Below are 71,712 nucleotides of genomic sequence, written 5' to 3'. Positions count from 1 at the left end.
TTATCTTGACGGTAATTGAAATAAACAATAATGAATAATTAAAGAACTCAAACACAAGTTGTTTTTAAACCTGTCAAGGGGTCGGACCTGGTCGTTCCAATATTAAAGAGAAGTTGTTCGATGCTAATGAAAAGTGTAGCTTGGTTGATAGATGTTTTCCAGGAATACACCGGATTAACTGTCAAGATATAATTGACTGTTTTATAAGGCAAGAATTGGTCATTGGATCAAGATGCAGTGAAGATTGTCATACTATATTTTATAAACACATTTTTATTTTCCTTATTTCCTGAAAAGAAAATCCCGACTGGTCTATTTGAGTTAGTTGACTCTGGAAAAACATGAAAATTTTCCTTGTGGAAAATTTTTATTTGAGGACACCTTAACTTGGTTGAGAAAAACCTTTCAAGGTAAGATTTCAAAGCAATATTCTAGGTTGGAAGGACTTCTACTCGCATTCCAAATATGATTTTACTTATGTTATCTTCGAGCCAGGAATAAGTTTGCTCTGTTGGTTGAGGATAGAGTCCCACAAATACTTAGTCGAAACGTCATAAGTAATCCTTCTACTATTGATGACACAACTATACTGTCAGATGTAAATGTAAGATTTAATTTAATTTATTAAATTTTTTAAAATATTTGCATATTTTCTGCTACGTTGATGCACATTATTTTTCTTAGTTGAAGGTGAAGACTATCCTACAACAGTTGAGAAAACTAGTTTGGATATCCTTGATCCATCGAGGATAATGCCAAGTAGGATGTACAAAAAAGTAGACTCTGACCCGTCAAAAAACAATATGGATTGGAGAAATGACATCAAACGCCTATCTAATGATCAGAAGTAGCTAAAGAAAGATTTTCAAAGGGTAGTGCACAACTGATTCTTTTTTCTTTTCTTTTTTTTTGGCATAGCAACCAGGAACATAGCATGGCAACTGCAAAATATCTCATTAGAAGTCATAACTAGAAACATAGTGTAGCAAACATCCAGCGGGAGAAAACACTCTCCGTACAAAAGACCGTTGACATCATAACGTACATTTTTGCATAGTTACTCCGGGAGATCGGAGCTCCGGCTCTCGCTGATGGGGACGCCGGCGGCTATACCTCCGGTGACTCACACAGAAAATAGCAATTCTCCTGGGAAAACTGATAATGGTGATAACATTCAACCGAATTTAACCTACTCTTTAGCGGTGAAATCCCCGACAAATCCAAATCCTACCCCCAACCCTAATCCTATAAGATATGGGAACCCGGAAGTCAAAGCCAGACGATCCAACCATAACGGAATTCCGGCGGTGATTTTCAAGAAAAAGGATTTTTATGGAGTGATGGCGGAAGATTACCGACTAACCCTAGTCGGAAAATTCCTAAAGACACGACCACAAATTGAGAGAATCAGATCCAAATTCGCAGAAAAAATCACAGTAAGAGGTACTTGTAAAATAGGAGTTTATGATTACAGAACTGTTATGCTTGATTTTAATAACGAAGATGATTTTAAAAACACTTGGTTCAGAAGGTCCATAGAAATTCATGGACAAGTGATGTGGCTCGAAAAGTGGTCTCCGGATTTTAGACCGGATGTGGATTCCCCCATTGTCCCGGTGTGGGTTTTACTACCAGCTCTACCTATACATTGTCATTCTTGGCACTATGTCAAGCAAATTGTAGGAGCTGTTGGTACCCCTCTTTCTATGGATATGGCCACTGAAAACAGGACTAGACCTAGTATGGCAAAGGTTAGAGTAGAAGTTGATCTGAATAAGCCAAAAATTGACTCTGTTTGGATTGGTATAGAAGATGAAGATAGTCCGTTGAAAGGTTTTACTCAAAAATTTGAGTATGAGAATGTACCAAAGTTCTGTAGACACTGCAAATTAATTGGTCATACTATTTTGCAATGTAGACATGCTGAGAGAAAGAAACCTGAGGCTAAAGATAATGAAAAAACTGAAGAGGTAAAAGAGGTAGGGGAAAAAGAGCATGATAGTCACAGCGAGATCCAACAGTCCAATGACAATAACAAGGACAAAGCACAGATGAAAAATGACGGAAGGAAAGAGGTGAAAAACAAAAATCAAAAGGAGGAAATCACTGAGAATGAACAACAGGCAAAGGAGAGGGAGGAAGCTCTTACCATTAATGAAAGGATCAAAACCAAGAAGAAGAAAAAGAAGTTTATAAAGAAGAAGAAAAATAAGGTGCATTTCAAAAACATTAGTGGGAGATCCCATAAAAAGGAGCAGGGGAATAGCAAAGAAGAGAATGGAAAAGAGGATATTACTACTGATAATGAGGAAGAGGACGCGGAAAAGGAAGAGCAACAAAAGGAAGAAGAAGATCAAGGCGAAGAGCAGGAGAAGGAAAATGAAAATAGCAACAACAATATGGTTGAAAATAACAAACCAAGTCAAAAAAAAAATTGATAAAGATAACACTGAGAACAACAGTGACCGAAGGCTGCATGAAGACACTCATGAAGGAAAGGGAAATGGAAAACAAATGTCTCAAGAAAGTAAGGTGAAGGATAATAAAGATAAGAATGACTGCAGTGATCAAACATCTCAAGAAATAAATGGGACTGATAACAAAGAAGAAGAGGAGGAAATCTCGACTAGCTTAAGTTCCAGATTCAAAGATTGTGAGGGCATAAACCTGGTGGTAGATCTAAACTGTGAAAATGATAAACAGGAAGATGATTTTGAAGGCAACTCTGATGACGAAGTGGCTGAAAGCCTAATGCAAGTTGTTGCACCAAATACTGCCCATAACAAGGAAGAAGGGGAAGTAGATGAAGACCAGGAAGGAACAGCTGAAAGTCACTTGAAAGAAGTGATTGAAAAGCAAGGATTATCTCCAGTAAAAAGGGGAAGAAGCAAACATAGAGGAAAAAACAAGAAACTTAAAGATGCTCGAGCAAAAACTGTTCCCCTTGAAAAGGGGAAAGAGTTCTAAATAATCTCACCCTTATAATTTCCATGATCAGTGCAATATTTTGGAATATAAGGGGTGTTAGATCCAAAAAATCTATTCATAGATTGAAAAATCTGATTACAATCAACAACAGCGACTTTGTTGCCATTATGGAGCCATTGGTCAACAAAAACAAAATTGAAGGTTATAAGAGATACTTGGGTTTCAATGATTGTATCACTACTGAGAATGGCAAGCTTTGGTGTTTTTGGAGCAAAAATCTAGAAGTGGTTGATAACACCCATGATGAACAACAGATTACCCTCAAATTTAATCATAATATTAGAGATCAGTTTGTGTATATTACTGCTGTCTATGCCAAGTGCACTTCTACTGAAAGGAAAGATTTATGGGATAGCCTGGCCACTGTTAGTGCTAATATTGATGCACCATGGTGCATTGGTGGTGATTTTAATGTTATAATGGACTCTGATGAAAAGATGGGTGGTTTACCTCATAGAGTCTATAAAAGTATTGACTTTATTAGCTGTATGGATCAATGTGGGGTAACTGATATTGGTTTTGTGGGTTCTAAATATACTTGGTGCAACAACCGGGAGCCTAGATACAAAATTCGAAAAAGATTAGATAGAATTTTAGTGAATGATCAATGGGAACAGAAATTCCATAAAAATGTGGTTAAACACTTGGCCAGAACTGGTTCTGACCATAGACCCTTGTTACTAAAGTGTCAGGATACCTCTAATAATTTTATTAGCTATTTTAGATTCCTAAATTTTTGGACAGAACAGGAAGATTTCTTGGAGGTTGTCCAGAATGTGTGGGATGAGAATATTCCTGGCAATGCTATGTGGAGGCTGCATCAAAAATTAAAGTTGCTCAGTAAGAGACTCAGAGACTGGTCTAGGACCACTATTGGCAATGTTCATGATCAGACTAAGGAATGGGAAGAAAAGGTACAAGCTTTAGAAGACCTAGAATTGATTGATAATAGTGACCAAGTAAGAGAAGACCTAAACAGGACTCATGCTGAATACATCAGATGGCAATCCATGCAAGATTCTTTACTGAAACAAAAGTCCCAAATGAAGTGGTTTGAAGAAGGTGATAGTAATACTAGGTACTTCCATAGTGTAGTCAGAGAGAAAAGAAGAAGACTGCATATCCATAGAATCAAGAACAGTAAAGGTAAATGGATGCACAGTGAAGGCAAGATTGGAAACTCTGCTGTGAGACATTTTGAGAGGTTGTTTTGCAATCAGAAGAGGAATGTGGATAATGATCTGCTTAATGTGATACCAAGAATCATCACTGAAAATGACAATGAGATGCTTAATACTTTACCAGAGGAAGAGGAAATTCAAAAAGCTATCTTTAGCATGAGCCCCACTAGTTCAGCAGGACCAGATGGATACACAGGAAGGTTTTACCAAAAATGCTGGCAAATCATCAAAAGGGAAGTTATTGAATTTGTCCAAGAATTTTTCAAAGGCAGTCCCATCTCAAGATATTTTACTCATACTTGTTTAGCTCTAATCCCTAAAGTGAATCCCCCTACTACTTTTTCAGAAGTAAGACCTATTAGTCTTAGTAATTTTTCCATTAAAATTATTACTAAGATTCTTTCACTACAAGAGAACAGCCATTTAGCTAGAGACACAAATCCTAGCTAAAGTGGGAAAATCCCTAGCTAACGCCAATTTAGCTAGGAAAATTACCCTAGCAAACTTCCGTAGCTAATAAGCTCTTAGCTAAATTTTAGCTAGAAGATTTTGTCATTCCTAGGTAATTTTAGCTAGGATATCTTTGCTAGGCACTTTCCATAGCAAACACTTTGCTAGGACTTAACCTAGCTAAGTTCCTAGCAAAGTTTGTCTGATTAATGTTGACTTTACAAAAACTTAGCTAGGAATGGCCCTAGCAAAACTTAAAAAATCTCTAGCCTTTTCCCTGTTTTTCCTGGAATGCTTTCCTATCTAAATGACTAGCTAAAAGTAGCTAGGAATATTTTACCAAGGTCATTCTAGCTAATTTGATAAATATCCTAGCCAATATTTGTGTATGGTTGGAGATGTTTTCCGGGCTAAATCTAGCTAGAAATTGCATATGACAAAATACAAATATAATTTTATATATAATGTGACATAAGATAAAATAAATAATTAAATCTATTCAAATTTCCAAATAAGCATAATCACAGTACCATCAATCCTTGAATGATGAAGAACAAGTCAGACAAGTCAGCTAGTAAAATAAAACACGTCTTAAATAAAATAAATCAATAACATTAATTATCTAAGATTTGTTTGGCGGAGAACCAGAGCCATTTGGTGGTGGTTGAGGAGTGAAACCAAGAATCCGAGCCACAGCAGCACGAACCACGACATGTACTTCGGCTTCCATATTTTCCCGAATATCTGCTTGCATACATTCCCACACATTCTCCATACGTTTCTCCAGTACACGATTAAGAAGCTGTTGAAACTCAGGTGTTTCAAAAATTTGTTCGGTAGGCACATTTGGAGGATTAGGAGCACTAGCGGACGCACAGTTAGCATTCGATGAATCTGCCAGCAAAGAATTTTTTAGGCCAAGACCATATATTCTTCCTTTTTTTGTTCGTCCAACTGTTTCTATCCAAGTTTTCAGTAGTTGCTCCTCCGGTATAGTTTTCAACAAATTCACATCATTGTCTTCGCTAGTTTCTTCTCCTTCCCCTTCTCCATCTGTTGTCGTGTTTCTCTCCAGGTCTCCATCATCTACTTCAAGACCATCTTCATTCCTTAGTGTTGAAGTTTCACCAACCTTCTCCTTAATATTCTTTGTAACTGAATTCTGAAAAAGAAGAAAGTAATTAGTTATCACCTAGAATAACAAAGCTGTCAAATAGCAAAAATCAGATTCATTCTGTAATGAAATTTTCCAGTCACAAATTGTACTTAGTATTATAAAAAGGGAACATGAGAAACACACCAAATAATGAATTATCAGTCTTACTACTACTAGATTTCAGTTTTCCCAAGGCATGTAGCTCTCCAGATATTTGACAGACAAGAAAATTAAGGTAAGTTTTTTCTTGGACATGATGGATAACCGAAACACAAGTCATGAGCATTTTGTTCTTTGTTGGAGTTTTATAACAGATATATAGTTTGCATACTTTCTCAGAAGCATTTTAGTTTCAAAATAAACAAGATAATATGCACACACACACACACACACTAAACTGGAATGATATTTCTCTCGGTTGAGCTGTTATCTTCAAGAATCTCATACATTACTTTGAAAATTTAGCTTTCTGGGAAGTGGGAACTAGTGTTGCTATTACATACAAATTAATACTCCATGACTGGAAAAGATAGACTACTATATGCAACAGAACATGTCGAACGGTTCACACAGATTCTTCAACAAAGCTTTAAATTTGAATACACAAGATAAAGCTCACTTGAAGAAGGCAACAACTAAAAATAAAATACAAAATTACACCAGCAACTTATCTTTTCAGAATTCAGTGAAAAAGTGCACCTAACACCTCAGCTTACAATAAAAACATACATGAATCTCTCAAATGTGAAATCACTTTACTGGTGTTACCTCCAAGAATTAAAGAAAAGGTAAAAAAAATTCCTGTAATAGAGCAATTTCTTTTCCTTCAATAAAAAAACAATTCACATGAATTTTAATTTAAACAAAAACTACTTCCAGAATAAATATCATTGAAGAAATAAGATAAAAAAAACGTACCCATATCCTTTCCGACTTCCCACAGATCCACTTCTTTTCATTTTTTGTTTTGTGAGTCTTCAGATACAATTCATCACTTCGAAGATCTTCCCCAGTTAGTTCCTTCTACAACCATTAAAGATATTGTTAATTTTCAAGATAAATCATAGAATATCATAAGACTAAATAATGATTAATACAAAAAAAAGACAAAAAAAAACTACATGTCGTCTTCTGTACTCAGCAAATGCAACTGATCCGCCAGTATGTAAGGAAGGACCTTCTTCATTATTAGATGACATTCTATTCTTCTTGTTGATTGTTGAAATTTTCTTAAAATCGTCAGAGTTCCAATATCGCATCAAACCGTCCCAATGAACTTCAGCAATCCACTTCGGTATTTTCTTTGTTCTTGAAAATTCTCTCTTTGCTTTTCCCAAACTGTCACTCAACCTTTCACTACCCACCCGATCAAAAGTTTTTCGAACGAAAACTTTATCCTCATCAGGAAAAGAATAACTTTTCTGCAGTTAGAAAGTAAACAATGAAATTATTATTGTTTTGTGAAGTTAAGATGTACATTTATAGTTAAAAAGAATAGTTGGTTAGATATATAATTAGACCTGTGACATTGATAACAAAAGCAAGGAGAGCATAGGCAAGAGTATAACTACCTCTAAAAATAAAAGAAGGGATCATAGATGAATCATGAGAGTGGTAGGGAGAATTTAAGAACTTTTATTGCGCATACAAAAAAAGACCACTCTTAAAATTAAAAGCAAAAAAATTTGACATTTAGTTAAATCCGTAGGTTATTGTTTAAGTACCTCAAAGTCATTGAACCATTTGTCTCGTACATACTCCGGAACTTTGCTCCAACAATGCCATGGTCCCGTGAAGCTTTTCTTAAAAGCTAACGACACATCCCGAACGGCCTCATGTGGGCAGAATCTAAAAAATAATTAGTACAACATTTTATGTGAAAATTATTAAATGAAAACTGTTTAGCCACAACTTGTATAATTTGATTTACTTACGTATCTCCGTTTACTTTCAAGGATTTTATGCCACCAAGAGTAGCTCGTCTTTCTTGTGGGTTACTACTTCCAAAAGATCGTGTTTGTCCGGGAGTTTCTTGCTCAGCACCAACATTCTGAGAAGAAGGAGCTTGTTGACGACCAACATCTATCGAAGTAGGAATTTCTTGGTGATTGCCAATACTTTGAGGAGCAGGAGTTGTTTTCCGAGCACTACCATCTTGAGATGTATGTACAATTTGCTGAGAATTACTTTCATTTGACGAGACAATACCATTGTTTGAACCAATCTGTTGAGACATAGGAGTTGATGGTTCACTAACATCCTCCTGTGAGGTGTTTGGTAGCTGCTGGTTGCCTCCTCCTCCTTTATTAGACATGTGCCCACGACCTTCCCTACTACGTTTAATGCCTCTTCCCCTTGTCATATTTCCTGATCAAAATCTAACAAGAACAGTAGATGGGATAAAGATAGAAGACTGCAAAATCTAGAACATCTACTCTCCGCAACCAGAAAAAGTAACAATATAAATGATTAATGTATAGAAAATGATGAAGCTCATTTGCAGTTTTGCACTCAATGTTGGCTGAAATACAGAAGCAAACAAGCTAACATGATTCACCCATTCAAATGGTGAATCAATAATATTCTAACTCTTGCAATGATAGTAGTATCCATTCATCCTATATCATGACCAAAAATAGTTAAAACTCTACTTTAGCATTCTGCCAACATTTGCTAATATGAAGACTACATTATACACCCACACTTATCTGTATGCATATTAATATTTTTAGCAGCTAAGTATTGTGCTAAAAAGCATAATAGAAACTATAGTTGTTGACTGCAAGGCAATATCAAGAAAGTCACTCTTAGCAGATGACGTCACTGGAAAAACAAACTTCATTTAAAAGAGTGCTAAATGACCAATTTAACAAATTGATGCATTAACTTCAGAAAAATAATACTTAAGCTTCCATAAATGACATCTAGCGGCAAAAAGACCAGCAATGGCAATAAAAGAAAACATGCTAGGAAAGAAATTGCAGTAAAAGTCACTACTCAAGATCTTGTTATTATTCACTGTCATCAGTTTCACTAAAATATTGCTCAAAACCAGACGATTCAAAATCAGATTCTTCTATCTCTTCATCATCTTCAATGGCATCAATATTGTGCGCGCTTTCATTTTCAACAGTCACTTTTTCAACGTCATGTACTTCCACTTCACCATTTTCATGACGCAAGCTATCAAGATCATCAGTGATAATTGGGAATAATGCGGGTAAAGTCTCTTCTTCTTGGTACAGGACATTTGGGGAATCAATTCGGTTTCTAGCTTTTATTTTACACACTGCCCACCAGTCAACAATATCTTTCTTTTTACTGGGATATTCTGAAAAATAGACTTGTTGCGCTTGTTCAGCCAACACAAAAGGTTCATAGGCATAGCTTGAGAACCTTTTCTTATGGTTGATATCAATTAGACCATACTGATTATGAACCTTCCACCCTCGGCCCATTGTTGGATCAAACCAATCACATTTGAACAACACTAGAGTAGTTCTCTTCTTTGTCGGATTAGGATACTCTAGTTGTATCACATCAACGAGCAATCCATAGTAGTCACTTTCATAGTCACTCCAACTTGTCCCTTTTATGCACAAACCACTATTCATAGTTGATTTGTTAGAGCCATAAGTAAGAATGTCGAACCTATAGCCATTCGTAAAATACTGAGGCCATGTTTGCACCCACTTATAAGGACCAGAAGCCAAGTCTTTCAACCGCTCATCAATTATGTTGTTAGCTGGATTAAGAACCTATTAATACACCAAATAGGCCAATGGTATGTTCAGTTACATATAAATTATAAGTCGAGACAAGTAAAGAGTAGGAACCTCTTCATACAATTATATTTTACTCACATAAGCTTCAAACCAGTTGGCAAATCTACTATTCGTCTCTTTATCAATTTCCTCAAGGCTAATGTTCTCTGAATGCCTTTTCAATTCAGCTTCAAAGATACTACAAAAGTAATAATTTTTTTGTTAAATTAGCCATTCTGCAGTACATATACATTTTACAGGTAAAAATTATGAACTTACTGGACGAATGGCTGAACCTCCTCACAATTTAACAAAACATACATTCGTGCTGCATCCCACTCCTTATCGGACAAATAGCGTTTGTTCATCTCCCCACTCGGACGTCCTGGATGCACAAAGATGGATAGACAACCATCAGGTGCATCAACTTCACCTCCATCATCATTTCGAGTCACTTTGTTCAGCCTAGTTTGCACATTAGGCTGGAAATAATGGGAACTGAATGTTGAAATTTCTTGAATGATATAAGCTTCAGCTATTGATCCCTCGACATGAGATCTGTTTTTCACTTTCTTCTTATGAACGTGAAGCTCCCTATATTGATATATAGTTTAGTGTGTTGTACATTAATTATTTAATTAATTATCTAATCAAAGATTCAATTTAGATTCTTACCGCTCAAAAGGGTACATCCACCGAAATTGCACTGGGCCACCAGCTATTGCTTCATATGGTAAGTGAATTGGCAAATGTTCCATGGGATCAAAGAAACCAGGAGGAAATATTTTCTCCAGCTTGCAAATTGTAACTTTTATGCTTTCTTCAAGCTTACGTAAATCTTCTACTTCTAACACAGGTGCACATAAACCTCTAAAAAATAAGCTAATCTCTGTTAAGGCATTCCAAATTGGCTCTGGCAAAAATTCTCGAAATGCAATTGGTAGCAACCTTTCTAGAAACACATGACAATCATGGCTCTTCATCCTTGATAACTTACAATCATCCATGTCTACACATCTAGACAAATTGGAAGCATAACCATCAGGAAACCTTAAACTTTTGACCCATTCACATATCAACTTTTTTTGTTCTTTTGTCAATGAATAGGCTGCCTTTGGCTTCAAAATCTTTCCTTCATGCTCCATCAATTCAAGCTCTGGACGATTGCAATAAGTCTGCACATCCTTTCTAGCTTTTAAATTGTCTTTCGTTTTATCCTTTACATCCATTATTGTGTTGAATATATTATCAAATACATTTTTCTCGATATGCATCACATCAAGATTATGCCGAATAATATTTGTGTGCCAATATGGTAATTCCCAGAAAATGCTTTGTTTTGTCCAGTTATGTTGATCCCCAAACCCTGGCAACTTATTGGAGGTGTGGTCATCAAATATTTTTGGTAAGCCACGCACATTGTTCCAAACTTCTTCACTAGACAACCTAGGAGAAGGAGCACCGTGCTCAACCCTTCCTTTTAAAAATGATTTTCTGTCCCGCCGAAATGGATGACCCATAGGCAGAAATTGACGATGACAATCAAAGAATGAACCCTTTCTCCCATATTTTAAATGAAACGCCTTACTCTTCCCCTTACAACAAGGGCATGCCAAAAGACCGTGTGTGCTCCAGCCAGACAACATTCCATAAGCTGGGAAGTCATTAATAGTCCACATAAGTGCAGCTCGCATTTGAAAATTCTGTTTCTTATGAGAGTCATAAGTCTCAACCCCGTCAACCCATAATTTCTTCAATTCATCAATAAGAGGTTGTAAGTATAAGTCTATATTCTTCCCCGGACTTTTGGGACCAGGAATGAGAAGACTTAAGAACATGTAAGGGCTACTCATGCACATTCCGGGCGGAAGATTGTACGGTGTGATGACTACTGGCCAACAAGAATAAGGATGGGCCATCTGCCCAAAAGGACTAAACCCATCAGCTGCAAGTCCAAGCCTAATATTTCGAGGCTCAATTGCAAAGCTAGGATGGCACTGATCAAATTTTTTCCATGCCTCTCCATCACTTGGATGACTCATTACCCCAGGTTCACGACGATATTTCCAGTGCCATATCATATGTTCAGCTATCTTTGTTGACATATATAGCCTCTGTAATCTCGGAGTTATTGGAAAGTAACGCAATACTTTATATGGAACATCTTTTTGCCTTCCATTGCCTCTTTTCTTAGGCTTATAGCGTGGTTGACCACACTTTGGACAGTCTCTTTTGTCTTTGTTATCCTTGTAATATAGGATACAACCTGTTGGACATACATCTATCTTTTCATATCCTAGCCCAAGTTTTGCAACCATTTGTTTAGTCCTATAGTAATCATTGGGTAACTTAGCATCTTCGGGTAAGAGCTCCTTCAAAAATAGCAAAATTTGATTATAGCAATTGTCGCTCATGTTACACTCAGACTTAATGTTCAGCAACCTGCACACCGCTGATAGCTGAGAATGAGTCACACATCCATCAAACAGTGGCTCTTCTGAAGCTTTTAGCATATCAAAAAATTCTTGAGCATTTCGATTAGGAGGTTCTTCTTCTTCTTCACCATCCAAATCAAATCCATCACTATCAAAGTTGAAACTAGGACCAATTGCATCCACGACCATAGCTCGGTATGGATTTATTGGTGATTTATCAGCACCTATTCCATCGCCTGTATTGGTATTATGTTGAAGCCTAGAAATTGGTACAAAAGGCTCCCCATGTGATTCCCATTGATAATAGTTACGTATGAAACCATTATTGTATAAATGTGCTCTAATATCATGAGGTTTAAGAAATCCACTACTATTTCCACATTTTGAACATGGGCACCTTATACTTCCATCAGAAACAAAGTCGGGTTGCATTAATGCAAACTCTACAAATTGACGCACACCTTCTTTGAACTCAGTAGTGACTCCTTTTCGACTTGGCACTAGTCTATTATACATCCACGAACGATCAGCTCTATAGGAACTCATGCTTTCTATCTAACAAACAATGAAAATTACTATTTTTTTAAAAGGAAATGTAAAACATAATAAAAAATTCTTATGGGCAACATAAACTCAGAATCGGATTACACAAACAGAGGCATACATTTTGATTACTACCTCGACTGGACTGCTTAATTATTAGTCCAGTCGTGTTGTCTGTCATAAAACTGATTTTTATAGAGCTTTTCCATGAAACAATCAACAAATTCAAGTTCTTAATAGTGCGGTGATCTTCAGAATGTAATTTCCAATAGCTCTTAACATTTTCTAAGCAAAGTTAAATTGAAAAGTTGTTTGTCGCTCTAAATGTAAGCAAACCTCCGAAGGAAAAAAATATATATGAACCTCATATACATGTCAGGATAACATAAATCAACAAAATATATATGAACCTCATTTATCATTCCTATTTTTTCAATAATGGAGGACGAGAAGTAGCACCGCCAAATCCTCCGAGAAATAAAAATTGCTAGAGACATCCACTACAAAATTTCTCTATTTCAATGATATTAATAATGTGCATATGCTTGCTATAGCAATTGTCAATCATGTACACATTTTTTATGACTTAGTACCTTTCTTACACATAATTAATAGGGAAAATTTAATATCTCCAATGCATGTCTAGTTCCTGAGAAAACACGATAAAAAGCTGAAACTAAGCAACATACAAAGATACCCCAAATTAGATTATATGAACCTAAACCCCCAAATAAGACAACAAAATTCAATTTAGGGTTTGTCCTCAATATCTAACAAAAGCAGAGTATTTTCTTATAAGGAAAACAGAGATTGCTATCTCTTATCTAACAAAACAGATTAAAGACTACTTTATCAACAATACCTCTTTCTACAAATGCATAAGGTTTAGAAAAAATTCATACCAGAAGGTAGACGACGGCAGTAATCAGTTGTGATTTCCAGCTTCTGTAGCCTGGAATAGAGAGCTCGAGTTTTGTGAGCATGAAGAGACGTGAAGTATGCATCGTGCGTTTGAGGGGCATGAGAATAGTAGTTCAGTTACTATGTTTTTGATTTTCTAGGATTTTAAGGCTAACTTTGAGAGAAAACACGTTGACTTTAAAGACTTATCTATTAAGAATAAAGGTTGATTTTATATTTGCCCCTTTAACAGCTATCTCTGTGGGTCTTTAATTTTTTTACTAATACATTATAAATTACTATAATAAAATTAACTATTTAAATAGGTAAAGTTACATAGAAATTATGGAAATTACAAGAAAATATAAAATTAATGAAATGTATACAAACTTGTTTCATCTTTAAAAGCTAATCAAAATGAGTAATTGACTAAAAATTGATCGGAATTGTTTCATATAAAATAAACAATACAGCTTTGAAAAAAATGAGTAAAAATTTATAAACTAACTTGATAACAAAGCAAAGAAGGAACCTATATTAAGAAGCATCGAATTAGAGCAAGTAATTGTTACGACCCAAAAATCTAACAACTCACGGTGGCACATACATCTAACCTGATAGGCGAACCATAATTCATTTTTAATCCATTTTCATTTAATAAGCGGAAAAGTAGAATGACAACATTAAATAAGTCATAAAAATGAAGTCTCATAACCATAAAATGGAGAAATAACGAGGTAAGAAAAAATTTGGTGGTTTGGGAGTGGGGGGATAGGCGGGGTGTGTGTGTGGGGGGGGGGGGGGAAGGTGGGGTGTTGTGGTTGGGGGCAGGGAATTTTTTTTTTACCAGAATATATATATATACACACACACACATAACAGACAATTCTAGGGGGGGGGGGGGGGGTGGGGTAAGAACAAATTTCTCACTTTTTATAAAAGTAAAATAAAATATATGAAATAGAAAATGTGAGGGCGAGGGGAGGGGGGAGGGGCGGGGGTATGATGGGGTGTCGTGTAAGATAAAATCTCCCATTTTTAAAATTTGTTTATAAAAATAAGATAAAATGTATGAAATAGAAAATGTGGTGTGGGGGGAAGGGCCGAGTAGGGGGTGGGCAAGCGGTGGGATAAGGGTCGAGGTGGGAGGTAAGAAAAAAGTTTCTCATTTATTTATAAAATTCTTACAAAAGTAAAATAAATATATGAAATAGAAAAATTGGAGCAGAGCAGAAGGTGGTGGGAAAAAAGAAACTTCCCATTTCTTATAAAATAAAATAAAAGTAAAGTAAAATACATGAAACAAAAAATTTGGTTGGGGGGGGGGGGGGGGAGGCGGGGTGGTTTGGGGGCATGGGTGGGGTTGGGGGAAGGCGTGTGGTGTGGTTTGAGCTTATAGCTTTCTCTGTCCCGATTTATGTGATATAGTTCAGATTTCGAGAGTCAATCTTCTTTATTTTGACTGTGAATTCAGACATATAATGTTTAAGTTATTTGAAAAATAATTTACATATTTAAAAACTACACAAAAATGACTATAAGTCACACTAATTAAACAATTTAAGATATTTAAAGGGCATACAAATAAATCGGGATAAACAATTTTCGTGTTTGACCCTCGAACTTAGAACTTGTGGTCTAAAACAACTTAGAGATATTTGTAAGACACAAATCATCTCATTAAGGACAAAATAAAAAGTTTAAAGTTAATTTTTTTCTAAATATAGAATGACATTACTTTTTTTTTGCGGAGAAATTAAAAAGACAAGTAAAATAGGACAACAGTACACTATATTAAGTTTTTCAGATCTATTTAATTGTTATTTTATATTTTGAATCTTCTTATTTGTATCGTATTGAAATTTAGTGGTAATTCTATTTTATTGTAAGCCATTTGTTTAAATTCATAGAAAATTAGGGAAGGGGGGAAGGAAATAAAATATGAAATTTGGTACAAAGACCTTGATCTCCTTAATGCATTGAACCCTGTTATCTCCAAATTGACTAATTGCTCCTTCAGTCCACCATCAGAATCCTTCGATCTCACCCTACAAAAAAATTGTGAAAATTAAGACGGTTTTAATATGAAAGTTTATCAAAATCGTAGTCGCAATAATCCACATTTTTAAAACGGTTGATAGCTATGTATAATTAGAACGATAATTTCGGCCTGTAATTAATTTTAATTTTCTTTGATTCCATCCAAAAGAGAATATCGAATTTGGTCCTTTGTCTAAGTGATCTCTAGTTCCTTACTTGTCCCCATCCTAATTAAGTTCACGGAGAACTCCTCACATTAGAGAGAAGGAAGAGGGTCAAAGGAACCCACAATTAAATTTGGAAATTATATATTTATAATTTCTAGTCTCTTGTCGATAACCTATTCATCTTACTTGTTTTGGTTCTAGCTAGGGGTGGAAAATGGGTGGGTTTCGTTGGATTTGGGCAGGTTGAAAATAGTTTGAACAAAAATGGGTTGAGTTTCAATCCACCCATATTTCATGTGGGTAAAATACGGGTTGGGTGATAGACGAGTTGATTATGGGTTAAACCATATTATTACACGAGTGCAATATTATTTCAAGTTCAATGTTTATAATTTATTTTTCCAAATTAAATTAATTTTTTCATATATTTATAATTGAATATTATGAAATAAAAACTTCGGGATTGGGGTGGGGGTGGGGGTTGTGGAGAGGGAAGAAAAAACTTCCCATTTTTTATAAAATTTGGTTTGGGGTTGGGGGGGGGGGGGGGGGGTTGGAATTTATCACTTTTGTCATGTGTGTCTTTCATAATATTCCCACGATTGTCTCATGACATTGCCAAACATAGTCCTCACAATATTACTTCCATCCTGCACAGTGTAGCGTCACCCCCCGATAACACGTCTAGGCTAACGAACCCTTGCTTACGGAGTTAAACCGTTGTATTAAAGCAGATGCAATTTCTACATTTTTACTAGTGTGAGGTTGAAGAAGTTCTAGTGGTGGACGAAAGGAGCATAATTGGGGATTTAGAGATAAAAGGGTTCAACAGGTTAGGGGGATCAGGGTGTTTGTTCCGATTTTATATTTAGTTTTTTTTCCTTTTCCTATTTTACTGTTAATTGTACAAACTACCGACAATGAAAAGAATAAACACTAATTACCACACGGAACAAACTAAGAGATTCAAAATTAAAAAGAAATAGATATTTAAAGAATTAATTTATCCAATTATGCGACACAATTTTCTTTTATTATTTTTTCCCAAAAAATATGACAGTATCTTATACTAGTATGTAAAAATCAACTAACTTTAAACTTCTTATTTTACACTTGATGAAACGATTTATAGTCACTCAGAATTTCTATGGTTTGTTTTAGATAAAAAAGAATTCTTAAATCCTTATTACTTTCTAAAACTCCTTGCCTTATGCACATGCATTGGAAAGAATGGAGTAAATATAGAGAGGAATGCTAATTATAGTAAGAAATCTAAAAATGGCTATAAAACTCTTATATTATCGTCGTCTATAAATTTTTTAATTTATTTATAATAATTTCAAATAGTAATAATAATAATAATATTTTGTTAGAGATTAGTTAAGGAAGTTCATCCCAGCTAAAAAGAATTAACCAAAAATTAGCATTATCTTAGAAATCCTCTAAAATTTAGCCATAAATTTAGCTACTTTTTAGCTAGCGAATAGCTAGGGGTTGTGTTCCTAGCTAAATCACAATCTTTGGAGAATTTTTTTTTAGCGCCAAAATAGATTTCCCGCTAAAATTTAGCTAGACAATTAGCTAGGACACTTCCCTAGCTAACATATTGCTAGGGATTAGCCACGGATTGTATCCTAGCTAAGCCATAATCATTTGGAAAAAGAAAATTGGCGCCAAATTGGAAGTCCCGCTAAAAATTAGCCACAGGTTTTTCTAGGAAAATGTTCTAGCTAAAGTTTAGCTAGGAATCGGCCCTAGCTAATTCCTAGCTATATTCTGACTAAATTTTCAGTTGATTTTTTTTGCAAGGGAATGACACTTTTCTAGCTAAATTCCTAGCTAATGTTGAATATTAGCTACGGATTTGGATTTCCTATCTAGAATTCCTAGCTAATAGCCTGTTCTCTTGTAGTGTTTCTATAAGGGTTAATAGGTTACTCCCAAAACTTATTTCAGAAAATCAAAGTGGTTTTGTCAAAGGTAGGATGATTACTGATAATGTTTTGCTTGCTCAAGAAATTATTCAAGGAATTTCTAATCCTAATAAAGGGGGTAATGTAGTAATCAAATTAGACATGGCTAAAGCCTGTGATAGATTATCTTGGGATTTCCTGATTGCTGTTCTACATAAGTTTGGTTTCTCAAAATCTTTTACAAAACTAATTGAAGTTCTGCTTGCAGGTGTATGGTACTCTATCATCATTAATGGGACTAGAACAGGATTTTTCAATTCAGAGCAGGGCTTGAAACAAGGGGACCCTCTTTCCCCTGCTTTATTCATCATTGCTTCTGAAGTTTTTTCTAGAACTCTTAATAGCCTTAACACTGTAGATGAGTTCATTCCTCTCTCTATGAATCATAAAGGGCCTTGTATAAACCACCTTGCCTATGCTGATGATGTTATCATTTTCAGCAGTGGCAATTCTAAATCTATTAAGCTAATCATGAAAATTATTAGAAGGTATGAAAAGAGCTCTGGCCAATTAGTTAACAAGAAGAAAAGTTTTTTCCTCACCTCTCCTAATCCCTCCACCTATAGAATTAACAGAATTAGGTCTATTACAGGCTTCATGGATAAACCTTTTCCCTTCACCTATCTTGGGTGTCCTTTATATATTGGTAGAAAGAAAATTTGTTACTTTGATGATATGATTTCTAAAATTGTTAATAGGTTGAGAGGATGGCAAGGTAAGTTATTATCTCATGGTGGGAGAATGATTCTTATTAAGCATGTTTTGCAAGCTATTCCTACTCACATACTAGCTGCTATGAGTCCTCCTAAAGGTACTATAAAACTAATGGAAAAATATTTTAACAGGTTCTTTTGGGGATCCTCAAGTGAAAAAACCAAACATCATTGGGTATCATGGGACAACATGAGCTACCCCACTGATGAAGGAGGAGTAGGATCAAGAAGAATGCAGGATGTTTGTAAAACACTGGCTATGAAAAGATGGTGGAACTTCAGAACTAGTGACTCTTTATGGGCCAATTTTCTGAAGGCAAAATATTGTATAAGGGGCCATGTGGTATCAAAAAAATGGAGATCTGGTCAATCCCATGATTGGCAAAAATTGATGCAAATCAAACTAGAAGCTGAAAATAATATTCACTGGGAAATTAATAAAGGAGATATTAGCTTCTGGTGGGATAACTGGACAGGACTAGGTCCATTGTCCAGTTATTTTGAAAACATTACCAATTCTGGAAAATTAAAAGTGGGTGCATTTATTTCTAATGGAAGATGGGACATTCATAAATTGAATGGATTACTTCCTGAAGACTTAGTGCACCACATTATTTCTATAAAGATTGGTAGTAGAGAAGTTAATGATATCCCTATATGGAACATTACTAATGATGGTAATTTTACTAACAGATCAGCATGGGAAAGCAGTAGAAAAAGAAGGGAGAAGGACAACATCATGAAGAAATGCTGGAACAAAGTAATTCCTTTTAAAGTATCCTTCATTTCATGGAGGGTTATCAAAGGAAAATTGCCATTAGAAGAGGCTATGGTCAGATTCAGAATTCAGAGAGGTGAAGAAGATGCTAAATGTTGCTGTTGCACAAGCTCTAAAACAGAGACAATCCAGCATGTATTCTTGGAAAGTGATGCTGCAACCAAGATCTGGAGGATATTTGGGGGTGCACTAGGTATCATCAACCAAAGGAACTCCATCAAAAGTTTTCTAAGTGACTGGTGGAGCACCAAGACCAAGAATCAAATTCATAAATTAGTGGTACAAATTACTCCTTGTTTTGTCTTATGGGAAATATGGAAGAGCAGGTGTGCCTGTAAATATGGTGATCAAACGAAATTTTTGTATAGTAGGATGATTCACCAAATCTTGTGGAACATGAGAGCTGCTATAAGATTGGTGTACCCTAACTGTGACTTGGCAATGCCTTGGCCTAGGCTTTGTGAAACCTTAGAGAGGATGAAGCCTTTTCAAAAATGGAAAAGGATCTGCTGGGAAAAACCTCATCAAGGACAAATAAAAATGAATACTGATGGGAGCTATATTAAAGAGACTGGAGAAGCAGGAATTGGAGGAATTGCTAGAGATGATCAAGGCAGTTTCATCATGGCCTTCTCCTTAAACATCAGATGCAAAAGTAATAATGAAGCAGAAGCTCAGGCAGCCAAACATGGAGTAATATAGTGTAAACAGAATGGATACACTAATTTCACATTGGAGCTGGACTCTCTTATTATCAAAGAGATGATTGAGAAACAACAGAGAAACAATCAGAAACTCAAGAGTATCATTCAAGACATTTCTCAAATCCTAGGCCAAGCAAATGCTAAGGTTACACATTGTTATAGGGAAGCAAATCAGGTAGCAGACGTATTAGCCAAAAATGCTTCTGTTAAAGGTGAATCTTCCATGTTTTGTAACTACCAGAACTTACCAAGAGAGGCAAAAGGTCCTTTTCAATTAGACAAGAGCCAACTGCCTAGTCTTAGGATAAGATATGATAAGGCTAATTTTTTTATTAGTTAAAGTGTTTATAGAAGGAGAATTGTTGGAATGATTCAACAACATACTCCAACAGGATTCTATAATCCCTCTTTTGTAATGGAGGTTAGGCCTCAAGTCCCCCTCCTTATGTTTTTTGCCATGAAGAAATAAAAGCACACCCAAGCTTCAATGGGTGATTATATTTAAAAAAAAAAAAAAAAAAAAAAACATCCAGCGGAAGAAACATTATTACAAATATTCAGCAAAAACATAAAAGTGAAACATAGCATAACACTCATATCATTACGGTCTTGGCATTTTTCCCGAACCTGTCCTTGTTCCCCTCGGCATCCTTTTTCCCCTTGCAATCCTTCTCGCACTTCTCCTTGTGGGCTTCAAAGTCAGCAAATGTTGAAACTTTTGCCGGGTATGTGTTGCAAAAGTCACATTTGCATGGATGTATTTTGTCCACCACCCCTGCTTTCTTATGGCCTTTCCCTTTGTATCTGAATGATTTGTGTGGTTTCATTCTTTTGCCTTGATTGTTGTGAAAGCCTGAAAGGTAGTGGTTGATTGCTGCTATCTTCGGCAGATTAGGTTTTTGCTTAGGGTTCGTGACAACTGATTGTTTTAATCTTTTAAAACAATATATTAATAACCGGATAAACTTATGTTTATTTTTTCAATAGATTACAAATGAGTTCTAGTCGGCGAGTGAGTTCGCGAAGGAATCTAGTGCGAAGTATTAGATGCACTTGAATTGTTGTACAAGAAAGTTGATGGATTCAACGCTTATAAGGTATTGAGCAATAAAAACTGCTCAATATTATTCAGTATGCCTTATTAATATAGTTAAAACATCTGCCTCCTCTGTGCATGAAGTAGCTCTCGAATCAACATAGTAGTCAATTACTTAACTATTCGAAATAAGCATTCTAAGGAAAAAAGTCCTACGGGTGAATGTTCATACAAAAATTGTTTCTTGGTCGCCCAATAACCGTTTTCAAAGGGATTATTTCAAATAATTAAGGAAAAAAACTGAAGCAATAAATTAATTACTTTTCCCTTCCCAAGCAAATACAACTTGGAGTGAAAACTTCATAGTAAAACTAAACATAGAATTCTTTTAGTGGCAATCAATAAATAAAGCAAGAAGTTAAAATCCAAGAAAGATATCAACGTTGTTATAAGTTTGACAGAACAAGAAGAGGTATAAAGCATATTATTTTTAACTAATACTCTAAAAAATGCAATAAAATTCAAAATAATAGGAGAAGCCCATTTAGTGAAAAGTAGTAGAGTGCATTTTCAGATGTTGGAGGCAAGTTTTAGCAAGAAGAGGAAGGATTTAATGGGAGCACAAGTGAAGAGTTGATAATTTGCAGAGTCGCGTTGCATTGGAGCTTCAAAACATTAAATCAAGTGAGGATTAGAGAAATAGTACTAATAATACTCGGGTTTCTTGTTTTTTACCTGACTCATTTCTTAACCAAAGTCTTGTCCTACCTGTCCTAACCCATTAAATTTTAAAAAAAATAATGTTTGCCCTGCCGTGCCGTGCCCTATTTAAATTTTCCTTGTCCCACTCCATTAAGAGTTTATCCTGGCTCGCCCAGCCCTTTCCTGCCATTACTAAGGACTAAGGAGTGTTTTTTTTTTTATATATATCCTGATATATATATATAAAATGTGAGTATCATAGTATACTTCAAGTACTACTGATTCGGTATACCATATGCTAGAATAAGTTATTTTCTGATAATTGATAAAAAAAAAAGTGTACTATAACAGCTATCTTTTTTTTATTGATATAGATTAAAAAAAAAAAGGAGCAAAAAAGGTGTTTAGAGTTATATTATGAAAAAATAGAAAAAATGATTTGCAAAAAATAAAATTTGAAAAGCAGGAAATATAAATGGAAGGGAAAAAAACAAATATAATGTATAGGTTATTTTGATAACTGATTTAGAGAAAAAGAAAATGAGAAATAGAAATATAACATATGTATAATATAAGTTATAATAAAAGGATGGACGAATTATAATAATAAAAAATAATAATGAAATTAGATTACGAAGAAAAAAAGAGAAAATAGTCAAATGCCTCTCAACATTTAGTTGGATTAATTATGACGCACCCAACCTGACTATTTTTTAAACGGAATTATTACCCCCTTGAAACGCTACCACCAAATCTTTATTTGAGTAGTGAAATACAGGCGCCTTACACGTGTATTTTACCAATTAAATATTTTTAATTTTTTTTTCATCTTCTTTTTGTTTCTTTTCCTAATCTATCTTCTTCCACCATCCACCACACCAAAAATCACCATTAAAAGACTTGACCAAAGAAATTAATTTTTCTTTTTATCTTGAGCACTAAACAACCTTTGATTTTTTATTTCCCTTTATCTTCAAAATGATCTCTTCCGACTGTTCCAACTTCGTCGATCTTTCAATTTTGCCATGCTCTGTAGTCCAAAAAATCAATTCGAAGGGAAAATTGAAAGATCGAAGTTGAGATAGTAAAATTGGGGTTTGAATTAATTTATAGTGGAATGAAAATTGGGTATCCATTTAGTTTTGAAATTTGCGTTTTCAAAATTGGGTTTTGAAAGATCAAAGATCGAAGTTGGTTTTTTGGACTATAGAGCATGGCCAATGCTCAAAAATCACCTCTTCTTTCAGTTTTTCTTGATTTGGGTTTTGAATTAGTTTGTAATGGAACGAAATTACTAATTGGGTCTCTTGATATTTCATTTCCTCATCTTGTTTTTTCTAAAATATTATTTGTGATTAATGAAAATTAGTTTGGAAGTTGTGAAACTCGAAGGGGACGAAAGACCAAAAAAAAAAAAAAAATCGCCGAAAATTGCATACTTCCTGTGAGGGGAAGTGTGGGTAACAAAGAAGAAGAAAGGGATAAAACATAAAGAAAAAAAGGAAAATAATAAGTAATATTTTTATTTGCTTCTCACTCTCTCATCTCTCAAAGATAAGAGAGTGAACTACACTCTCTGTGCCACCTCACCATCTAAGGTGAAATTAATTCACTTTAAAATTGTCCGGGAGGTAATAGGTCGCCCATAAAGATTTGGTGCGTCATAATTAAACTGTTCAAATGTTGAGGGGGCATTTGACAATTTTCTCAAGAAAAAAATAAAAGGAAAAAAAGTAAATTGAAATTAGAAAAGGAAAAAGAACTAAAGAAATGGGAAAAGAAAAGAGAAAGTACAAATAGATCCAAAAGAAATAGCCAAAAATGAGTATGGAATCAGATCATATTTTAAAAGAATAATGTGATTTGGGAAAACATAAATGAATAAAAAAGGATAAGAAAAGAAAAAAAGCGAGAAAAAAGAAATGGAGAAAGAAAGAAAAGAAGTAGATAAATAAAAAGAGAAGGAGAATAAAGCTGCAATTATCCACAAAAACTGCAATGCGTAGAAAAGTAAATGGATAGGCAAGGATAATTAGTTTGATTTTGTAGGTAATTATGTACTTTTCCGTTTATTCAGCTAATCCAAAGGGGCTTTAAGTATTACACTTCATTGCTCTAAGGGGTCGTTTGGTACGCAAGATGAGATAAATAAGAATATATGATAAGTTGGTATTTTTCCAACTTAATTCTTCTTTAATCTTAGACTTTTGACTTGTTTGATTGAGAAAATAGTGAATTTAATATCGTGTACTTCCATTTTATAGATTTATGTGATTTAGAAGTGATCAAGAAAGAAACCAAATAAAAATAAAAGAAGTCAAATTGAAGAAAATGAGAAAAGTAGCTAAAAATACAAAAACGGCCAGATCTGCAAATCTGAAATTTTGGGGTTGTTTTGGTCATATTTGGATGTGAAAAATTGGGAGCTATAAGAGCATGACTTAGGGAGACATTATTCTCGTCTTTGGCCATTTTCAAACTTGGAGAGTTAGGGTTTCATCATCAACACTTTAGAAAAGAAGATTGGAACACTTTAATGAGCAAATTTTTAACACTTTCTTCAATTTCATGTTATGTATTAAATATGTAGTAATCCATTCCACTACTTGAATCTTGTTTATGAAATATTCATTGTCCAAGTTTTGGATTAAAAATCTTGTTATGCTTATGTATTGAAGGATTTTTATTTCTAATTAAGTAGGTCTTTGTTTCTTCAATTAATCTTGTTCTTTATTGTTTCTTACGGGATTAGCTAACCCTAGGACTCACCTATTTACTTCGATTTGAGCTCGGAAGAGGAAAATTGAGGTTGGAAAGATTAATTAACAAGGATTTGAGGCTTTAAACCTTATCTAATAACATGAGCTAGGAATAGGATAGTTAACTTGATATTAAATTGATTGTGCCTAATATCACACTCTAAGGCTTGGAAAAGCTTAGAGTGAAATTCATTGATTTGATTGAAAGACTTTCAATAGAGTTTTAGAAAATTATTATCTTTTAACATAGACGCGCTCTTAGTTATAAATTCTTAAAATACATTGAATCGTCACTTGAGAGTCCCTTGTATTCATGCTTGTGACCATTGATCATTTTACCCGCTTTCTAATTAGTTTTATCTTTGTTAGTTCTTAAACTAAAATTCAAATATTGAAGTGCGTTTGGCTTAATTCTTTACTTTCTTAATCATCTTTATATTATTCTCTGTGTGATTCGACCCCGCCTCATAGTTGGGTAAATTATATTGCATGTGACCGTATAAACTTTCTTTTTAATGAGTAGATTTGGACGTTAGTCCCATGAGATTAATTTATCCCACCTTTTATACAGGATAATAGTATCATCATTTTAGTTTCGGACTAATTAATTCTCTTTACAAAATACAGGATAAAATAATTCTCCATCTTATCCTGAGATTATTATCCTTATTCCAGGAATCAAATGACTCCACATAATCATTCTCCTCCTTTTTTTTTTTTTTGTACGGATTTCCCTTCAAAGACGCTGCCGGTCTTTAATTTTTGTCCCTAATTGCCGGTCTTTAATTTTTTGGCCTTCGTTTAAAAAAGCGATCGAAAATACACCTAAATTTTGGGTTCGAACCCCCCGCTTAGTAAAAAAATAATAATTTCGCAAGGCAAAGCTTCTCAGAAATTTTGCCTAGGCAAAAGTTTGCTTGCAACCATCCCTGAATAAGAACAATTGTGAACCATCCCTGAATAAGAACAATTGTGCAAATTGTCCATTCTCCTCAACAAAATACAAAAGGGCTCAATAGCAGACGAGGCACTTAATGGGCCAACATATCAATCCACATAGCATTTTCCTTCATTTTTTTTTTTTTTTTCGGATTAGCCTTCATTTGGGGTGGTCTTTAAGTTTTGTCCTTCAAATTGGTGGTCTTTAAGTTTTGCCCTTCACCTAATACTCCGAGGTTGCGGGTTGGACCCCAACTCAGTAAGGAAAAAAAATAAAATTCGCAAGGCAGAATTTTTGCAAAATTTTGGCCATGCAAATTCTGCCTTAAGGCAGAGTTTTTCCGCCCATTCAAATTCTGCCTTAAGGTCCAAATTCTGCCTTAAGACAGAGTTTTGAAGGCAAAAATTTGCCTTGCGAATCCAAACTCTATCTTGCAATTTTAAAAAAAAAAATTGACTGAACGAGGGTTCGAATCCAAAACCAAAGAATTTTTAGTAAAGGACAAAAGTTAAAGACCACCAATTTGAGGGGCATAAATTAAAGACCACCCCAGCGAAGGAAAATCCTGCAAATTGCCCATTTTCCTTTCATGTTTTTGTGCGGATTGGCCTTCAAAGGCATTGGTCTTTATAATTTTGTCCCTCAAATTGATGGTCTTTAATTTTTGTCGTTTGCCTAATAACATGATATTTAGGGTTCGAACTCCGACTCAATAAAAAAAAATCGCAATGTAGAGTTTCGTAGCAAAATTAGACCTATTTGAGCAAAAGTTAAGTCTTAAGACAGAGTTTTGCAGAATTCCAACTGAGCTAATATTTTTTTTTATGCCTTAATGCAAACCTTTATCTTAAGGTAGAATTTTGTCTTATGCCTTAAGGCAAAACTCTACTTAAGACAATATTTGAAACTCTACTTGAAGGTAGGCAAAACTTTGCCTTACAAAACTAAATTCTATCTTGCGATTTTTTTAATTTTTGATTGAACGTTGAATTTGAACCCGAAAGAGACACAAAATTTAAGAGCACCCCCGAATAACGCCAATCGTGCAAATTGCCCTTTTCCTTTTCTACCAGCCCCGTTTAAACCTTTCAACTAAAGCTGACAAAAGAACACGTGGCCACGAGAAAGTAACCACGTGACCATCACGTGTATACTAGATGAAGATTAGATTGCAGTATACATAACTGCTAAAAATAAAAACTCACATGAACTAAAAAGAGTAAATTATTATAAAATAAAACTATCCAGTAAATACACAGAAGAAATATGTAGAGAGAATATGTAGAGAGATATCAGATTATATTCCTTCTGCTCTTTCAACATTGCATCTGTGCATCCTATTTATAGGAGCAACAGGACATGGGATATTTTGAGATATTTTGGGATATATTGGGATATTTATAACTTAATGGATATCTACTACTTGAGATATTTATAACACTCCCCCTTGGATGTCCATTAATAGATGATGTACCTCGTTAAAACCTTATTAAAAAAAAACCCTATGGGAAAAAGTCTTAATGAAGGAAAAAGAGTGCACATATCTAGAAATACGCTTTGAGAGCTGCCTCATTAAAAACCTTACCAAGAAAACCCAATGGGACAAAACTTGGTTAAGGAAAAAAGAGTACAACGCGTATTTCACTCCCCCTGACGAAGACCAAGATTCAAATGTCGGAGTCTTCGCATTCCAATCTTGAATATCATCTTCTTAAGAGTTGAAGTTGGCAAAGATTTAGTGAATAAATCTGCAGGATTGTCATTTGAACGGATTTGTTGCACATCAATATCACCATTCTTCTGGAGATCATGTGTGAAAAATAACTTTGGTGAAATGTGCTTTGTTCTATCTCCTTTTATGAAACCACCTTTTAATTGAGCTATGCATGCAGCATTATCTTCATATAATACTGTGGGTATTTTTGTATCACACTTCAAGCCACATCTTTCTCTGATGAAATGTATCACTGATCTCAACCACACACATTCTCTACTTGCTTCATGAATAGCGATTATCTCAGCATGATTTGAAGAAGTAGCAACAATGGACTGCTTGGTCGATCGCCATGATATAGCAGTACCTCCGCATGTAAACAGATAGCCCGTTTGAGATCGAGCTTTATGTGGATCAGATAAATAACCTGCATCTGCATAACCAACAAGATCTGTACTACCTTTGTTAGTATAAAACAGACCCATATCGCTAGTTCCCTTCAGATATCGCAATATATGCTTAATCTCATTCCAATGCCTCCGTGTAGGAGAAGAGCTATATCTTGCTAGCAAATTAACAGAAAATGCTATGTCAGGTCTTGTAGCATTAGCAAGATACATAAGTGCACCTATTGCACTATGATATGGTACTTCAGGACAAAGTAGCTCTTCGTTTTCTTCCTGAGGTCGGAACGGATCAAGTGAGCGAACAACCATAGGAGTACTTAAAGGATGCGCATTGTCCATGTAAAACCGATTTAAAACTTTCTCAGTATAGGCAGATTGATGTATAAAGATCCCTTTTGCGAAATGTTCAATTTGCAGACCAAGACAGAGTTTTGTCTTTCCGAGATCTTCATCTCAAATTCTTTCTTCAAATATTCAATCGCTTTTTGGAGCTCTTCTGGAGTTCCAATGAGGTTTATGTCATCAACATAAACAACAAGTATAATGAACCCTGATTTTGTTTCCTTAATAAAAAAATATGGACAAATGGCATCATTTATATATCCTTCATTTATCAAGTACTCACTTAGGCGATTATACCACATACACCCCGATTGTTTTAAACCATATAATGATCTTTGTAATCTGATTGAATACATTTCTCGAGACTTTAAACCAAATGCTTCAGGCATTTTATATCCTTCAGGCATTTTATATCCTTCAGGAATTTTCATATAAATTTCATCAAGTAAGCCACATAGGCCGTGACATCATCCATCAGTATAAATAATGTGACATCTTCTGTTGTTTGGACTGCTGGCCCAATAAACATTACGTTTACCAAGATGGATCATTTTACTTGGTAATTATTCTACGTCAACATGCTTTAAGAGACGTAGAAAATCAAATCCTCACAACCTTATACAATATTACGCGCTATATTGTATATTGTCGACAAGATATCATGTTGTATCGGTTCGCAATTCGACATAACTTACTGAGATCTCATCACTTCATTATTTTCAGGTACCTGAACCTCCTATAAGGTTTATGAAGTGTTATGTCGTAGCTCTTCAAGAGCACATTGCCTCCTTATTATGATCATTTGCTCCTCCCTTTTTCAAGAATTATTATATTTGGAACCGATTGGTCTACCATGCTCCATGCACGCTGTAGACTTTGTCCTTCAGGGACATTAAGAGCATTTTGCAGATGAAATATGAAATAGTTGGGTCAGCAAATGCTTCCAGCATTTGACTTGAATTATCTGAGGATCATACTGATGATAATTCACAACATATTTCTTAGCTGCTTATTCTCTCCCCCTTATTTTAGTGACATATGTCCCCATTTTCTTTGGGAAAATCCATCATGGTATATCCATTAATCATGTACCGCCCATCAAATGCTAAAAGATGGAAATATCTAGTTCCTGACCCTGAACCAAATATGAGGGGAGAATTTATCAAAATTTATTGATCTGAAGCATACAAGTGCTGTTGTATGCAATATATCATATCTCAGACCAACATCTGAAACTCTGTTCTCATAAGCAGTGGTTTAGCTGTATTATGGAGGCATCCAATGCCAAACCAACTTAGATATAAATCAGCATTATCAAGATGATTGTCTTGATTACATATTCTGAAAATTGTGCTTCCAACTCAATTATTTTGAGCAAGCAACTTTATAAATGTCAAACTGCCAGTTGACAATAAACATACATGTGACTGTCTTAAATAGATGCATCTATTTAAGACATCACATTGCAGGTGAAGGGGCCCACATTCACCTTTTATATTTTTCAGAATTTTAGGGATTCATTCCCAACATTAGCTGGTGTAATCAACTTATCATGAGAACAAGCAACACAAACAAATTCTTGAAGAATCTTCTAGTTCTTCAATATGTTTTTTAATACTCAATTAGCACATCATATTTAAATCAGGACGATCAAAATGGTCTTGTCAACTGATAAAATTATCTGTACCCATAAACTTCAAGTTTACTATGACGAGTGCTATTTTTTTTAATAAACTTCTGGTTTACTATTGCATGAAATTTTATGTCAAAACTTCTGGTTTATTGTGACATGCGATCTCATCATGCTCGGGTAACGCTTTACACACGTGTCCCTACCCGTAATAAGTTGGAGATATTCAATCTTCCAATCATCTGTAGTCTCAATATGATGATCATTTTTCTCGCTAGTAAACTTCAGGTTTACTAGAATTTATTTTCCGATCAAAATAATTATGATCTGAGATGAATGGTACTATCATATATAAGCTCTTCGAGAGACATCAATTTGTTTACCATAATCATATATTATTTCGACACTGCTAGTGCCATGATACTTGTAAATAAATAATTAGCTCTTCTGGAGCCTTTGATCATTAATTTCTATTATCAAATATTTCTTAAATACTTCTGGTACCATGAAAGTAAATTTCGACACTACTGGTGTCACGAAATAAACATTGAATTCTAGACTTCAATATTTCAAACATCTCTTTCAGGGAGATTCATCATTAACTGAGTATTTTGTATCTAAGCTCAAACACATAATAATCAAATCCTTCATAAATAAATACATTAATTGTTATTTCCTTCAAGGAAATCAATAACAACTAACCATAATATATTAATGTGGTTATAGGAGAAAGCATTCTACTCTACTTCCTTTTGCCTTAGAAATATGTTTCGACGTACGACAGGTACATGTAGCAATGTCTGAATTTCATACCACCAGAATATAACATCTACATTCCTTGTATTTTATCCCTCCAGGAGATAAGTTGTGGTATTTGTTCATTCACTTCGGGGAATGAAACCTGATTATTTAAATGTGCTTGAAATACGATGCTCATCAATAGCTCGTTATTTTGCTCAAACACAAGAAAATATTGCTTCAAAGTATTTCTCAGATATTTTGGTAATTCTTTCTGCTTCAGGAGTAAAGTTTCAGAGTTTTACTGCTTCGGGAGTAAAGTTTCAAGTTTTACCACTTCGGGAGTAAAGTTTAAAGGTTGACTAATTCAGGAGTAAATTTCTGAATTCTACTACTTCGGGAGTAGATTTCAGAGTTGTTTCAGGAGTAGAATTAAAAACCTTACTACTTCAGGAGTAAAATACATAGGCTTACTACTTCTAGAGTAGAATTCAAAGTTTGCTACTCGTGGAGCAAAATTATGAGTTTAGTACTTCGGGAGAAAAGCATATAATATTAAGAATATTTCTTCTCAATTATTCTATCTCTTCTGGAGATGAATCATGATATTTTCACAATCAAATGCACGTTTATATTTATAGGCTTTACTACATATTATCACACTCACTTCAGAGAATGGATCTGTATTTGCAACATTTATCAAAAGTTTTCATTCTTCAGGAATAAAACATAATTATCTGAACGTGCCTTAAGCATATCAAATCGTGATAGCTTATAACCTCTTTTAAGATATTGCTACTTCAGGAGCAAATCGAGGCATACATATAATGTGGAGAAATTTTCTCTAACACATCTTCAATCATAAACACAATAAGCCCGTAAAAATATTACCACTTCTGATGTTCACGGATATAAACTCATTTAATCAATTCATATTTGCGAACTAACCTTCCAGTAGAATATTGGCATAAGGCCTTCAGCAACTTCGAGGCTTTTAAAGTATTTGCTCAAGATGGTTGAGGCTCGTGCTGATAACGTATTATAAAATAAAACTATCCAGTAAATACACAGAAGAAATATGTAGAGAGAATATGTAGAGAGATATCAGATTATATTCCTTCTGCTCTTTCAACATTGCATCTGTGCATCCTATTTATAGGAGCAACAGGACATGGGATATTTTGAGATATTTTGGGATATATTGGGATATTTATAACTTAATGGATATCCACTACTTGAGATATTTATAACATAAATCAATTTTCACACTAACCCGCGAATTTTCAAGAAGGTACGCTTCTATAAACTTTGCTTAATAATATCATTTCGTATTTATTCCTTAGTTGATGCACGTATACTTCTTGAATAAGTAGGCAAATTTGTTTTTGTTTTCTTGATCCTATAAAGTAATTTTTTTTCTTGATCCTGTAGAGTATTTTTTTTTTTCCTTTATTGTTAAAATTTATCATTTTTCGTTGGGTTTGATTTAATTTATGAATTATTGAGATGGGTGTTGAAAAGTTCTATCTTTGAAGTCTTTTTGAGTTAAATTTTGTAATTTGGATCAGGGGTTTGTCAGATGATGTGAAAAATGAATTGAGTGGAAATATTTATTTTTTCTGGAATAATTTAAGGTTTCCTTTTAGTTTATTTTAATTAATTATTGTAGTTGGGTGTGTTAATAGAATAATAGTGCTGTATTGGATGAGAAATCTCCATTTTCCACTGTTTAGTTGGGTTTAAAAGTAATATAGTGTGTTGGTGTTAATTTTGAGTATCAAATGTTGATAAAGAAAGTAATATGGAGTATGATTTGAGATATTTGTTAAGGAAAATGACTTCTTGTCATTTCTCTTTTGGTGGAAAATATCTTCAAACACATTTTCAACAATTCAAGGTGATACAAAGAATGATTTTTTTTTTCGTCAAGGAAGACATTTATTGGGAAAAATCTTTTTCCATGCCAAACAAAAGAAAAAGGAAGAGGAAGAACATAAAACTTGTATTTTGATTTGGTTGAAACTGTAATGAACTACAAACAACAACAACAAATCTAGGGTAAAAATAACGGAAAAGGGTCAAAATTACCCCTGAACTTTGAAAAATAGTTCATTTATACTCTTCGTTATACTTTAGGGCCAATTATACCCTTACAGTTATACTATGGGGTCAATTATACCCTTATGACTAACGGCTGCCACGTGGCATCATCCCAACCCTTCAAAATTATTTTACCCTCAAATAATTTTTTACCCACTAAAATAACTCAACAATTTTTTTTCCAGCAAAAATAATACGAAATTATTTTTATTTTTTTTCCTGGAAAAAATATCCGTATTATTTTTGCTCGAAAAAAAAAATCGGGTCGGGTTGAGTTATTTTAGTGGGTAAAAAATTATTTGAGGGTAAAATAATTTTGAAGGGTTGGGATGATGCCACGTGGCAGCCGTTAGTCATAAGGGTATAATTGACCCCATAGTATAACTGTAAGGGTATAATTGGCCCTAAAGTATAACGAAGGGTATACATGAACTATTTTTCAAAGTTCAGGGGTAATTTTGACCCTTTTCCGTAAAAATAATGAACTGTTAAAATGAAAGAGATAAATTAGGAACGGTTTGGAGGCGGCAAAGTGGAAGGATTATTACAAGCACATTATATTTATAATTTTGCTGATTTTTTTAGAGTTATGAAAATGTTAAAGCCAGTATTTCATTCTAGGTCTCTGCTGAATGCATTTCAAGTATCTTTGAAGATTTTGACGCTCTGTCTTCACTATCTGTAGCTTGGTTATATGATAAAGTACGCCTACTAAAATGCGTGACTAGAACGTTTCAAGGTTCCTCCAAAATTGAGGGAATAGCTTTCATTTTAGAACCTACGTAGAAAAGCTCTTAGAGGTCTTTTATCCAAAACATGTATATTCTCTCTTTTCGATCAATCATAAGCGAAAATGTGTTCTTTTAGCATTCTTATTTCAGAGTCTCTGACATTGCCTTTAGCTATATTTATTACCATACTGGGATACCTTAAAGCTTACTGTTTATTTGTTTTCTGCCATGGAAGCTCCATCTCACACTCTTATCTCTGTGCTAAATCGATTTATTCTTATGGCTCTCCTATGCGTATGTTTTTCTCCTCATACAATTGTTGATTGATGGTTCAAGGTGTTCGCTGTACGAGTAAATTTTTCTGAAGGTTTCTTACATATGTTGTCGTACCATATCTTCTTGTCCCTTTCCCTTAGATAGTTATTAAAGTCACGCACTGGTGTTAACTGTTAATGTATACTAGCTGGCAGCTGCATAGCTGAGACTCGTTATACAGCTTTTACACATCGGGAATTGTCTTTGTACTTCCATACCCAATCAACATCTTAATTAGGTGCACTTATGGGAGCTGATTTCAAAAGCAGTACACCCCCATGGAATTGTCAGTATATGTGAACGATCACTTCTAAGCTTTAACTGCAGTGGGAGTATGTGTACTCTCACATCCTTTAACCTTCTGGCTTCTTTTGGTTCTTCTGGTGTTTAAGAGGACATGTTTACCAGAGAGATCTATTAATCGGGTATTCGTTAGTGTTATTAAGTGCCATGACTTGTCCCTTAAAGCCATGAACCAATGCGAACGAGGTGTTATCGCTCTATGCACTTCTGAGGAGTTGAGACTAGAGATCCCGACGGGAAGTGGTCGACTCTTTGAATCTTACTTTAACACATGAGAAAATAGAAGAGATAAAAAAAGAGAGGAAACATGACAGTGTTCTATTTGAATAGTAGGGGTCATCACCGTGTACTCTTCAACGTTCTCTTTGTCATTGTGTTCTTCTTCTTCTCTCGAGTTTGTAATGCCTATCCATCTATTTTTTTGGTTGTAAGTAACGCCTATCCATCTACTACTTATGCTTTTGTACTTCTTTGGTTTCTGTTCTTTCTTCATCATTTTCTTCAAATAAATGACTCCATTTCTTCTAGTATGCAAGTTCTTTTGCTCTTTTAAATCTGGGCTTCTCTTTTGCATATCTCCCCTAGGTGTAGTACAATTCCAAATATGAAATTGAGTGCTGCAAATTAATTTATTTTATGGTTGGTTAATTGAAAATGAAAATTTAATTAATGATTGGAGTTATCTTTCGATGGGTTTGTTGAATTATATCTCAACGATGTTTCTGAGGAATTGGATTATTATTGCCATTACTGTATATTGAATGCTGATATCAGTAATTTCAATTGTGATTTGACTATTGTATGTACTAAAACCATCTTTTTTTGGTACTTTTTATACTCAATAAACTGTGCGATTCTCTTATTGCTTTTTACCTCTATGTTTCACCTTCTCCCATTTTTGCTTCTAAAAATATTGGTATTGGTTCATCTTTCAGGTTCAAAAATCGGGTTTGACTAATGGATGCTGACACAGAGAATAATGCGTCTGCTTCCATTGAAGGAGTTAACGCCAATGAAGTGGAGGCAGAATCAAATACTATCGACTCTCTAGAAGTTTTGTCATCCAGTGGTAATGTCACGCAAGAAATACAAAGTGTCGGGGAGATTTTAACAAGGCTTGAACTAGACTTAGCATGTTTCTCTGAGAAACTAGTTAATTTAGATCAACTTGTGATGCATGTGGAAACAAGAGAAAGTGACTTTGAGGCTTTTGCCTCCGAGAAGGAGCACACTTCAAATGACATTGTTGAGAAGGCAATTGAGTTTGACCTCTTATCTGGGGTCCTAGATTCGGAGGTGAGGGAGCTAGGCGGTTTATTATCCACTGTTGCAGTGGAGATTGAGAATGTGCGGAAGGTCATATCTTCACATGGGCATGTGGATGATGAGGCTTTCATTTTAATAGAAGAGAAGTTACATGACAGTGAAAAATCCCTCAAGCAGTCGCAGGACAACCTTTTAGAATTAAAGATGCAATGTACCAACTTCCATGGGATTATCCTAACCTCCCAGGGGGATCAAAATTGTGAGTTTATTTTCTTCATCATCATCATTATCATTATTATTATTATTATTATTATTATTATTATTATTATTATTGTTATTATTATTATTATTACTTCCTCCGGATCAAAAAGAGTGTCCACTTAGTCTTTTTTTCTTGGGTCAAAAAGAATCTCCACTTAGCCTTTTTTTTCCTTGGGTCAAAAAGAGGGTCCACTTATCAAATCAAGAAAGAATTAACCTTATTTTTCTAGATTTGCCCCTATGAAGTGCTATGTGATCAAATCCCAATACTTATTAGATTAGGGGCAGTTTTATCAAATCACCTATTTTTCTCTAGGAGTTAGTATTTTCTTAAGGGGTGTGCAAATGGCTAAGTGGACACTCTTTTTGATCCGGAGGGAGTATTATTATTATTATTCTCGATAAGTGGATGCCTGTTAATTTCGTGTTGAGCAGTATTTAGTGTTTTATTCTCTTTGCAATTTTACTTATCCCAGCAACCTTCTCCCAAGCTGACCACCCCTTAGGATATAATTAATATATAGAAATAGGAAGAGAGGAGAAAAGAAGAATATCTGCAAATATTTAATGATTTTATTTCTTTTTGCCCTGCATGTCTGGACCAGGAAATATTGATTGCTGCTCTCTGCACAAGGCATTTTGTTGCTATTACGTGCTTGGCTTAATAACAAGTAATTTGTGGGACATCATCAATCATACTTTTTCTAATCATACTTGATGCTTGACAGGGCAAGATGGAGAGGCAGCGGACTACTTCAACAGTGATGCTCTTTTAACTCCAAAGACAAAGATAAAAATGCAGACTGTTGAACAGCAGAGACACATTCTGCGGATGCTGGAGAAGTCTTTGGCCCGAGAGTTAGATCTTGAGAAGAAGCTTACTGAATCTAGACAGGTTGAAGAGGAATTAGAAGTCAGGTTGCAGCAAGAAGCTTTCTGCATGGAGGAAGAAATTGAAGATGCTTGGCAAAGGTTGTTTGAGGGAGAGAATGCTGCCGAAGTCCTCTTAGGAATTTCAAAAGCACTACTTGATCGACTCCAGATGGCACATTTTAATCTGAACGGTACTGTTCAGAGAGAAAGCTGCTTACAATCTAAACTTCAAGAAATGGAGGAACATTTAAAAGCAAAAGAGAACTTACTAGGGAAGTCTGAAAGCAGTTCTAAAGAGCTCGGGGACAAGGTTAAAACTCTTGAAAAACGGTTGGAGGACTCTAAGTTGCAGCTGTCCAATTATACAAAGAAAAGTCAGGAGCTAGAATCCGAGATCCATGAAATGGAAGATACAATCCATACGTTGAAGGAAAAGAATTCTGAAGCAGAGAGAAGAATTGATACAGCAGAAAATGAGTGTAAAATATTGAAAGAAGAAAATGTGGAACTTGACAAAGAGCTGAACCTCCTGAAAAGCAGTAGTAGTGAGAGAATAAATCTGCTTGAAAAGCAGCTGAGGGACTCTGAGCTTCGACTTCAGCATGCGGTTGCATCTGCTGAAGCTAGTCAAGAGAAGCAAATCATGTTGAATTCTACAATCAAAGACATGGAAGATTTGATTGAGGATCTAAAACTAAAGGTTTCAAAAGCAGAAAGTTTGATGGAGGGTGCTGAAGAAAAGTGCATTATCTTGTCAGAATCTAACTCAGATCTCAATGAAGAATTAACTTTTGTAAGGGGTAGGTTGGTGTGTTTGGAGGCATCGTTACGCCAAGCTGAGGAAACAAAGAAGGCAACTGCCCGAGATATTAACTTCCGGAGTAAATTGATAACAGATCTAATTTTGCAATTGGCTCTTGAAAGAGAGAGACTTGAAAAGCAGGTTTGTCATTTCCTACTGTAATTATCTTGATAACATTTGTGACTTTCCTTTTCCTCTACTCTATCGAGTTTTTTTTTTCTAATTGACATGGTCAATGGGCCTAAAAGCGAATTGAGGACTGTGCCTAATTGAATACTAGTTACTAATCTGAAACAGCCTAGAGTTATGTCTAACAATGAGATGGCATTTGGATAATCAACATTTTGTGTCAGAAAATTACTAATTTTTTGGACGTTGGTGTAAACTTACAGCTTCATAAATTTAATGGCTTCTAAAATGCAGTTGTTGTGTGTGCAAGTTCGTTTATGTGGCTGATGCCTTTTGTCTTTTTCCTTTTTACTAGCTTCAGCAACATCATCTGTTCATTCGGTCTAGTTTTGACATTTTCTCGCTCTGGATTTGGTTAAGTTTTCAGAGTTCGTGACCATATACCTCACGCTGTAATCATTAGAAGTATTTCTTACTGATAAACATTTATGGACAGACACGAATAGACACATCCACACTCCATGCACACACATATTATTGTTTGACAAAGAATAGTTTTAAACGTCGTGTATTCTCTAGTTTTCAATGGTCCCTACAGGCAGTGGCGGAGCCACATAAAGCCGAGGGTGTTCATCCGAACCCCCTCGGCGGAAAAAAACACTGTTTTTACAAGGTTAAAATTATTTTTTATGTATATATAGTAGATGTTGAACCCCCCTTAGGCTTCTTCGTATGTTTATTTTTTTATATTTTGAACCCCCTCGGCGGAAATCCTAGCTCCGCCACTGCCTACAGGTTCACAGATTCAAGCGCCATTCTTCCTATAATATTAACACTTGTACCACTTCCAATGGCTCCTTTCACCGAGCAAAAAACAGTTAAGGTCAAGGGAAAGAAATGAAAATGGGCTAAAGTAGAGCCAGATTGTGCACACCTGAAAAATTAATGGTATTTATTGATAATTATGACTGCAACCTTCCATTGCAACATTTGCTCTTAATTATGACTGCAACCTATCATTGCAACATTTGCTCTTACTCCTGGAAGAAATTAGCTGAAAAGGAAGAGTTGAAAGAGCTATACAAGACGTTATTAGCATTATTAATAAGATTTGCTTGATATAAAAATTAGTTAGTCAGTCTTTTGAAAGTATTTATTAGTGGAATCTGAGACGTGCTTAGCTGGGACAAGTTATTCAGTTTTGGACTTTGGCCTTTTGTGGTTGAAGTTGGTTATTTATTTTCCTTGCCAGTGCATGACTTCTTAATGGAAGATAATTCATTTGGATTAAATGTTTGAATAAGAGCATTGTGTGAAGACAATATTATTTTGGGGCATGATTGCATAATTTTCTCATCTAAATTAGTGTTTTTGCTGCAAAATTGTTCAGATAGCTTTGCTGATAATGGAAAATAAGGCCCAGAAGAAGCTTTTTCAGCAAAATGATGAAGTTCCTTCGCTGTCTCCGCAAAGTGATGGAAAAGATACCAGGGAATCCGTGCTTGCCAAGGCTGAGTTTTCTGCTGTAACTTCTCCAAATGAATGCAAGGAAGAAAAATCTAAGTTTGGGGGCATGGGTGGGGTTGGGGGAAGGCGTGTGGTGTGGTTTGAGCTTATAGCTTTCTCTGTCCCGATTTATGTGATATAGTTCAGATTTCGAGAGTCAATCTTCTTTATTTTGACTGTGAATTCAGACATATAATGTTTAAGTTATTTGAAAAATAATTTACATATTTAAAAACTACACAAAAATGACTATAAGTCACACTAATTAAACAATTTAAGATATTTAAAGGGCATACAAATAAATCGGGATAAACAATTTTCGTGTTTGACCCTCGAACTTAGAACTTGTGGTCTAAAACAACTTAGAGATATTTGTAAGACACAAATCATCTCATTAAGGACAAAATAAAAAGTTTAAAGTTAATTTTTTTCTAAATATAGAATGACATTACTTTTTTTTTGCGGAGAAATTAAAAAGACAAGTAAAATAGGACAACAGTACACTATATTAAGTTTTTCAGATCTATTTAATTGTTATTTTATATTTTGAATCTTCTTATTTGTATCGTATTGAAATTTAGTGGTAATTCTATTTTATTGTAAGCCATTTGTTTAAATTCATAGAAAATTAGGGAAGGGGGGAAGGAAATAAAATATGAAATTTGGTACAAAGACCTTGATCTCCTTAATGCATTGAACCCTGTTATCTCCAAATTGACTAATTGCTCCTTCAGTCCACCATCAGAATCCTTCGATCTCACCCTACAAAAAAATTGTGAAAATTAAGACGGTTTTAATATGAAAGTTTATCAAAATCGTAGTCGCAATAATCCACATTTTTAAAACGGTTGATAGCTATGTATAATTAGAACGATAATTTCGGCCTGTAATTAATTTTAATTTTCTTTGATTCCATCCAAAAGAGAATATCGAATTTGGTCCTTTGTCTAAGTGATCTCTAGTTCCTTACTTGTCCCCATCCTAATTAAGTTCACGGAGAACTCCTCACATTAGAGAGAAGGAAGAGGGTCAAAGGAACCCACAATTAAATTTGGAAATTATATATTTATAATTTCTAGTCTCTTGTCGATAACCTATTCATCTTACTTGTTTTGGTTCTAGCTAGGGGTGGAAAATGGGTGGGTTTCGTTGGATTTGGGCAGGTTGAAAATAGTTTGAACAAAAATGGGTTGAGTTTCAATCCACCCATATTTCATGTGGGTAAAATACGGGTTGGGTGATAGACGAGTTGATTATGGGTTAAACCATATTATTACACGAGTGCAATATTATTTCAAGTTCAATGTTTATAATTTATTTTTCCAAATTAAATTAATTTTTTCATATATTTATAATTGAATATTATGAAATAAAAACTTCGGGATTGGGGTGGGGGTGGGGGTTGTGGAGAGGGAAGAAAAAACTTCCCATTTTTTATAAAATTTGGTTTGGGGTTGGGGGGGGGGGGGGGGGGGTTGGAATTTATCACTTTTGTCATGTGTGTCTTTCATAATATTCCCACGATTGTCTCATGACATTGCCAAACATAGTCCTCACAATATTACTTCCATCCTGCACAGTGTAGCGTCACCCCCCGATAACACGTCTAGGCTAACGAACCCTTGCTTACGGAGTTAAACCGTTGTATTAAAGCAGATGCAATTTCTACATTTTTACTAGTGTGAGGTTGAAGAAGTTCTAGTGGTGGACGAAAGGAGCATAATTGGGGATTTAGAGATAAAAGGGTTCAACAGGTTAGGGGGATCAGGGTGTTTGTTCCGATTTTATATTTAGTTTTTTTTCCTTTTCCTATTTTACTGTTAATTGTACAAACTACCGACAATGAAAAGAATAAACACTAATTACCACACGGAACAAACTAAGAGATTCAAAATTAAAAAGAAATAGATATTTAAAGAATTAATTTATCCAATTATGCGACACAATTTTCTTTTATTATTTTTTCCCAAAAAATATGACAGTATCTTATACTAGTATGTAAAAATCAACTAACTTTAAACTTCTTATTTTACACTTGATGAAACGATTTATAGTCACTCAGAATTTCTATGGTTTGTTTTAGATAAAAAAGAATTCTTAAATCCTTATTACTTTCTAAAACTCCTTGCCTTATGCACATGCATTGGAAAGAATGGAGTAAATATAGAGAGGAATGCTAATTATAGTAAGAAATCTAAAAATGGCTATAAAACTCTTATATTATCGTCGTCTATAAATTTTTTAATTTATTTATAATAATTTCAAATAGTAATAATAATAATAATATTTTGTTAGAGATTAGTTAAGGAAGTTCATCCCAGCTAAAAAGAATTAACCAAAAATTAGCATTATCTTAGAAATCCTCTAAAATTTAGCCATAAATTTAGCTACTTTTTAGCTAGCGAATAGCTAGGGGTTGTGTTCCTAGCTAAATCACAATCTTTGGAGATTTTTTTTTAGCGCCAAAATAGATTTCCCGCTAAAATTTAGCTAGACAATTAGCTAGGACACTTCCCTAGCTAACATATTGCTAGGGATTAGCCACGGATTGTATCCTAGCTAAGCCATAATCATTTGGAAAAAGAAAATTGGCGCCAAATTGGAAGTCCCGCTAAAAATTAGCCACAGGTTTTTCTAGGAAAATGTTCTAGCTAAAGTTTAGCTAGGAATCGGCCCTAGCTAATTCCTAGCTATATTCTGACTAAATTTTCAGTTGATTTTTTTTTGCAAGGGAATGACACTTTTCTAGCTAAATTCCTAGCTAATGTTGAATATTAGCTACGGATTTGGATTTCCTATCTAGAATTCCTAGCTAATAGCCTGTTCTCTTGTAGTGTTTCTATAAGGGTTAATAGGTTACTCCCAAAACTTATTTCAGAAAATCAAAGTGGTTTTGTCAAAGGTAGGATGATTACTGATAATGTTTTGCTTGCTCAAGAAATTATTCAAGGAATTTCTAATCCTAATAAAGGGGGTAATGTAGTAATCAAATTAGACATGGCTAAAGCCTGTGATAGATTATCTTGGGATTTCCTGATTGCTGTTCTACATAAGTTTGGTTTCTCAAAATCTTTTACAAAACTAATTGAAGTTCTGCTTGCAGGTGTATGGTACTCTATCATCATTAATGGGACTAGAACAGGATTTTTCAATTCAGAGCAGGGCTTGAAACAAGGGGACCCTCTTTCCCCTGCTTTATTCATCATTGCTTCTGAAGTTTTTTCTAGAACTCTTAATAGCCTTAACACTGTAGATGAGTTCATTCCTCTCTCTATGAATCATAAAGGGCCTTGTATAAACCACCTTGCCTATGCTGATGATGTTATCATTTTCAGCAGTGGCAATTCTAAATCTATTAAGCTAATCATGAAAATTATTAGAAGGTATGAAAAGAGCTCTGGCCAATTAGTTAACAAGAAGAAAAGTTTTTTCCTCACCTCTCCTAATCCCTCCACCTATAGAATTAACAGAATTAGGTCTATTACAGGCTTCATGGATAAACCTTTTCCCTTCACCTATCTTGGGTGTCCTTTATATATTGGTAGAAAGAAAATTTGTTACTTTGATGATATGATTTCTAAAATTGTTAATAGGTTGAGAGGATGGCAAGGTAAGTTATTATCTCATGGTGGGAGAATGATTCTTATTAAGCATGTTTTGCAAGCTATTCCTACTCACATACTAGCTGCTATGAGTCCTCCTAAAGGTACTATAAAACTAATGGAAAAATATTTTAACAGGTTCTTTTGGGGATCCTCAAGTGAAAAAACCAAACATCATTGGGTATCATGGGACAACATGAGCTACCCCACTGATGAAGGAGGAGTAGGATCAAGAAGAATGCAGGATGTTTGTAAAACACTGGCTATGAAAAGATGGTGGAACTTCAGAACTAGTGACTCTTTATGGGCCAATTTTCTGAAGGCAAAATATTGTATAAGGGGCCATGTGGTATCAAAAAAATGGAGATCTGGTCAATCCCATGATTGGCAAAAATTGATGCAAATCAAACTAGAAGCTGAAAATAATATTCACTGGGAAATTAATAAAGGAGATATTAGCTTCTGGTGGGATAACTGGACAGGACTAGGTCCATTGTCCAGTTATTTTGAAAACATTACCAATTCTGGAAAATTAAAAGTGGGTGCATTTATTTCTAATGGAAGATGGGACATTCATAAATTGAATGGATTACTTCCTGAAGACTTAGTGCACCACATTATTTCTATAAAGATTGGTAGTAGAGAAGTTAATGATATCCCTATATGGAACATTACTAATGATGGTAATTTTACTAACAGATCAGCATGGGAAAGCAGTAGAAAAAGAAGGGAGAAGGACAACATCATGAAGAAATGCTGGAACAAAGTAATTCCTTTTAAAGTATCCTTCATTTCATGGAGGGTTATCAAAGGAAAATTGCCATTAGAAGAGGCTATGGTCAGATTCAGAATTCAGAGAGGTGAAGAAGATGCTAAATGTTGCTGTTGCACAAGCTCTAAAACAGAGACAATCCAGCATGTATTCTTGGAAAGTGATGCTGCAACCAAGATCTGGAGGATATTTGGGGGTGCACTAGGTATCATCAACCAAAGGAACTCCATCAAAAGTTTTCTAAGTGACTGGTGGAGCACCAAGACCAAGAATCAAATTCATAAATTAGTGGTACAAATTACTCCTTGTTTTGTCTTATGGGAAATATGGAAGAGCAGGTGTGCCTGTAAATATGGTGATCAAACGAAATTTTTGTATAGTAGGATGATTCACCAAATCTTGTGGAACATGAGAGCTGCTATAAGATTGGTGTACCCTAACTGTGACTTGGCAATGCCTTGGCCTAGGCTTTGTGAAACCTTAGAGAGGATGAAGCCTTTTCAAAAATGGAAAAGGATCTGCTGGGAAAAACCTCATCAAGGACAAATAAAAATGAATACTGATGGGAGCTATATTAAAGAGACTGGAGAAGCAGGAATTGGAGGAATTGCTAGAGATGATCAAGGCAGTTTCATCATGGCCTTCTCCTTAAACATCAGATGCAAAAGTAATAATGAAGCAGAAGCTCAGGCAGCCAAACATGGAGTAATATAGTGTAAACAGAATGGATACACTAATTTCACATTGGAGCTGGACTCTCTTATTATCAAAGAGATGATTGAGAAACAACAGAGAAACAATCAGAAACTCAAGAGTATCATTCAAGACATTTCTCAAATCCTAGGCCAAGCAAATGCTAAGGTTACACATTGTTATAGGGAAGCAAATCAGGTAGCAGACGTATTAGCCAAAAATGCTTCTGTTAAAGGTGAATCTTCCATGTTTTGTAACTACCAGAACTTACCAAGAGAGGCAAAAGGTCCTTTTCAATTAGACAAGAGCCAACTGCCTAGTCTTAGGATAAGATATGATAAGGCTAATTTTTTTATTAGTTAAAGTGTTTATAGAAGGAGAATTGTTGGAATGATTCAACAACATACTCCAACAGGATTCTATAATCCCTCTTTTGTAATGGAGGTTAGGCCTCAAGTCCCCCTCCTTATGTTTTTTGCCATGAAGAAATAAAAGCACACCCAAGCTTCAATGGGTGATTATATTTAAAAAAAAAAAAAAAAAAAAAAACATCCAGCGGAAGAAACATTATTACAAATATTCAGCAAAAACATAAAAGTGAAACATAGCATAACACTCATATCATTACGGTCTTGGCATTTTTCCCGAACCTGTCCTTGTTCCCCTCGGCATCCTTTTTCCCCTTGCAATCCTTCTCGCACTTCTCCTTGTGGGCTTCAAAGTCAGCAAATGTTGAAACTTTTGCCGGGTATGTGTTGCAAAAGTCACATTTGCATGGATGTATTTTGTCCACCACCCCTGCTTTCTTATGGCCTTTCCCTTTGTATCTGAATGATTTGTGTGGTTTCATTCTTTTGCCTTGATTGTTGTGAAAGCCTGAAAGGTAGTGGTTGATTGCTGCTATCTTCGGCAGATTAGGTTTTTGCTTAGGGTTCGTGACAACTGATTGTTTTAATCTTTTAAAACAATATATTAATAACCGGATAAACTTATGTTTATTTTTTCAATAGATTACAAATGAGTTCTAGTCGGCGAGTGAGTTCGCGAAGGAATCTAGTGCGAAGTATTAGATGCACTTGAATTGTTGTACAAGAAAGTTGATGGATTCAACGCTTATAAGGTATTGAGCAATAAAAACTGCTCAATATTATTCAGTATGCCTTATTAATATAGTTAAAACATCTGCCTCCTCTGTGCATGAAGTAGCTCTCGAATCAACATAGTAGTCAATTACTTAACTATTCGAAATAAGCATTCTAAGGAAAAAAGTCCTACAGGTGAATGTTCATACAAAAATTGTTTCTTGGTCGCCCAATAACCGTTTTCAAAGGGATTATTTCAAATAATTAAGGAAAAAAACTGAAGCAATAAATTAATTACTTTTCCCTTCCCAAGCAAATACAACTTGGAGTGAAAACTTCATAGTAAAACTAAACATAGAATTCTTTTAGTGGCAATCAATAAATAAAGCAAGAAGTTAAAATCCAAGAAAGATATCAACGTTGTTATAAGTTTGACAGAACAAGAAGAGGTATAAAGCATATTATTTTTAACTAATACTCTAAAAAATGCAATAAAATTCAAAATAATAGGAGAAGCCCATTTAGTGAAAAGTAGTAGAGTGCATTTTCAGATGTTGGAGGCAAGTTTTAGCAAGAAGAGGAAGGATTTAATGGGAGCACAAGTGAAGAGTTGATAATTTGCAGAGTCGCGTTGCATTGGAGCTTCAAAACATTAAATCAAGTGAGGATTAGAGAAATAGTACTAATAATACTCGGGTTTCTTGTTTTTTACCCGACTCATTTCTTAACCAAAGTCTTGTCCTACCTGTCCTAACCCATTAAATTTTAAAAAAAATAATGTTTGCCCTGCCGTGCCGTGCCCTATTTAAATTTTCCTTGTCCCACTCCATTAAGAGTTTATCCTGGCTCGCCCAGCCCTTTCCTGCCATTACTAAGGACTAAGGAGTGTTTTTTTTTTTATATATATCCTGATATATATATATAAAATGTGAGTATCATAGTATACTTCAAGTACTACTGATTCGGTATACCATATGCTAGAATAAGTTATTTTCTGATAATTGATAAAAAAAAAAGTGTACTATAACAGCTATCTTTTTTTTATTGATATAGATTAAAAAAAAAAAGGAGCAAAAAAGGTGTTTAGAGTTATATTATGAAAAAATAGAAAAAATGATTTGCAAAAAATAAAATTTGAAAAGCAGGAAATATAAATGGAAGGGAAAAAAACAAATATAATGTATAGGTTATTTTGATAACTGATTTAGAGAAAAAGAAAATGAGAAATAGAAATATAACATATGTATAATATAAGTTATAATAAAAGGATGGACGAATTATAATAATAAAAAATAATAATGAAATTAGATTACGAAGAAAAAAAGAGAAAATAGTCAAATGCCTCTCAACATTTAGTTGGATTAATTATGACGCACCCAACCTGACTATTTTTTAAACGGAATTATTACCCCCTTGAAACGCTACCACCAAATCTTTATTTGAGTAGTGAAATACAGGCGCCTTACACGTGTATTTTACCAATTAAATATTTTTAATTTTTTTTTCATCTTCTTTTTGTTTCTTTTCCTAATCTATCTTCTTCCACCATCCACCACACCAAAAATCACCATTAAAAGACTTGACCAAAGAAATTAATTTTTCTTTTTATCTTGAGCACTAAACAACCTTTGATTTTTTATTTCCCTTTATCTTCAAAATGATCTCTTCCGACTGTTCCAACTTCGTCGATCTTTCAATTTTGCCATGCTCTGTAGTCCAAAAAATCAATTCGAAGGGAAAATTGAAAGATCGAAGTTGAGATAGTAAAATTGGGGTTTGAATTAATTTATAGTGGAATGAAAATTGGGTATCCATTCAGTTTTGAAATTTGCGTTTTCAAAATTGGGTTTTGAAAGATCAAAGATCGAAGTTGGTTTTTTGGACTATAGAGCATGGCCAATGCTCAAAAATCACCTCTTCTTTCAGTTTTTCTTGATTTGGGTTTTGAATTAGTTTGTAATGGAACGAAATTACTAATTGGGTCTCTTGATATTTCATTTCCTCATCTTGTTTTTTCTAAAATATTATTTGTGATTAATGAAAATTAGTTTGGAAGTTGTGAAACTCGAAGGGGACGAAAGACCAAAAAAAAAAAAAAAAATCGCCGAAAATTGCATACTTCCTGTGAGGGGAAGTGTGGGTAACAAAGAAGAAGAAAGGGATAAAACATAAAGAAAAAAAGGAAAATAATAAGTAATATTTTTATTTGCTTCTCACTCTCTCATCTCTCAAAGATAAGAGAGTGAACTACACTCTCTGTGCCACCTCACCATCTAAGGTGAAATTAATTCACTTTAAAATTGTCCGGGAGGTAATAGGTCGCCCATAAAGATTTGGTGCGTCATAATTAAACTGTTCAAATGTTGAGGGGGCATTTGACAATTTTCTCAAGAAAAAAATAAAAGGAAAAAAAGTAAATTGAAATTAGAAAAGGAAAAAGAACTAAAGAAATGGGAAAAGAAAAGAGAAAGTACAAATAGATCCAAAAGAAATAGCCAAAAATGAGTATGGAATCAGATCATATTTTAAAAGAATAATGTGATTTGGGAAAACATAAATGAATAAAAAAGGATAAGAAAAGAAAAAAAGCGAGAAAAAAGAAATGGAGAAAGAAAGAAAAGAAGTAGATAAATAAAAAGAGAAGGAGAATAAAGCTGCAATTATCCACAAAAACTGCAATGCGTAGAAAAGTAAATGGATAGGCAAGGATAATTAGTTTGATTTTGTAGGTAATTATGTACTTTTCCGTTTATTCAGCTAATCCAAAGGGGCTTTAAGTATTACACTTCATTGCTCTAAGGGGTCGTTTGGTACGCAAGATGAGATAAATAAGAATATATGATAAGTTGGTATTTTTTCAACTTAATTCTTCTTTAATCTTAGACTTTTGACTTGTTTGATTGAGAAAATAGTGAATTTAATATCGTGTACTTCCATTTTATAGATTTATATGATTTAGAAGTGATCAAGAAAGAAACCAAATAAAAATAAAAGAAGTCAAATTGAAGAAAATGAGAAAAGTAGCTAAAAATACAAAAACGGCCAGATCTGCAAATCTGAAATTTTGGGGTTGTTTTGGTCATATTTGGATGTGAAAAATTGGGAGCTATAAGAGCATGACTTAGGGAGACATTATTCTCGTCTTTGGCCATTTTCAAACTTGGAGAGTTAGGGTTTCATCATCAACACTTTAGAAAAGAAGATTGGAACACTTTAATGAGCAAATTTTTAACACTTTCTTCAATTTCATGTTATGTATTAAATATGTAGTAATCCATTCCACTACTTGAATCTTGTTTATGAAATATTCATTGTCCAAGTTTTGGATTAAAAATCTTGTTATGCTTATGTATTGAAGGATTTTTATTTCTAATTAAGTAGGTCTTTGTTTCTTCAATTAATCTTGTTCTTTATTGTTTCTTACGGGATTAGCTAACCCTAGGACTCACCTATTTACTTCGATTTGAGCTCGGAAGAGGAAAATTGAGGTTGGAAAGATTAATTAACAAGGATTTGAGGCTTTAAACCTTATCTAATAACATGAGCTAGGAATAGGATAGTTAACTTGATATTAAATTGATTGTGCCTAATATCACACTCTAAGGCTTGGAAAAGCTTAGAGTGAAATTCATTGATTTGATTGAAAGACTTTCAATAGAGTTTTAGAAAATTATTATCTTTTAACATAGACGCGCTCTTAGTTATAAATTCTTAAAATACATTGAATCGTCACTTGAGAGTCCCTTGTATTCATGCTTGTGACCATTGATCATTTTACCCGCTTTCTAATTAGTTTTATCTTTGTTAGTTCTTAAACTAAAATTCAAATATTGAAGTGCGTTTGGCTTAATTCTTTACTTTCTTAATCATCTTTATATTATTCTCTGTGTGATTCGACCCCGCCTCATAGTTGGGTAAATTATATTGCATGTGACCGTATAAACTTTCTTTTTAATGAGTAGATTTGGACGTTAGTCCCATGAGATTAATTTATCCCACCTTTTATACAGGATAATAGTATCATCATTTTAGTTTCGGACTAATTAATTCTCTTTACAAAATACAGGATAAAATAATTCTCCATCTTATCCTGAGATTATTATCCTTATTCCAGGAATCAAATGACTCCACATAATCATTCTCCTCCTTTTTTTTTTTTTTTTATCGGATTTCCCTTCAAAGACGCTGCCGGTCTTTAATTTTTGTCCCTAATTGCCGGTCTTTAATTTTTTGGCCTTCGTTTAAAAAAGCGATCGAAAATACACCTAAATTTTGGATTCGAACCCCCCGCTTAGTAAAAAAATAATAATTTCGCAAGGCAAAGCTTCTCAGAAATTTTGCCTAGGCAAAAGTTTGCTTGCAACCATCCCTGAATAAGAACAATTGTGAACCATCCCTGAATAAGAACAATTGTGCAAATTGTCCATTCTCCTCAACAAAATACAAAAGGGCTCAATAGCAGACGAGGCACTTAATGGGCCAACATATCAATCCACATAGCATTTTCCTTCATTTTTTTTTTTTTTTTTCGGATTAGCCTTCATTTGGGGTGGTCTTTAAGTTTTGTCCTTCAAATTGGTGGTCTTTAAGTTTTGCCCTTCACCTAATACTCCGAGGTTGCGGGTTGGACCCCAACTCAGTAAGGAAAAAAAATAAAATTCGCAAGGCAGAATTTTTGCAAAATTTTGGCCATGCAAATTCTGCCTTAAGGCAGAGTTTTGCCGCCCATTCAAATTCTGCCTTAAGGTCCAAATTCTGCCTTAAGACAGAGTTTTGAAGGCAAAAATTTGCCTTGCGAATCCAAACTCTATCTTGCAATTTTAAAAAAAAAAATTGACTGAACGAGGGTTCGAATCCAAAACCAAAGAATTTTTAGTAAAGGACAAAAGTTAAAGACCACCAATTTGAGGGGCATAAATTAAAGACCACCCCAGCGAAGGAAAATCCTGCAAATTGCCCATTTTCCTTTCATGTTTTTGTGCGGATTGGCCTTCAAAGGCATTGGTCTTTATAATTTTGTCCCTCAAATTGATGGTCTTTAATTTTTGTCGTTTGCCTAATAACATGATATTTAGGGTTCGAACTCCGACTCAATAAAAAAAAATCGCAATGTAGAGTTTCGTAGCAAAATTAGACCTATTTGAGCAAAAGTTAAGTCTTAAGACAGAGTTTTGCAGAATTCCAACTGAGCTAATATTTTTTTTTATGCCTTAATGCAAACCTTTATCTTAAGGTAGAATTTTGTCTTATGCCTTAAGGCAAAACTCTACTTAAGACAATATTTGAAACTCTACTTGAAGGTAGGCAAAACTTTGCCTTACAAAACTAAATTCTATCTTGCGATTTTTTTAATTTTTGATTGAACGTTGAATTTGAACCCGAAAGAGACACAAAATTTAAGAGCACCCCCGAATAACGCCAATCGTGCAAATTGCCCTTTTCCTTTTCTACCAGCCCCGTTTAAACCTTTCAACTAAAGCTGACAAAAGAACACGTGGCCACGAGAAAGTAACCACGTGACCATCACGTGTATACTAGATGAAGATTAGACTGCAGTATACATAACTGCTAAAAATAAAAACTCACATGAACTAAAAAGAGTAAATCAATTTTCACACTAACCCGCGAATTTTCAAGAAGGTACGCTTCTATAAACTTTGCTTAATAATATCATTTCGTATTTATTCCTTAGTTGATGCACGTATACTTCTTGAATAAGTAGGCAAATTTGTTTTTGTTTTCTTGATCCTATAAAGTAATTTTTTTTCTTGATCCTGTAGAGTATTTTTTTTTTCCTTTATTGTTAAAATTTATCATTTTTCGTTGGGTTTGATTTAATTTATGAATTATTGAGATGGGTGTTGAAAAGTTCTATCTTTGAAGTCTTTTTGAGTTAAATTTTGTAATTTGGATCAGGGGTTTGTCAGATGATGTGAAAAATGAATTGAGTGGAAATATTTATTTTTTCTGGAATAATTTAAGGTTTCCTTTTAGTTTATTTTAATTAATTATTGTAGTTGGGTGTGTTAATAGAATAATAGTGCTGTATTGGATGAGAAATCTCCATTTTCCACTGTTTAGTTGGGTTTAAAAGTAATATAGTGTGTTGGTGTTAATTTTGAGTATCAAATGTTGATAAAGAAAGTAATATGGAGTATGATTTGAGATATTTGTTAAGGAAAATGACTTCTTGTCATTTCTCTTTTGGTGGAAAATATCTTCAAACACATTTTCAACAATTCAAGGTGATACAAAGAATGATTTTTTTTTTCGTCAAGGAAGACATTTATTGGGAAAAATCTTTTTCCATGCCAAACAAAAGAAAAAGGAAGAGGAAGAACATAAAACTTGTATTTTGATTTGGTTGAAACTGTAATGAACTACAAACAACAACAACAAATCTAGGGTAAAAATAACGGAAAAGGGTCAAAATTACCCCTGAACTTTGAAAAATAGTTCATTTATACTCTTCGTTATACTTTAGGGCCAATTATACCCTTACAGTTATACTATGGGGTCAATTATACCCTTATGACTAACGGCTGCCACGTGGCATCATCCCAACCCTTCAAAATTATTTTACCCTCAAATAATTTTTTACCCACTAAAATAACTCAACAATTTTTTTTCCAGCAAAAATAATACGAAATTATTTTTATTTTTTTTCCTGGAAAAAATATCCGTATTATTTTTGCTCGAAAAAAAAAATCGGGTCGGGTTGAGTTATTTTAGTGGGTAAAAAATTATTTGAGGGTAAAATAATTTTGAAGGGTTGGGATGATGCCACGTGGCAGCCGTTAGTCATAAGGGTATAATTGACCCCATAGTATAACTGTAAGGGTATAATTGGCCCTAAAGTATAACGAAGGGTATACATGAACTATTTTTCAAAGTTCAGGGGTAATTTTGACCCTTTTCCGTAAAAATAATGAACTGTTAAAATGAAAGAGATAAATTAGGAACGGTTTGGAGGCGGCAAAGTGGAAGGATTATTACAAGCACATTATATTTATAATTTTGCTGATTTTTTTAGAGTTATGAAAATGTTAAAGCCAGTATTTCATTCTAGGTCTCTGCTGAATGCATTTCAAGTATCTTTGAAGATTTTGACGCTCTGTCTTCACTATCTGTAGCTTGGTTATATGATAAAGTACGCCTACTAAAATGCGTGACTAGAACGTTTCAAGGTTCCTCCAAAATTGAGGGAATAGCTTTCATTTTAGAACCTACGTAGAAAAGCTCTTAGAGGTCTTTTATCCAAAACATGTATATTCTCTCTTTTCGATCAATCATAAGCGAAAATGTGTTCTTTTAGCATTCTTATTTCAGAGTCTCTGACATTGCCTTTAGCTATATTTATTACCATACTGGGATACCTTAAAGCTTACTGTTTATTTGTTTTCTGCCATGGAAGCTCCATCTCACACTCTTATCTCTGTGCTAAATCGATTTATTCTTATGGCTCTCCTATGCGTATGTTTTTCTCCTCATACAATTGTTGATTGATGGTTCAAGGTGTTCGCTGTACGAGTAAATTTTTCTGAAGGTTTCTTACATATGTTGTCGTACCATATCTTCTTGTCCCTTTCCCTTAGATAGTTATTAAAGTCACGCACTGGTGTTAACTGTTAATGTATACTAGCTGGCAGCTGCATAGCTGAGACTCGTTATACAGCTTTTACACATCGGGAATTGTCTTTGTACTTCCATACCCAATCAACATCTTAATTAGGTGCACTTATGGGAGCTGATTTCAAAAGCAGTACACCCCCATGGAATTGTCAGTATATGTGAACGATCACTTCTAAGCTTTAACTGCAGTGGGAGTATGTGTACTCTCACATCCTTTAACCTTCTGGCTTCTTTTGGTTCTTCTGGTGTTTAAGAGGACATGTTTACCAGAGAGATCTATTAATCGGGTATTCGTTAGTGTTATTAAGTGCCATGACTTGTCCCTTAAAGCCATGAACCAATGCGAACGAGGTGTTATCGCTCTATGCACTTCTGAGGAGTTGAGACTAGAGATCCCGACGGGAAGTGGTCGACTCTTTGAATCTTACTTTAACACATGAGAAAATAGAAGAGATAAAAAAAGAGAGGAAACATGACAGTGTTCTATTTGAATAGTAGGGGTCATCACCGTGTACTCTTCAACGTTCTCTTTGTCATTGTGTTCTTCTTCTTCTCTCGAGTTTGTAATGCCTATCCATCTATTTTTTTGGTTGTAAGTAACGCCTATCCATCTACTACTTATGCTTTTGTACTTCTTTGGTTTCTGTTCTTTCTTCATCATTTTCTTCAAATAAATGACTCCATTTCTTCTAGTATGCAAGTTCTTTTGCTCTTTTAAATCTGGGCTTCTCTTTTGCATATCTCCCCTAGGTGTAGTACAATTCCAAATATGAAATTGAGTGCTGCAAATTAATTTATTTTATGGTTGGTTAATTGAAAATGAAAATTTAATTAATGATTGGAGTTATCTTTCGATGGGTTTGTTGAATTATATCTCAACGATGTTTCTGAGGAATTGGATTATTATTGCCATTACTGTATATTGAATGCTGATATCAGTAATTTCAATTGTGATTTGACTATTGTATGTACTAAAACCATCTTTTTTTGGTACTTTTTATACTCAATAAACTGTGCGATTCTCTTATTGCTTTTTACCTCTATGTTTCACCTTCTCCCATTTTTGCTTCTAAAAATATTGGTATTGGTTCATCTTTCAGGTTCAAAAATCGGGTTTGACTAATGGATGCTGACACAGAGAATAATGCGTCTGCTTCCATTGAAGGAGTTAACGCCAATGAAGTGGAGGCAGAATCAAATACTATCGACTCTCTAGAAGTTTTGTCATCCAGTGGTAATGTCACGCAAGAAATACAAAGTGTCGGGGAGATTTTAACAAGGCTTGAACTAGACTTAGCATGTTTCTCTGAGAAACTAGTTAATTTAGATCAACTTGTGATGCATGTGGAAACAAGAGAAAGTGACTTTGAGGCTTTTGCCTCCGAGAAGGAGCACACTTCAAATGACATTGTTGAGAAGGCAATTGAGTTTGACCTCTTATCTGGGGTCCTAGATTCGGAGGTGAGGGAGCTAGGCGGTTTATTATCCACTGTTGCAGTGGAGATTGAGAATGTGCGGAAGGTCATATCTTCACATGGGCATGTGGATGATGAGGCTTTCATTTTAATAGAAGAGAAGTTACATGACAGTGAAAAATCCCTCAAGCAGTCGCAGGACAACCTTTTAGAATTAAAGATGCAATGTACCAACTTCCATGGGATTATCCTAACCTCCCAGGGGGATCAAAATTGTGAGTTTATTTTCTTCATCATCATCATTATCATTATTATTATTATTATTATTATTATTATTATTATTATTATTATTATTATTATTATTGTTATTATTATTATTATTACTTCCTCCGGATCAAAAAGAGTGTCCACTTAGTCTTTTTTTCTTGGGTCAAAAAGAATCTCCACTTAGCCTTTTTTTTCCTTGGGTCAAAAAGAGGGTCCACTTATCAAATCAAGAAAGAATTAACCTTATTTTTCTAGATTTGCCCCTATGAAGTGCTATGTGATCAAATCCCAATACTTATTAGATTAGGGGCAGTTTTATCAAATCACCTATTTTTCTCTAGGAGTTAGTATTTTCTTAAGGGGTGTGCAAATGGCTAAGTGGACACTCTTTTTGATCCGGAGGGAGTATTATTATTATTATTCTCGATAAGTGGATGCCTGTTAATTTCGTGTTGAGCAGTATTTAGTGTTTTATTCTCTTTGCAATTTTACTTATCCCAGCAACCTTCTCCCAAGCTGACCACCCCTTAGGATATAATTAATATATAGAAATAGGAAGAGAGGAGAAAAGAAGAATATCTGCAAATATTTAATGATTTTATTTCTTTTTGCCCTGCATGTCTGGACCAGGAAATATTGATTGCTGCTCTCTGCACAAGGCATTTTGTTGCTATTACGTGCTTGGCTTAATAACAAGTAATTTGTGGGACATCATCAATCATACTTTTTCTAATCATACTTGATGCTTGACAGGGCAAGATGGAGAGGCAGCGGACTACTTCAACAGTGATGCTCTTTTAACTCCAAAGACAAAGATAAAAATGCAGACTGTTGAACAGCAGAGACACATTCTGCGGATGCTGGAGAAGTCTTTGGCCCGAGAGTTAGATCTTGAGAAGAAGCTTACTGAATCTAGACAGGTTGAAGAGGAATTAGAAGTCAGGTTGCAGCAAGAAGCTTTCTGCATGGAGGAAGAAATTGAAGATGCTTGGCAAAGGTTGTTTGAGGGAGAGAATGCTGCCGAAGTCCTCTTAGGAATTTCAAAAGCACTACTTGATCGACTCCAGATGGCACATTTTAATCTGAACGGTACTGTTCAGAGAGAAAGCTGCTTACAATCTAAACTTCAAGAAATGGAGGAACATTTAAAAGCAAAAGAGAACTTACTAGGGAAGTCTGAAAGCAGTTCTAAAGAGCTCGGGGACAAGGTTAAAACTCTTGAAAAACGGTTGGAGGACTCTAAGTTGCAGCTGTCCAATTATACAAAGAAAAGTCAGGAGCTAGAATCCGAGATCCATGAAATGGAAGATACAATCCATACGTTGAAGGAAAAGAATTCTGAAGCAGAGAGAAGAATTGATACAGCAGAAAATGAGTGTAAAATATTGAAAGAAGAAAATGTGGAACTTGACAAAGAGCTGAACCTCCTGAAAAGCAGTAGTAGTGAGAGAATAAATCTGCTTGAAAAGCAGCTGAGGGACTCTGAGCTTCGACTTCAGCATGCGGTTGCATCTGCTGAAGCTAGTCAAGAGAAGCAAATCATGTTGAATTCTACAATCAAAGACATGGAAGATTTGATTGAGGATCTAAAACTAAAGGTTTCAAAAGCAGAAAGTTTGATGGAGGGTGCTGAAGAAAAGTGCATTATCTTGTCAGAATCTAACTCAGATCTCAATGAAGAATTAACTTTTGTAAGGGGTAGGTTGGTGTGTTTGGAGGCATCGTTACGCCAAGCTGAGGAAACAAAGAAGGCAACTGCCCGAGATATTAACTTCCGGAGTAAATTGATAACAGATCTAATTTTGCAATTGGCTCTTGAAAGAGAGAGACTTGAAAAGCAGGTTTGTCATTTCCTACTGTAATTATCTTGATAACATTTGTGACTTTCCTTTTCCTCTACTCTATCGAGTTTTTTTTTTCTAATTGACATGGTCAATGGGCCTAAAAGCGAATTGAGGACTGTGCCTAATTGAATACTAGTTACTAATCTGAAACAGCCTAGAGTTATGTCTAACAATGAGATGGCATTTGGATAATCAACATTTTGTGTCAGAAAATTACTAATTTTTTGGACGTTGGTGTAAACTTACAGCTTCATAAATTTAATGGCTTCTAAAATGCAGTTGTTGTGTGTGCAAGTTCGTTTATGTGGCTGATGCCTTTTGTCTTTTTCCTTTTTACTAGCTTCAGCAACATCATCTGTTCATTCGGTCTAGTTTTGACATTTTCTCGCTCTGGATTTGGTTAAGTTTTCAGAGTTCGTGACCATATACCTCACGCTGTAATCATTAGAAGTATTTCTTACTGATAAACATTTATGGACAGACACGAATAGACACATCCACACTCCATGCACACACATATTATTGTTTGACAAAGAATAGTTTTAAACGTCGTGTATTCTCTAGTTTTCAATGGTCCCTACAGGCAGTGGCGGAGCCACATAAAGCCGAGGGTGTTCATCCGAACCCCCTCGGCGGAAAAAAACACTGTTTTTACAAGGTTAAAATTATTTTTTATGTATATATAGTAGATGTTGAACCCCCCTTAGGCTTCTTCGTATGTTTATTTTTTTATATTTTGAACCCCCTCGGCGGAAATCCTAGCTCCGCCACTGCCTACAGGTTCACAGATTCAAGCGCCATTCTTCCTATAATATTAACACTTGTACCACTTCCAATGGCTCCTTTCACCGAGCAAAAAACAGTTAAGGTCAAGGGAAAGAAATGAAAATGGGCTAAAGTAGAGCCAGATTGTGCACACCTGAAAAATTAATGGTATTTATTGATAATTATGACTGCAACCTTCCATTGCAACATTTGCTCTTAATTATGACTGCAACCTATCATTGCAACATTTGCTCTTACTCCTGGAAGAAATTAGCTGAAAAGGAAGAGTTGAAAGAGCTATACAAGACGTTATTAGCATTATTAATAAGATTTGCTTGATATAAAAATTAGTTAGTCAGTCTTTTGAAAGTATTTATTAGTGGAATCTGAGACGTGCTTAGCTGGGACAAGTTATTCAGTTTTGGACTTTGGCCTTTTGTGGTTGAAGTTGGTTATTTATTTTCCTTGCCAGTGCATGACTTCTTAATGGAAGATAATTCATTTGGATTAAATGTTTGAATAAGAGCATTGTGTGAAGACAATATTATTTTGGGGCATGATTGCATAATTTTCTCATCTAAATTAGTGTTTTTGCTGCAAAATTGTTCAGATAGCTTTGCTGATAATGGAAAATAAGGCCCAGAAGAAGCTTTTTCAGCAAAATGATGAAGTTCCTTCGCTGTCTCCGCAAAGTGATGGAAAAGATACCAGGGAATCCGTGCTTGCCAAGGCTGAGTTTTCTGCTGTAACTTCTCCAAATGAATGCAAGGAAGAAAAATCTAAGTTCACATCAATAACTAAGGTGGTACACGCTTTATTCGGTCTTATGCTTATTTTTATACATGAATCATATGCTCTTCTGTTTGTTTCAGTAGTTTGATAATTTGATTTACTATTTAGATGCCAGTCAACTATTATTTTCTGATGTTGTACATCCCATTATCAACCCAATAACCTTAGCTGTGCCTATAAGTGAAAAACATTTGATTACTTTGCGCTCACCCCAAAGCTAAGGTTATTTGGTTGACAAGTTAACAAAGAAAAGGCGCCTAGTTCTGTTGTGACCCTGTTGTTTCTGTTTGTTTATTTTCAGGAGGAGAATGGTTCTGGAGACTTTTTGATGAGCGAGTCAAAAGAGGAAACTACTGATTCTTCAACCAGACTTGATGCCTCTCGGAACATAGATGCAAGACAGCTTGATCTCAAGGTTGTCCTTATTTCAGTTTTCTTGTTTTTGATAGCCGTACTGGCATCCGTTTTACTGCAGTATCATTGGAGCCAGCGTTTTGGTGAGTGAGTCGAAAGAGGAAATTACTGATTTTTGTTACTCAATCAAGAGACCTGGCATTAGGCACTTTTCAGAAATCTTTAGGCGCATCCAGTTCATATGATGAATGTAATTTTGAAGCCCGGAAGAGAAGAGGCTGGAACTTGCTCCTCAAAACTTATGAGTTTTTCCCCTCTCCTGACTAAATAGCAGTTTCTTACACGTGCATTGTTTTGCCACTCAGATTTTGTCCGCTTTACAAATTAGCTTTTGGTAGAATTTGGAAGTACAAACAGTGGCTCAGTCATCCAATAGAGAACTACACAAGAAGGGAAAAACCGCTCTATGGAAGCGGGCTCCGTGGCCTTCACCATCCATGCATGGAACTTGTGAGGTGTCTCATGTTTTACTTTTCAAATCATCTGTTTGTAGGCAGAATCTGCTAATGCCTTCTTGGTACTGTTTTGATACTAAGAGATGAAGGCGAGTAAGTTCTACTTTTAAGAGTTTTAACAGTAGTCCAGGAAACATACACTTCTTGTACCCATTTAATGGCTTCTTGTTCATTTCTTTCTCGTTTCTTACCAGGTGGTTTAAGATCATTTCTGTATGTAGTTAATCAAACTTATAGTATAGTTCAAGGGGCCAACTGCTTAAGACTGGTTAATAGGGACTAATTGTTGGCTCATTTAATGTAGTTTTAAAGCTAATTCCTTATTCCGTTAAGTTGTTTAACTTGTTTCCGCATTCCTTCATCAGCATAGCTATTCGATACAAGTATAGAGGTGTCCCAGTGTCCAATTTGCCAAATAAGAGATAGTAGTATACATTAGCTTTGCTTATTTGCCGGGACTCATTGGCAATTGAATATTTGAAGACACGACGACAAAGCTTAATAATTTTCATTTTAACATGAAAATTGAGTTGGTGTTAAATTAAATTATTATCTCATGATTATTAATATCCTAATCACATAGTACTACTAATGTATAGTACAACAAGGAACACAATTCTAAATGGAAATGAAACTGCTTCACTCATGTATAGTAAAACCAAACGTTAGATTCTTTTTACTTCACGGCGCGAATCCAACGTTAAATTCTTTTTAAGTTTTATGTTTTATTCAGTGGCAGAGCTAGAATTTTCACCTAGGGGTTCAAAAATAGGAGGAAGTAAATACATGAAGAAGCTAGGAGGGTTCACTATCTACTTTATATACATTTTTTTTTTTTAACATTGTATATATATTGTAATTTTTCGCCCAGGTTCGAACCCCTCATGTCTACCTAGCTCCGCCCTTGGATTCATTACAATCGACATGCGATAATTTGCCTACTCAATCTTCATATAATTTGCTTGAGCATGTTAACGAGTGAGTAATTAATATCCGAATACTTCATTCATTCTAAGTAGGCGTTTGGCCATGAAAACAAAAAAAAAAAAAAAAAAAAAAAATCACTTTATTTGAAATTTTGAAGTTGGAGTTGGAGATGGAGTTGTGTTTGGTTATAACTTTTGCAAAAAATATTTAGTTGTTTGAATGTATTGAAAGTGAAAAAAAAGAAGTGAAAATAAGATTTTAGGTGTTTTTCAAATGAAGTTGTATTTGAAATTTTCATGACAAAACGTTTATTTTCAAACAAAAGTGAAACAATTTTTCAAAAAAAAGTGAAAAATTCTCATGGCCAAACAGGTCCTAGAAGACATTTTTCCCGCTTAATTTATTTCAAGAGTATTATGTGCCAACCATCTCTATTTTTGTCGGGTATAACGTGTGTATGCACATGATATGTTTTCACTTATTTTTTTTATCAAGTGATTAATGAAGGGGATAAATACTACCACCAAAAAAGAAAAGAAAAATGGTTTAAGGGGTGACAGGATTCCTGCATAAATTTACATGTGTAAGTGGCAATTTCACTATAGTTTAGGCGTGTTTCTACGTCTTATCTCTTTTAAATATGTCAAAAGATTTGTTTGACTATACTCCCTACATCCATATTTACTTGTTCATGTTTAACTTATCACACCCTTAAAAAGCAATAAATAAATGACAATTTCAATATATCACCCCTAATTATTATAAGTCATCTCACTCATTGGGAAATGAATTGCAAATAATTAGTACTTAATAATAAGGATTGCATAGATATAAAATGGTAAATTGTCTTTTTAAACTGAGCAAGTAACAACGGACATCTAATTTTATTATAGTGGGCAAATAAAAGTGGCTGGAGGAGTAAAATATTTATTCCATTTGTTTCATAATAAGTGGTATTTTTAGTTTGGGTACAACCCTTAAGAAAATTACCCACTTCTAGAAAGTAAGAAATGTTTTTACTACTAACTACTAATTGACCCTTAATCAAAAGAAGTAGTTCTTTGATGGTTTCTTGGTTATTTAAAACTTTATTTATTTAAATAAAGGGTAAAATTGAAACAAAATAATCAATGTCTTCTTGCTTTTGTGAAACACCACTTATTTTAAAATAAAATATTAAAATAAATACACCACTTATAGTGAAATGGAGCGAGTATCATTAATAGGAATAAAAATTTTATGTTACATTTATTTCAAATTAAAGAGGGATCATTCATGCTCGAACTTACGTCACACAAAATGGAGGGAAGAGTAAAATTTCACCGAAAAAGAGAGGATGCTCGTTTGGATTAGCTGAAAAAAGTGGCTTTTAAGCATAAGTGCTGAAAGTTATTTTATAAATAAGTAATTATGTATTTTGATAAAAGTACTTAAAGGGTTTTAGAAGTAAGGGTAGTATTGAAATTAACAGAAAATATAAGGGATAAAAGGGTAAAGTTATTGGTCAAACCAAAATGACTTTTAAGCCAAAAAAAAGAGTTGGGGTTGAACAACTTCTAGATTTTGGCTTATTTTAAGCACTTTTTAACTTAATTTAAGCTGTTTTTTATTTTTACTAAACACTCAAATACGTTAAAAATGACTTATAAACTCATTTGACTAACTTATAAGTCAATCCAAACGGACTCTATACTCCCTAAGTCCAAAATTAAATGTTTTAGTTTGATTTTTTTCAATTTAAGAAATAAAGAGAGACTTAGTTAAAGATATGTAAAGTAGCAAAAATATTTTAAACCTTGTGATTATAAAATGTATGATGTTTAAATTATCACCAAATTAAAAATGGAGAGACACCCTCTATTTGGGACAAATAAAAAAAGAAACTATTAAATTGGGACCGATGGAGTAATTTGTTTTTTTTTTTTTTTCTTTTTCACCGACAAAAATAGAAATATAGGGAGTAGAAAACAAAACAGAAATTGCTCATCTACCACCCGAACACCGGGTGTCTAGAAAGCCAACAAAAATTGTGAAACCACCAAAATTAGATCAATTTTCAAGTTCCTCTAAAGATTGAAAAATATTGAATCTTCACATTTGTTTCTTCAATTCAATGGCAGAAGTTTCTACAATCCACCGTTTCCATATCCCAACAATCACTTATGATGATGATAATGATGATGAAGAGTACCCACATTCATTTGCTTTCGATTTTGATTCCCTTACTGATAATTTCAATTTTAGCCCCAATTCTGCACCCGGATCCCTAGATTCAGATTCGGGTTTGCTTGCAGACCCGAATTCCTTTATCGTTGATGAAGACCAAATGAATTTCGTTACAGATATGTTCGTTACAGAGGATCATAATTCTAGGGTTTTCACTGAGGATTTTGGATCTGATTTTGATGGGCTTGATTCGGGTGATGGGCTTCGGGTTGTGGGTGTCGGGTCGGATTCTGGGGATATTGATGATCAAAATGATGACTTGGGTGCTAATGGTTTTTGGAATTGTCTAAGGATTGATGATGATGATGATGAACAGAGGGATTTGAATGACGATTTCGAGTGGGAAGAAGTTAATGAAAGGGGTGAAGATAGAGATTATTTGAGTTCTGTAATTGATGGTATTGAAGAAATATCAGTTTCTTCAGATAACTCGAATTCGGATTCAATTGATGAGCCGGTGAGGAATTTAGAATGGGAAGTTTTGTTGGCGGTTAATAGTATCGAAAGGAGCCTCGAATTCGATGGAAATGAAGAGGAGATTGATCATGATGCACTGTTTGGTCATTTTCTTGAAAATGAAGGGACTTTAAAGGGTAGTCCACCAACAGCTAAAAATGTTATTGAAAATCTTCCTTTAGTGGAATTAAAGGACAAAGAAAACAACACGGCGTGTGCCGTTTGTAAAGATGAGATTTTGGTTGTGGAGAAAGTGACTGAGCTTCCTTGTTCTCATTATTATCATTTGGACTGTATTTTACCGTGGTTAAATATACGCAATACGTGCCCTGTTTGTCGCTATGAGTTACCTACGGATGATACTGATTATGAAAGGAGGAAAATTGGAAGGCGTAATGGTGCTAGAGCTGAAGTTGGTAATGATTTTCAGGTTAGATACAATTTTGAAATTGTCCCTTGAGGCTTTTTCGTGTTCCTATACAGAGTTCATAGGATGTGCATATTCCCTTAGTGGTGAGTATGTTGATTCTTTTTATAGACTGTTCTTTTTTTTTTTTTTTAATGTATGTATGTAAGTTTTCCAGTTTGTATGACAGTATGAGATTTATACTTGCTGTAATTTTACCGTTAGTCAGTGCTACAAAGTAAAAGGAATATTGAGTCATTAATACTACTATAGAGATTGATTAAAGTTTGAAACAATTTTGGTGCATTTTGACTTTTGATTTTTGATGACATGGGAACCCGTAGCCGCTATCCATCGGGTGTGCACAGGGTAAACCCAGCTCCTGTGCAATAGCTCGCAAACCACACAGGAGAGGTAACCCGCACTAGGCAAGCTCAGTGCGACGAGCTCGACCCAGAAGGCAAATCCTCTGCTGTCGTAGGCAGGGGGTTTGAATTTGAGACCTCCATTATGAAAGCACCATGCTCAACCAACGAAGCCACCCTTGCGGGTTTGACTTTTGATTTTATCTTCCTAGAAGGCAAATCCCCTGTTGTCGTAGGCAGGGGGTTTCGAACCTGATACCTTCAAGAGTATTGACTCAAATATTTCACAGTGTATTGAGAAAGATACATCTTCCTTCTAATACAATATGAACAAGTTATTGACTTTTGATTTTATGTTCCAAATAACTTGTTCATATTGTATTAGAAGGAAGATTTATCTTTCTCAATACACTTTGAAATATTTGAGTCAATACTCTTGAGAAACATACGGCAGAATGGGTTCCGTGTTCCTTAGCAAGGAATCGTGAATCATCAACCTGTCAAGTGAAGTAGTGGATTCTCTGTTATAATCTCAGGCTCCAGTTTGTGCATTATTATGTGAGCCTGTTCTAGCTTCAACTCAACGTGTGTTGTGCTTGCGACTGAATAATGTTTTTATTGATGCAATTTTCTGAGATAAATGGCAGCCACGGGTGGGAGCTAAAGGGAGGCAAAGGGTTCAACTGAACCACGTTGCCGAAGTAGTTATGTATAAATAGGGAAAAAATGATTTGTTTGATTATATATACACTGTTGAATCCCCTTGACACAAGAGTAGATTCTAGTGTATTATGGAGTCCAAAAATTGCTTTAGGTCATAGATTGAAATTTTAGGTGTGACACTTTAGTTTTTTTGAATCCCCTTATATGAAGCGACTGACAGCAGCAGCATGTGAATTGCTGATAGTTCGGTGAATAAAACCGTACTATAGAACACACACACAACAAAAGAGAAGATAATATTGAAGCGATGCTGGATATGATAAAATTTAGAGGAACTCTAGTACTTATTGTTTCTACTAGGATAAAGTAATCCTGCTGCCGGATCATATTTTAGTCTTTGTTTTAGCCTGATCCATCCTGGCCTTTCAGGTATTGATTAAAGATGGCCAAATAATGAGTTGGAATATCTCGGTTCATTTTAGTATATGATTTGTTGAATAACCCATTCTCTCAACCAACGTGCATAACTCTTAACACCCTCACATTGAGGGCTGGACATCTAAAGTTTGGACAACATAATAAGAGAGCCTAATATTGACTAACCATGCTCTCAGGATCTGTTACGTCATTAACTATCAGTTAAGTCCAAGGTCCATCTTCTTAACAGCAACAAAAGAAGACGTGAAGCCTGTAGGAAATACTAGCAGGGAATATTAAACGTTGTGTGCCATTATATTCAGCACTTTCATTGTGCTTACAGTAAAATGTTTCAAGTACTGTTTCTTTAGATGCCAAAACAGTGAGATTCATCTGAACCATGCCATGTTCATTGGCTCTGATCCGCTACATCCAACTACTAATGATACTAAGTTAAGAAATAAAGCCTGCTTTTGGTCTTTTACTGTCACTTTGTCAGCAGCACACCTCAAATCAGTTTTGCTTTGTCTACCTTTAAGTTCTTTCTGAATAGGGCATCTTTAGACAATAAGTTTCAAAAGTCTCAAAAGCCATTCATTTTATTCTTAAACTCCGTGTCAAGTCAAACACTCTCACATAAATTGGGACGGAGGGAGTTTTTTTTTTTCCAGGGAAGCAAGATTCAAGGTTATGGAAAAAAGGGTTTGACAGAATAACCCACCAAAATAGAAAGAAAAAAAAAGGTATAGCAATTGTTAGTGGATCATGCAAATTCTAGACCCAAAAAAGCTAAAAATCAGATCTTGGAACCAAAAATACAATAATAACACACAGACAGATATATCATGTATAATTACCAAGAGGGTGTTCCAATTTGAATTAGCTTTTAGCCATGGTGATGAATTAGCTACAATTAGAAAGATCAAAGTAAAATTAGGGATTTGCAGCAAAAGGGGAAATCTTTAAAATTAAAAAGTAGAAGAGGAATATGAAAGGATCTGACCGAGGTTTTTTTTTTTTTTTTTTTGGTTGGTAGAATTGTCAATTGAGAGGATTGTGGGAACACAACTTTTCATTTTTTTTTTCTGCGTGGATTGTCCTCCTTTTGGGTGGTCTTTAGTTTTTGTCATTCGCTTAAAAAGGTGGCCGAAAATATCTCGAAGTTCTGAGTTCGAATCTCCGCTTAGTAAAAAAAAATAAAAAATCACAAGGCAAGGCTTTTGCCAAAAGTCTGCCTTATGCGGTAGATTTTGCCTTAAGACATAAGGCAAAGTCTGTCTGATAAGGCAAAATTTGCCGTCTCCGGCAAAAGTTTGCCTTACAAGGCAAAGTTTGTCGTCTCGGGCATATGTTCTATGTAACTTCGCCCAAATAGGCATAGGTTCATAGAAACCTATGCCTTGCGAAATTATTATTATTTTTGACTCTGTTAGGTTTCGAACCCAGAATCTTGAGGTATTTTCGGCCACCTTTTTAAGCGAAGACAAAATTAAAGACCAACGAATTGAGGAACAAAAATTAAAGACCAAGGACAATCGTGCAAATTGCCCAAACTTTTTATTAAGGAAAAGGACACTGTGTGTTCACTCAGTCAAACTAATCCCACATTTAACCACTGTTTGAGTTTAATCCCACCAGGAGTTGGGTTGGCCCAAATTAATGCCAAAAAATGGATGGCCGACCCAAAATAATGCCAAGGTTAGCCAGCCCAACAACCCATGCGCTTAAAAAAAAAAGGACTTAGTTGCCACAAAAACGTCGCTACTAAAGGGCTGCTACAGCATATATACATATGTTGGAATTATATATACACTTTATATACAAGAATGATACAGTTTATATACATATGCCGGAATTAATCATAAATTTATTATACATAAATTACACGTTAATTATACATTTATTATACACATATTATACAATAATGATATGATACTTTTTTTTACATATACAATAGTGATACATATTATATACCACAATGATACGGTTTCTGTAATACATTTTTTATACTTATGATACACTTTCTATACAAGATTGATACAGTTTATATACACATGCTGGAAATATATATACACTTTTTATACAAAAATGATACATATTATATACAAAAATGATACAATTTTCTACTCTATACAAGGCAGTTGCACTGTGCTGATACACATTATATACACAAATGATACATATTATATACAAAAATGATACATACCTTTGTGATTCATATTTTATACAGTTTCTATACATTACAGATAGGTACTGATACATATTTTATACACAAATGACATATATTATATATAAAAATCGCCTCAAACATTTTTGTGTTTGAGTTTTTATTTGAAAATTGTCTTATTTAAGTTTTGGCTAATGAATGAGATTTGTTTAATTGCTACGTTTTGGGTTTGGAAAAAATTGGACTAGAGGATGAGATTATTTATGGTCGAGCGACCATACATGTCCTTTTCCCTTTTATTAATTGGGTCCTGAAAAGAAAAGGCCCAATTTTAGCAAACATTGACTATTCAAAAAGAAAGAACAAAAGCCCAATTTTATGACTTTTCTGTAAGGGAGAATGACCTATCTATACATAGGAACAGGGTATATTTACAAAATATGACGATACTTTCAGTTTATAAAACATATCAATATATGTGTAACAACTTTTTGCACGGATTTCCTTCATACAGACTGGTTTTTAATTTTTGCCCCATATATGTGTGGTTTTTAAATTTTGTCTTGCTGCTTATTCAATGAAAATATTCAAATATAATTCACTAAATTCTGTAACATTTTTGTCTTCGGAAACTGAAATTGTCTTGCTTAGCAGTAGGATTAAATTATGCGGCGTAAGTTGTGTAGTATTTTTCAGATTATGTTAAATAGTGAAAGTTTTGCCTTTTCCAGCATAACTTGTGTGGATGTGATGATACATATGTCACGACCCAACTAGGGGCCGCGACGGGTACCCGATACTTGTACCGAGCACCCCTTATCTCGCATCATACTTTTATTACTAAGTGGGCCGTATGAACTATACCGTTATTTCTTTACTTGCTATTACCATTAATAGCACTATTGTAAACATATACTAATAAACTTTACTAATTTAATATACATCGGCAGGGACAGCCAAGATTATGAAACATCTGACTGTACATGTCTGTCTACGAGCCTCTAACAAAATACATATGGTAACAAGGAGGGCCGGGTACTGCCGTGCTCGAATATGTACACAAAAAAAGGTACCAAGAAACTGAGGCTCCAGAACAACTGTAGCGCTGCTAGTGTACCGCCGATAGGGCTCCTAGGAACCAAACCTGTCCGCCTGCTCACCTGCTTGGCATGAAACGCAGCGTCCACAAGAAGGGACGTCAGTACGAGTAATGTACCGAGTATGTAAGGCATGAATAATAACATACAGGAGATATAGAACATGGATAACGACATCAAAGAAATACCGAGCATATCATGAGGTATAAAAATAACATGTGCATATAAGTGCCCTTGGGCGAATACCATGCATGTTTGACGCTGCGGAACATGCAACCCGATCCATATGTGCATATACTATAACATATTGTTGCGGAACGTGCAGCCCGGTCCATATACATATATTATTTTACTTTCTTAGGAAGACATTTCTTTCCATATATATAGAAAATAGAACATGTCATATTGCCGAGGCGTCGGCCTCGATCCATTTAACCATATATCCCGCGTCCGGGACGATATCATGTACCATACTCCAACTGATCAGGTGGTTGTGCGTCTATAGCGCCTTCCCTTTTCCAATCTTCCCCATATACATATACATATACTTATAACATATAAACAACATGCATGAGAGCCTAAAGAAAATCGTGTCCGTATCAGAGTGACATAAGGTCGGTAGCCTCCGATTATCTTATGGGATAACCATGGTCACTTTGTCTCGCCTTGGAGGAACTAGTACTATAAAGCGAGACCATAAACGTAGAGTAGTATTAAGAAAAGACATATAATAAGATCACAAACCTCATAAGGCGTCACCTTGTATTCTTGAAGTCTTTAGAAAGTAGAGTCATGTTCAAAGAAATAAGATTGAGGATTAGGAACTAACTCTATTTTCTCATATTCATATTGAGTCCATAACTCGTGATCTTTGACCATGAAACCATATTCGTCATATTCATCATAGAAATATTCTCATTAGGATAATCACAACACCTATGAAGGTTTTAATGTAATCCGATTTCATTTGACAAGTTATAGACGTTAGATGCAATTGTCTCAATAAGATATGGAAAGCTTAATTCAATTCTATTGAATGAAAAAAGGTTAATTTCAAACTCGAATTTCTAGGAATAGGATCGTCTCCGAGGCTCGTATTCAAACCCATTATGTCTAAGACATGCCAAATAAGGAAGAGTGAAGACTTACATACCTTTTCCGCTTCATACACGTCTCCAAAATCAAGTTTCAAGTTCGCCAAAATCTACAATTTGGTCACAATTACCAAATGTTAATTGTAAGGCTTTAAGATTTCAATCTTAACCAATACTTGTCTACAAAAATTTGGGCAGCATCTCCCCTATACATACAACATCCCCGAGATTTAACTCGGCTCAAATATCAACAACCATACCAACAACAATACCAATAATCATCACAAAACACAATATAGCATAACTAGTCTCCTTTCCAACATAGTGTAATAGTTTTCATTCCAACTTCACATTTTCAAATCAATACCAACCTTCTCATATTCATTTACTAATCAAGATCATTACAATACAATTTGGAAATATTTCATATCATTTCTACGAAATATTCACAAAATATACAAAGTATACAAATTTTTCACCAAAACCATAATCCATCCAAAACTTCTAATCTTCAACATACATATTCATAACATATTTCCATCTTCCAATTTCATCAACCATAATCATGATTTACATCTTAACAACTTCATTTCCATAATATCACAAAATTCCCCATAACAACTTACCAACCAATCTTTCATGCCAATATGGACTTGCATCCCTCCAAATTCACCAACTAACATAATAATTCTCATTTAGAACTTCACTTCCATAATTACATAGAAACTACATTGAAATCACATAAGTTCCTATAATCATTTTCAACCATTTTTCATGCCATCATAAACCATTTTCTTCCATTTCCATCACAAAGTTTCAACAACACAACTAGAATACTACATAAAATTCAACTCATATTGCCTATGCATCAATACATATACACGGCCATATACCCATATACACACCCACTTTGCAAACTTCCATATTTCTATAAATTCTACTCATTTCTACATATTACAACATAAACAAACCTTCATAACATAAGAAAGAGGAATTAATTCTTACCTTTTTCTCCAAACTTCTTCACTTGACCAAGTTGTCAAATTGATGAAACAAGTGCCCTTTCTTCCAAAATAACTACACCAAGTTGTAGAGGACCCTTGAATTAGTAGGAATACCATAAGAAAATAATTTTTGGAGGAAGATTTCATGGGGTCAAATTTTTTGGAGCTTGGCCGAATGGCCTTTTTTTGTGGTGTTCTTGTTCTTGTTTTTCTCCCTTCTCAACTTCTCTTGAAAGTTCTATGGATTATTTGGTAATTAAATGCCTCTTTAAATTAATTCATCACATGGATGAATATACTTGGGCTTGGGTCCTTTTTGAGTTGTGTTTAACTTTACATATGTGATTCATATAACTTGTCACATGCTCCAAAAAAAATCTTGACGTGTGGGCCCCACCTCCGCTTACAAATAATCCGACGTTCAAAAATACGGGATATAACAACATATGCCGAAGCTAAACACTAACTATGCCAAGCGAAATCTAAACTTATGCCTTCTTTCAGATTATGTTGAATGTTGAAAGTTTTGCCTTGTTTGGCATAACTTGTACGATGTTATGATATATATGCCGAAGCTAAATGTTGATTATGCCGCCGAAATTTAGTTTATGTCGCCCCAAAAGTGTTGAGGGACAAAAATTAAGGACCACCACGAAATAGGGGCATTTGTGCCAATAACCCTTTCTGTAATTGTCCGTCTTGATCTAATAATCCTTTTAGCATTTTTTGGGAAAGTCACAGTCAAATATCATTCGGCTATCTAGTTTAGAAAATATCTACATCGTGTATGGGTCGTGTATAGTTTACACCAAATATACATACAATATACATACCTATACATATTTATACATTAATAGACACATCTATACATACATATACACTTGAAGTGTATAGGTATTCAGCCATATCTTGTATTATTTTTGGTCTATCTGTTTGTGTTTGCGTCATTTTGGTCTTTTTCTTGCTCGAAATCTTCAAAAATATCGATAGGTGACTATCGGGTCTTCCAAAAAGCTACGCATTTTTTAAGAATACGTAAATGTTGCGGTAACATTTTTGAAGGGTCTAGCAACATACTTGGGTTTATCTTTTATTAAAATAAAAATTTTGTCATTCTGATTCTAATCCTGTTTTGCTCCTCATAACTAGAGAGGATAATGAACTACATTTCAAAAACGAGAAAACGATTAAAATGGTCCTTAATATATGGGGTTGGACTATTTTAGTCCTTTATATATATATATATATATATATATATATATATATATATATATATATATATATATATATATCATGTAATCGACATTGTTATATCCCGTGTCTTTGCGCATTCGGGAAAAAAATCGAAATAACTTTGACTTGTAAGAAATAAGATAATAATTGATTTTATTTAACACATGAGTTGTTTATGAAAGAATATTAATGTGGAAGTGTCAAGGAAGGCTAAGGGCAAAAATTGGAATTTCGAAAATTAGTTTCGGGAATTACAAAATGTGATCCATAAGTCATTGGGCTCAAAACAAATAATAAAAATTGAGGCCCAAAGAGAGAAGGGTGGCCGGCCAAGCCTAAGGTCCCAACCCATGATTTTAATATTTCCCATGTGCCAAATTATTATAAAGGGATCATTTATCCAAAGAAGCTTCATGAAGCAAAGAAGAGAAAAACAAACACAAAGAAGAGCAAAAATTATAAGGCCATTCGGCCCTTGCTCTCCACTTTCACCCCTCAAAAATCTTGATCCAAAAATTATTGTCTTGTGATATTTTCACTAATTCAAGGACCCTTTACAACTTGGTGTAGCTAATTTGGAAGATAGGGAGCTTGTTTCTTCAAATTAACAAGTGGGTTTAGTGAAGAAGCTTGGAAGAAAAAGGTAAGATCTTGCTCCTTTTACTTTGGAATATATATATATATATATATATATATATATATATATATATATATATGTGTGTGTGTGTGTGTGTGTGTGTGTGTGTGTGTGTGTGTGTGTGTGTGTGTGTGTTGTAGCATGTAGAAATAAGTAGAAATTATGAAAATATGAAAGATTGCAAAGTGGGTGTATATGGGTGTATGAGGCCGTGTGTATATGTGGTTATATAGGCAACATGAGTTGAAATTTTTGTAGTATTCTAGTTGTGGTTATTGTGGACTCGAAAAAAAAAATGAAAGTTGAATGAATTTGGTTGGGGTTGGAAATGTTGGGTTGGCCGTGTGGTATGGAAGTGAGAAGGGAAATGGAAATGAATTAATTTTGTTTAATGTATTAATTGTGTTGTTGTGATCTTTATAATGTAAATGAAGGTTAAATGGGTTAAGTTGGCATTGAAATTGATTGTAGAAGGTTATGTCATTTTAGTATGATTTTATGACAATATAAAGAAAATGAAGTGTTAAGGTGTAAATCATGATTATTGTTAATAAAATGAGGTGACAAAAATGTGTTAGGAATGTTTATGTTGAAAGTTTGAAGTTTTGAAGGAATTACGGTTTTATGAAAATTTTGGTATATTTTGTAAATATTGTGTTAAATGAGAGGAAATACTCCCGAATGGAATTGGAGTGATCTTGATTGTTAATGTATATGGAAATGTTGATATTGATTTGACAATGCAAGTTAGATTGGATATTGTTGCATTGTTGGAAAAGAAGACTATTTAAGTTAGAATGCGTTTCTAGTCGATTATTGATGTTGTTGGTATTGTTGTTGGTTTGATTGTTGATGTTTGGAGCCGAGTTAAATCTCGGGGATGTGGTATTTACAGGGGAGATGCTGCCCAAATTTCTGTAGAAAAGTGTAATTTAAGATTC

General features: G+C 34.5%; 5 protein-coding genes across 12 annotated transcripts; 3 read left to right on the top strand and 2 right to left on the bottom strand.

Annotated features, from left to right (window-relative positions):
• Window positions 1-5,059: 5,059 nt before the first annotated feature.
• On the bottom strand, window positions 5,060-8,145 carry LOC132625049 (uncharacterized). Its single transcript, XM_060339819.1, has 5 exons — window positions 7,710-8,145; window positions 7,500-7,623; window positions 6,897-7,196; window positions 6,694-6,798; window positions 5,060-5,781 (listed from the first exon to the last, which is right to left on the bottom strand). Exons 1-5 carry the CDS (start codon window positions 8,135-8,137, stop codon window positions 5,242-5,244), a joined length of 1,497 nt encoding a protein of 498 aa, XP_060195802.1. The 5' UTR covers window positions 8,138-8,145; the 3' UTR covers window positions 5,060-5,241.
• A 641-nt stretch (window positions 8,146-8,786) lies between these two features.
• Window positions 8,787-12,520, bottom strand: LOC132624350 (uncharacterized). Its single transcript, XM_060339143.1, has 4 exons — window positions 10,215-12,520; window positions 9,819-10,133; window positions 9,639-9,738; window positions 8,787-9,533 (listed from the first exon to the last, which is right to left on the bottom strand). The coding sequence occupies exons 1-4, from the start codon at window positions 12,518-12,520 to the stop codon at window positions 8,787-8,789; spliced, it is 3,468 nt and encodes a 1,155-aa protein (XP_060195126.1).
• An 18,677-nt stretch (window positions 12,521-31,197) lies between these two features.
• Window positions 31,198-38,592, top strand: LOC132621581 (WPP domain-interacting tail-anchored protein 1-like). 4 transcript variants are annotated; one of them, XM_060335906.1, is made up of 4 exons: window positions 31,198-31,351; window positions 34,445-35,034; window positions 35,765-36,852; window positions 38,231-38,592. In XM_060335906.1, exons 2-4 carry the CDS (start codon window positions 34,467-34,469, stop codon window positions 38,486-38,488), a joined length of 1,914 nt encoding a protein of 637 aa, XP_060191889.1. In that variant the 5' UTR covers window positions 31,198-31,351; window positions 34,445-34,466; the 3' UTR covers window positions 38,489-38,592. The 4 variants fall into 4 exon arrangements, with proteins under 4 accessions (XP_060191889.1, XP_060191893.1, XP_060191892.1 ...); XM_060335910.1 differs by lacking the exon at window positions 31,198-31,351 and adding an exon at window positions 31,389-31,429; XM_060335909.1 differs by lacking the exon at window positions 31,198-31,351 and adding an exon at window positions 31,413-31,466.
• Window positions 38,593-49,979: 11,387 nt separating this feature from the next.
• On the top strand, window positions 49,980-58,411 carry LOC132625186 (WPP domain-interacting tail-anchored protein 1-like). 5 transcript variants are annotated; one of them, XM_060340009.1, is made up of 6 exons: window positions 49,980-50,135; window positions 53,228-53,817; window positions 54,563-55,650; window positions 57,029-57,220; window positions 57,512-57,625; window positions 57,930-58,411. In XM_060340009.1, the coding sequence occupies exons 2-6, from the start codon at window positions 53,250-53,252 to the stop codon at window positions 57,960-57,962; spliced, it is 1,995 nt and encodes a 664-aa protein (XP_060195992.1). In that variant the 5' UTR covers window positions 49,980-50,135; window positions 53,228-53,249; the 3' UTR covers window positions 57,963-58,411. The 5 variants fall into 5 exon arrangements, with proteins under 5 accessions (XP_060195992.1, XP_060195988.1, XP_060195991.1 ...); XM_060340005.1 differs by having other exon boundaries at window positions 57,512-58,411; XM_060340008.1 differs by lacking the exon at window positions 49,980-50,135 and adding an exon at window positions 50,177-50,213 and having other exon boundaries at window positions 57,512-58,411.
• Window positions 58,412-60,978: 2,567 nt separating this feature from the next.
• LOC132622765 (E3 ubiquitin-protein ligase CIP8-like) lies at window positions 60,979-62,390 on the top strand. Its single transcript, XM_060337428.1, has one exon. The coding sequence runs from the start codon at window positions 61,120-61,122 to the stop codon at window positions 62,146-62,148; it is 1,029 nt and encodes a 342-aa protein (XP_060193411.1). The 5' UTR covers window positions 60,979-61,119; the 3' UTR covers window positions 62,149-62,390.
• Window positions 62,391-71,712: the final 9,322 nt, after the last annotated feature.

Source organism: Lycium barbarum, chromosome 12, assembly GCF_019175385.1.
Source record: "Lycium barbarum isolate Lr01 chromosome 12, ASM1917538v2, whole genome shotgun sequence".
Classification (NCBI taxonomy): domain Eukaryota; kingdom Viridiplantae; phylum Streptophyta; class Magnoliopsida; order Solanales; family Solanaceae; genus Lycium; species Lycium barbarum.
The sequence above is the reverse complement of the archived record's forward strand: the minus strand, read 5'-3'. Positions and strand labels throughout refer to the sequence as shown.

What these genes read in the sequence shown, in the direction of transcription:
- LOC132621581 (XM_060335906.1), top strand. Translation starts at nt 34,467, where the DNA reads ATGGATGCTGACACAGAGAATAATGCGTCTGCTTCCATTGAAGGAGTT. An exon ending in CTCCCAGGGGGATCAAAATT is followed by an intron (nt 35,035 to 35,764) that starts GTGAGTTTATTT and finishes GATGCTTGACAG; the next exon opens with GGCAAGATGGAGAGGCAGCG. An exon ending in GAGAGAGACTTGAAAAGCAG is followed by an intron (nt 36,853 to 38,230) that starts GTTTGTCATTTC and finishes AAAATTGTTCAG; the next exon opens with ATAGCTTTGCTGATAATGGA.
- LOC132625186 (XM_060340005.1), top strand. Translation starts at nt 53,250, where the DNA reads ATGGATGCTGACACAGAGAATAATGCGTCTGCTTCCATTGAAGGAGTT. An exon ending in GAGAGAGACTTGAAAAGCAG is followed by an intron (nt 55,651 to 57,028) that starts GTTTGTCATTTC and finishes AAAATTGTTCAG; the next exon opens with ATAGCTTTGCTGATAATGGA. An exon ending in AGTTCACATCAATAACTAAG is followed by an intron (nt 57,221 to 57,511) that starts GTGGTACACGCT and finishes GTTTATTTTCAG; the next exon opens with GAGGAGAATGGTTCTGGAGA.
- LOC132625049 (XM_060339819.1), bottom strand. Translation starts at nt 8,137, where the DNA reads ATGACAAGGGGAAGAGGCATTAAACGTAGTAGGGAAGGTCGTGGGCAC. An exon ending in TTGAAAGTAAACGGAGATAC is followed by an intron (nt 7,624 to 7,709) that starts GTAAGTAAATCA and finishes ATTATTTTTTAG; the next exon opens with ATTCTGCCCACATGAGGCCG. An exon ending in CTGAGTACAGAAGACGACAT is followed by an intron (nt 6,799 to 6,896) that starts GTAGTTTTTTTT and finishes TAATGGTTGTAG; the next exon opens with AAGGAACTAACTGGGGAAGA.
- LOC132622765 (XM_060337428.1), top strand. Translation starts at nt 61,120, where the DNA reads ATGGCAGAAGTTTCTACAATCCACCGTTTCCATATCCCAACAATCACT.
- LOC132624350 (XM_060339143.1), bottom strand. Translation starts at nt 12,520, where the DNA reads ATGAGTTCCTATAGAGCTGATCGTTCGTGGATGTATAATAGACTAGTG. An exon ending in TGGATGTACCCTTTTGAGCG is followed by an intron (nt 10,134 to 10,214) that starts GTAAGAATCTAA and finishes ATATCAATATAG; the next exon opens with GGAGCTTCACGTTCATAAGA. An exon ending in CCAACTGGTTTGAAGCTTAT is followed by an intron (nt 9,534 to 9,638) that starts GTGAGTAAAATA and finishes GTGTATTAATAG; the next exon opens with GTTCTTAATCCAGCTAACAA.